Source organism: Triticum urartu, chromosome 2 (assembly GCF_003073215.2).
Source record: "Triticum urartu cultivar G1812 chromosome 2, Tu2.1, whole genome shotgun sequence".
NCBI lineage: Eukaryota > Viridiplantae > Streptophyta > Magnoliopsida > Poales > Poaceae > Triticum > Triticum urartu.
In genome coordinates, this window is record NC_053023.1 from 728,773,453 (window position 1) to 728,845,541 (window position 72,089).

The 72,089-nt window shown below is 46.4% G+C and overlaps 2 protein-coding genes and 2 long non-coding RNA genes across 4 annotated transcripts; 3 read left to right on the plus strand and 1 right to left on the minus strand.

Annotated features, from left to right (window-relative positions):
* Window positions 1–2,370: 2,370 nt before the first annotated feature.
* LOC125538287 lies at window positions 2,371–4,722 on the plus strand. Its single transcript, XM_048701554.1, has 7 exons — window positions 2,371–2,504; window positions 2,623–3,136; window positions 3,538–3,687; window positions 3,853–3,928; window positions 4,010–4,152; window positions 4,249–4,380; window positions 4,615–4,722. Exons 1-7 carry the CDS (start codon window positions 2,371–2,373, stop codon window positions 4,720–4,722), a joined length of 1,257 nt encoding a protein of 418 aa, XP_048557511.1.
* A 2,482-nt stretch (window positions 4,723–7,204) lies between these two features.
* Window positions 7,205–8,248, plus strand: LOC125534427. The gene is made up of 4 exons (XR_007294483.1): window positions 7,205–7,369; window positions 7,500–7,575; window positions 8,018–8,103; window positions 8,193–8,248. It is a non-coding gene; the product is annotated as an uncharacterized LOC125534427 (long non-coding RNA).
* Window positions 8,249–8,376: 128 nt separating this feature from the next.
* Window positions 8,377–8,911, plus strand: LOC125534428. Its single transcript, XR_007294484.1, has 3 exons — window positions 8,377–8,446; window positions 8,611–8,706; window positions 8,839–8,911. It is a non-coding gene; the product is annotated as an uncharacterized LOC125534428 (long non-coding RNA).
* An 8,473-nt stretch (window positions 8,912–17,384) lies between these two features.
* Window positions 17,385–19,869, minus strand: LOC125534429. Its single transcript, XM_048697661.1, has 2 exons — window positions 18,523–19,869; window positions 17,385–17,729 (listed from the first exon to the last, which is right to left on the minus strand). Exon 1 carries the CDS (start codon window positions 19,737–19,739, stop codon window positions 18,843–18,845), a length of 897 nt encoding a protein of 298 aa, XP_048553618.1. The 5' UTR covers window positions 19,740–19,869; the 3' UTR covers window positions 17,385–17,729; window positions 18,523–18,842.
* Window positions 19,870–72,089: the final 52,220 nt, after the last annotated feature.

Genomic DNA, 72,089 nt, shown 5'->3' on the forward strand with positions numbered 1-72,089 from the left:
CCCATGTTGCCTCTCTAGGTGACAAATCCTCCAACTGGATGTACCGCTACACACATGCAAGTTATTTCTAGGAACTTGCCTCACTTGTAAGACTGAAGCAGGACCTGTTTTGATAGTTCGATCAGAAGTGACCATGGGTAAATTTGGGCTAGGTATGGATTTGCTACCAATGTGCTTCTTTAGTTGACTCACATGAAAAACATGGTGGATTTTCACATGGTCACAAAATTGAAGTTTGTGAGCCATCTTGACAATCTTCTAGATGATCAAGAATGGTCCATAATATTTGTTTTGTAAATTTCAGAGCTCCTCTGAATCCGAAAGCTGCTAGCCTATATGGTTCCATTTTAAGATACACCATGCCTCCAACCTCAAACGCTCTTTCACTTCTCTTGAGATCTACATATCTTTTCATTCTGTTCTAGGCTTGTTGTAAGTTGTCTTTCAGTTGTTCCAACATGTGTTGTTTAACAGACAAGAAGGTGTGAGTTCATCCTCAAGTTCCGGAATAGCTAGCTCAGAGATCAAGGGTGGAGTAAAACCATAAATAGCTTGAAAGGGAGACATTTTCAGGGTAGTATGATATGTAGTATTATACCAAAACTCTACCAAAGAAAGCCAAGAACACCATTTCTTGGGTTCATTGGTTGTCATGCGCCTAAGATAAGTTTCCACACATTGGTTTACCCTCTCAGTTTGACCATCAGTTTGAGGATGGGAGGAATAATGTACCTCAGTTCACTTTTCAAACTAGCAAAAATATCCTTCCACAATTTACTAGTGAAAATTCCGTCTATGTCTGAAATAATGAGCTTAGGAGGGCCATGCAATCTGATAATGTTGTCCACAAAGGCTCGTGCTACACCAAGGACAGTGTATAGATGTGCTAGTGGTATAAAATGAGCATGCCTAGTAAATCTATGCACTACCACCAATATTACTTCATTGCCTTGGGATTGTGGAAGTCCCTCTATGAAAATTTATGTTGAACACCCTCTGTTATTTTCTGATCAGTAATGAATTTAAGAGACCGTTGATTTGTTTCGATGATGAGTTCATTTCCAATTAGATAGTCTCCGTCTTTTAAGTGCTTCTAGAATAGCCACGGTCTCTTTTCCATGAGTGGAAAGTGCAATATTTCTAGGGCACAAGGAAGAGTTGTAGTATGTTGGAGGTCTTCCATGCTGCTTCAACATTGCGCCAAATTCCTTTACCAGAAGCATCAGTCTCCAAGATAAAAGGCTGAGAGGTATTTGGTAGGACTAGAACTGGGGTTGTAATGAGAGCATTTTGGAGCTGAGCAAAAGCTTTGCCATGTTCACTCTTCCAGGAAAATTGTCCTTTCTTAATAGATCACATACCCTTTAATAAATTTTCTATAATAACCTACTAACCCAAGGAAGCATTTTAATTTTGTAACACTATCAGGTGTTGTCCAGTCTGCAACAGCTTTGAATTTTTGTGGATTAGTGGCTACTCATGCCACAAAGATCATATGACCCAGATATTCTACTTGTTCTAATGCAAAAACACACTTAGATAACTTTGCACATAACGGTTTTCCTTTAAAACTCTCAGGACAGTCTCTATGTGTGTCTATGTGATCTTTCAGAGTTGTACTGTAAATGAGTATATCATCAAAGAACACTAACACAAACTGTCTCAAATAAGGGCCAAAAAAGTTGTTCATCAATGCTTGGAAAGTGCCTGGTGCATTGGACTGCCCAAAGGGCATCACCAAAAAAGTCTTGACTCATAAAGGAAATGCCTCTGCCAAGGAATGATGGCTCATGATACCAATTTGTTAGGACCCGAACAATATTTAAGGAGATGAATTGTAAATCGACGAAGAATGTGGGAACTACCGACCGGGTCCGAACTATTTATTTCTATAGGGTGAAGAATGTAGGGTTCACGTGCTAGCCATGGTAGGCAGCAACCGGGGATTCAACAATGAACCTCTCCGGCCACATCCCGGCTGGTTATAGGCTGGAAAACAACAGCAAGCGTAAGACAGTGAACGGTAGAAATGCTGCTATCGCGACAACGGTAAAGCAAATCCTACGGTGGGGACTCGTCGTCCGAGCAAGGAGCCATCGTAGCCATCCGTTGTATTTGCCGGATCTGCTACACCCCTTCTCTGAATGAACAAGGGTGTTGACTGAAAGTGCCACAGGGTAAGATTGACACTCCGGCCCCACCCACGTCCCCAAACATGAAACCCAGCCAACGGAAGGAAACCCAAACACTCCGCGCCCCCAATCATTCACCCCCGCGCGGCCTCCTCGCCTTCCTGTCTCTCCCCTTCTCCCCTCCCTTTCCGCTGCAGCTGGGTAGGGTTTAGCGGTGGCTGAGGGAGGTCTCGGCGGCATGGCGCCGTCCAAGGGGGAGCGGCGGGGCGGCGACCCGGCCGAGGGGGAGGACGAGTATTCGGCCAGCGTCGGCCGCTGCGCCAGATCCGGCGGCATCTGCCCGACCCGGCGCCACGCGGACGACGAGGCCAGGTCAGCCGCTCGTACACCTGCGGTGAGGGCGCCGGGCGAGGGCGGGAGCCGGACGCTTGAGAGGCGCGTCGTGCCGGGGGAGATGCGCGGAAAGGGCGCGGCCGCCGATGTCATCCAGGAGGCGTTGCCGACGTGCGGGTGCCACATCGAGCGCTGCCGTCACCACGACGCGGTTCCCCGTCGACGCCCTGTACGGGTCGACGACGGCGAGGGCACGTCCGTGGCCGGCGCTGAGGAGGCCGTGCGGACGGTGCGGGAGCTACACCGACACCCCGCCCCGATGCCCTACACCGGTCAGCGCGTCGACGGCTCTCGGCATCAAGGGCGGCCGCGGAGGGCGGGGCCTGAAGAACAAGCGCGACGAGATGCCCGTGGAGGTGAGCCGCGACGGAGTGCACTCAGACGGCTTCGAAGAGTCGGTCGCGCGGTGCGGCTTCCGAAACCCGAGCCTGGTGCGGCGGTGTGCCACGCCGCCACGGAGGGACTCGACGCGGTGCGCGCAGATGGGGGCCTGCATTCCGGTGGCAGTTGGACGGGGTCGCGGCCACAAGGACACCCACGACGACTACTACGGCACCTCGAGGCCACGGGCTGCGGAGCTCCATGCCCCCACTGCAGATCTGCGCGCAGAGGTATGGCCTTCTCCCTTGTTCTTGTGTGCACGCGCGCGCTTCAAATTCTGCCGGAGTTACAATATGCACCTTCATCGCTGCTGGCTCATGTCATGTGTGTGCCCGCTGTAGCCCGTAGGTGTGGACGTGGTTGTTTGTTTATGTGAGCGCGCGGTATATATATGAGGGACGTGCATTCCCTTGTTCATATCTTGTTGCTGTAACCACACTGCCAGGATAGTGCATTCCCTTGTTCATGTTTGTTGCTGTAACAACACTTCTAGATCTTGTGTGTGGTTCCAGGTTGTATATATAAACTTTTCCTTGTTCTATTTCGAATGCATCTCTCTTCTGCATGTTTGAGATTTGCGCCATGCGTTGCATGAATTCTTTTGACATGCCATATGTTATTTCTGGATCAGATGTATGACACCGGGAGTATCGAGGGGCCACCTGGATCTTTCACTGTGAACAATGTCCAAGTGTTTGCTGGCTATGTCCTGCATACCGGTTCATTTCTGGAAGGGCCTGACTCCGAGACATTGTCTGTTGGCGATGAAGTGAAATACAAGGTAACATTCTTTACTTATTAATTCTTTATACTGAATCAGTAACCTATGAAATTTGCTAAATTACCCATATGCTGCACTTTGCTCTAAGGGTATGTTTTCAAGCCTCTCAGATTTTACAGGGAGTGCTTTTTTGTGCTCATGATGGTTTCGCTATTGCAAATGTAGGAAGTAATTGGTGACCGTATTGACCAGAAAGGTCACATTGCTCTTCCAGAGAAGCTGATATTTGATTTCTCCCATGGTATGTTGTGATTATTTTTATATTGCATTCACTTGTTGTTTTTTTCCTCAGCTTGTCTACTCAACTGTTAGTACATAACAGGGAAACCTGTCCAACCAGAAGATTTGCAAAAAATTGAGTCTATAGTGAAGCAGCGAATAGAGGCTGAGCTGGAGCTATCTGCACAAGAAATAAAATTAGCCAATCCGAAGAGCGTGAATGGTCTTCGAGCTGTGTTTGGTGAAGTGCGTTTTCTTACCCAGCTCGACATACCATGTTGTCATATCTCGTTTGCCTGCCCTGTTATTTTGTGTAATTCCTTTTACATATGGGCTTTGTAGATCTACCCTGATCCTGTAAGAGTTGTATCGATTGGTCGCAAACTGGAAGATGTGCTTGCCAACCCTGAAAGCAAAGAATGGTTATCTGATATCAATGAAGCAAGTAAACTAGACGGAGCAACATTGGAAAAGGTAAACTTTTCCCCCTCTGTGCTTGTGTCTCTTTTAGTGTGAGCTATATGGTTGTGGTGCTCTCTGCTCTGATAAATTGGATATTATTAAAACTTACTGTGAGTTTGTTTGTTTTCTTAGAAACATTATGTCCTTAACCTTTATATGAAAGATGATGCCAATTGTACTTTGTAGCCATTTCCTGTTGACCTGCTTTGTATTAGATTGTAACTAAGAATGTTGTTTCTTCATCAGAAAATTGGATGGCAGATGGCAGAGACGTCCCAGATGGCAGAGACAACTAAGGATGAGATGTCACTAACGACACATGCGGCAAAGAACAAGGCATTAGAGACAATGTAGGCCACCAATTTTCCGCACCGTGAGAGCAAGGACCAGGCCGACAACTACCTCGGTGAGAAGTGGAAGGAAGGCTAAAAAGAGTAATTGCACCTATGAAGCATGAACTTGCACGGTGGATACATAGGGGGTGTTTGATTCCAGGGACTTTTTTATGTAGGGACTAGAAAAAGTTCCTCTTAGAGATTTTTTTACCAAACGGGAGGGACTTTTTAGGGACTAAACTAGGCATTTGGGACTAAATGAAGAAGACTCTCAAGGAGAGTCTTTTTTGGGACTTTTCCAACAATGCCCCTCCATGCATTCAATGGCCCGCCACCCCATGGTGTTGTTTGATTGTTATTTTTCTATATACTAGAGGTAACATGGTCATTTAATAACCTCTAGGAAGGGACTAGAGACTTTTTAGTATCTGGAAACAAACATGGAGGGACTAGAGACTTTTTAGTTGGGACTAAAAAAAGTCCTAGGACTTATGAACCAAACAGGGGCATAGTCATGCATCGACTTGAAAAAAGTGTCGGGAACACTTGGGCTGATTTTCGTCACTCGCCGTCAAGTGGTTTGCTGACTCTGCCTACATGGCACGCCACCGTGGTAGCAAGTCCCACCTGTCCCAATGTTCCTCTGCCTCCTTTCGTGTCGTATGCGCCATGGGTCGGGTCGCACCTGTGTTGACTTATTGCTGATGGTGACCACCATCTTGGTTCACCAAAGTCGTAATGCGGTTTTTGCTTGATACACATGAGGGACTCAATGTAGCTATTCAAAAGTCTCCTTGAGCTCTCCATTAGCGGCACTGCCTTATGGTGGGTGACTTTCGTTCCTGCAATGCCACATGCGCAAAAAATTCATGAGGAAGATCAGATGCTTTGTCTCGATACATTTATAGAGTTCGAAAGAATGGCTAGAGAAGCAATAAAAATGCATGCACATTTGAAAAATATGTGCCGAGAAGTAGTAAGATCCAAAAGTATTTTTTAGTACCAAATAAATAAAAATACGCGTAAATTAAAGTTTTGGGGAAAAGATGCACGTACTCCATGATGAACCATTGTGCTTGGGCTGCTGCCTTGATTTGAATTTTGAAATGAACTCCTACCGAAGCAGCACATGCCCATGCACGGAACAAGAACGAGCAAAAAAAAAGGAAGGGTAGAATTTTGGGTTTGGAGCAGGTGGCTGAACAAGAAAGCCCTACATGTACGTGCCCGTCTACCCATGGTGTCTAGGCCTAGCCTGGCCCGCCCGAGGTGCCGGGCTCTGATTGGCGGGTCCGTTGGCCACATGTAGGCGTATGGCTCGATATGTGGCGTCAAGAGAGCAACTGGTGGGCTCCATGCTTCGCCCCGCGCGAGAAGACCCTAGGCCGCGTCCACGCGCCGGCGACGCAAAGAATCCTGCGCCTCCAATGCGATCGGACGGGCAGGAGCGCCCCCCGCGCCGCGCACCGGGTCCACGCAGCTGACCCGAGTGGCGTGTCCACGGCCCATCCGGAGTTATCGTACGCTGCCCTCCTCTACTGGGTCCATGCACCGCGCGCACCTAGCCTACCCCCCAGCCGCAGCACACCCAGCGCCGCGGCGCCACCCCACACCCCCAAACACGCAGAGCGAGGAGAGGAATGCGCAGCGACAGACGCGGCCTTCGTCGTCTCCATTTTTTCCGTCCCCTTCCTCTCCCCTAGGGTTTTAGCGGCCGACGACGAGGGTCGACCATGGCGCCGTCCGACGGACCCGGCGGCGACCCGGCGGCCTCCCGATCCGAGCATCGCGCGCCCCCAACCATGCGTGACAGGCCCGCCGCGGCGCCGACGGCGGGCGAGTGTGAGGCCGACGGCGTCGCGGAGGAGGAGGAGGAGGCCGCGGCGAGGCGCGGCTGCTACCTCAACCCCGCTCCCCACGGCAAGCAGGTCGTGGTGGAGGAGACGAGCGGCAAGGGCGCGCCCGCCGATGGCGTCCAGGACGTCGTCCAGAGGCTCGGGCTCTGCCGACGCCCTCTACAGTTCGGCGAGGGCACCTCCGCAGCCGGCGCCGAGGAGGCCGTGCGGACATGCTCGCAGATGGGTCCCGCGGCGTCCTGCGTCCCGGTGGCGAGTGGAGGGCGAGGAGGCGGAGGGGGTCGCGGCGACAGGAGCGTGTACACCTACGGCTGCACCTCAAGGCCGCAGGCTTCCAAGCTCGCGCCAACTAGCGATCTCGCGCCCAAGGTCTCTCTCTCATTCTTGTGCTGCGTACATTCTTGTGCTTTGCGGGTCGCCGTACAGTATTGCTCTGCTACAGCAAAAGCTAAATTACATCTGTATGCGCACTACATTTAATCAGGGTCAAGCCAGATCTGAGATAGAATGGATGGAAGAGAGCTATCTTGCTAAAATTGTTCATGGTGATTGTGCCAACGAGATTAAAGTTGATGAGGTATACATCTACTGTCCAAAGAACGTATAACCGTCTCCCTATTGTTTCATGTTGTAGTACTAGTGCTTGCATGTTTTGCTAACATTGTACTATTGCTTGTACTGCGTGGCCTATGCCATTAGGTAATTTGTTTGATTCTGGAAGAAGAAGGTGACATCGATAAGTTCCAAGGTTACAAACCGTCGGCTGCAGATGTATCAAAGGCTACGCGAGAACCTCCCAAGCCTAACAATGTAAGTGTTCCCTTTCCAGAAATTTCGCAGAGGATAACCATGGAAGTCTTTAGTTGAGCTAGTCTATCTAGATAGTTGTTGTAGGCAGTGCGCAGTCAATTAAGACACATGTCTGTGTTTTGTCAAACAGGAGGTCCAACTGTCAAGTGTAAAAGGCACCGGTCCTGACGGTGGTATTCTGAAGGCAGACATTGAAGATTACTTGGGTATGCTATTTTCTCTCTGATTGCATTCCCCAGATGGGTGAAAGCATTAATTATTATACAAACTGAACTCTCTTCCTAGCTAGATTTGGTTGTAAATCACTTCTGTTTGTTGTTAACTTGCTGTGTAGTCGTGTGTTCTTGATTGTTTATCCTAATCAGACCTCTATCCCGGTCTCATAAAAAATAACTCCATGCTTTTTTATGTACCATTCCTTATTGTTTCCTTTTCTTTTCATGTTAGTTCTCTACTTCAAAATGTGTGCGCGAATTCCGTAATAATCATTTTTACCGGCATTCTTGTGAGATCCAAGTAAAAGTTCTGCACTAAGCTTGAGCCTGCCTCTAAGCTCATTATGTCATGCATTTGGCTTATGCTTTCCTTATATCATGTGAATCAAATGGAACCTAGCCTGCATCTAATGACTATTTTTTCTTAACAAAGCTTCTGTAGCCAAGGGTGGCAAGAGCGAGTCTTTTGCAGCTTCAGGATTAGATTGCACTGATATTCCAAATGCGCAGATTAGAAAGGTATATGTTTCAACTGTGAAGATTGCTGATGGGGTTTTTTTTGGTTGATCCTATCTGCCTTGTAGTGGTTTAAGTCCTGTTCATTTCAGGTTACTGCAGACCGCCTCTTAGCCTCTAAACAAACCATCCCACATTACTACTTGACAGTTGACACACCCGTCGACAAACTTATCAAGTATGTTTCACGCCTGATGTTGCAAAGCATGCAATTGACCATTTAAGTACCGAGCTTTTGTATAAAGAAGAGTTCTTCTTTTTGTTGTGATACAGGTTGCGAGGGGAACTGAACCCACTGCCGGAAGCATCTGGTGGAAAGAAGATATCTAAAGACCTTGTTAGAAAGGTAATCACCGGTTCTTATATGTATATTGTTGTCTTTTAAGTCGCTCATGTGGAAGGTTTGCCAAAGAGAATAAAGTTGGCTGGGTATACATTTACTGCCGAAAGAATGTATAACCATCTACGTTTTGTGTCTTTCTCTTTTCTAACTCATTACTTGTGTTGCAGGATGCAGACAAGACAGGACTTGCTACAATCGGTGAGGAGGTGAAGCAGTTGGCTCAAAGAGCGAGGGATAACAGCTTAAAACCACAAGATTATGAGGTATGTGATGCGTAATACATTGATAAGTATGAAATCATGCTGATAAGATATTCTTGGCTTGCTCAAAGAGTGTTCCCTTTTTAGATGGAACAAACGCATTGTTTTTGCACTAATACTTTCTGTTCATTGCAGGCATTTAGTGATTTTCCAGATTTTGTCTGTAGTGATAGGGGAGGCTGCCCTGCGTCTAATAATGGAACATGGAATTACATCTCAAAGGTACTTTGACACACTAATTATCTGAGAGCTTGCATCAATGTACTGATTTTTTTTTTACATTTTGGATGATCATATATTGTAGATGAACTATTACTTGAGGGCTGCAGAATCAAGCAGCAGATCTTCTACTATGCTTTTACATTCTGGCTGATCATATTTTGTAAAATTGCTTGTAGATGAATTTTTATCTCCGGGCTGGTTCCATGAGGGATGATGTGATGCTTGTTTCTGACGGAGAGGAATCAAGTAATTATTCTCTTCGATTTGAAGAGTTAAAGGCAAGATTCTAAAATAGCGCTTTGCATTCAAGCTACAGCATAGCTTAGTTAGTCCTACTTTTGATTTTGCTTGGACCCATTTAGTCCTACTTCAAGATATAGTCTAGCTTGTCGCTAATTCTGATTTTCTTCGGACCCGTGTATATGTTACAATTTCCTGATCATTGCTGAAAGATAAAATTTTACAGGAACTTGCTGTTGCTATATGTTGGAAAATGCTGTGTTATTATCTGTCCATGTGTGGTAGACTAGTAGCACCTTTCAATTAATTTTCAATAAATATGTGATTATAAAGGTGATATTTCTAGAAACAATACCTTAAATGACATTGGGTGGGTTATGATTCTTCATACTTATTCAATTGTATGTTTGTCTGTTTATTTCAATGAGTTGTTACATGGTTTCATCAATTGCTTATGTTATGTTAGGGTTTTAAGAATTCCTCCAACAGCTCAAAGGGCCTAGGCCTAGTGCAGAAGATAGACAGCGACTATTATACTGAGGTAATTTTGCGTTGCAATGCTTCATGGTAGTATTTTGGATGTTGGATGTTGAATCGAATGTTTGTTGTAAATGTGGGCAGTGGGTTCACCTTGATCTGGAACAATGCGATCTTGTCACCAAACCGTCAGCTCTATATAGATTATCAGGGTCATATCCCTCCATTCTATGGTTGCCATTTGTGCATGCAACTACAATGGCTCCAAGGTTTTTACTAATTTGATTTGTTGAGAAGCATGCTACCTTTATGTCTCCAACAAGCATAACCGTTAAATCTAGTGAATTCTAGCTGTCTGAATTTGTTATGGGTATTGATGATTGTAGGTATCATCATATTGAAGAAAATAGCCATAGATTGTTTTTCGGTGGATATTACATTAGTTTTAAATGAATGTCAAATCTAGATTTAAACTGAACATAATTATGTTATCTGCTTATTATGCCTTATATTTGTATAACTTTCTCTCTGCCTTAATTGTAACTTCCAATTTATCTAACATTCTATCCAACAATTATTTGCAGGGAGTTTCTCAGGTGTTTCTACATCTCTGTGGCACAACCATTTCTCATCAGGAAAATCTGTACACTTCAAATGTGAAATTGTTAATGAAGGTGGCATGTGATAAAGTGGTTGTAAAATCCAAGGATTTTTACTCAATTTATTGTGGAAAAGTGTTGGATCCTGAGCAACTTCTATCCTATTATCAGATAAACAAGGATTCAAAAATCATAATTAATCCAAGACTCAGAGGTGGCTGGTATGTAATAAATTGCGCTAGACTAAATTTCAGAAATTATTTTTATTGGTAGAGGTTTATTACCAGCTTCTTGAACTTACTATTCCTCACAGCCGCTTTCCTCTTTAAAATGTTATTTTTTCTTGCAAGTGTGCATTCCATTCCATTGGTGGATAGGTTCCACATTGTTATTTTGTTCAATTCCTGGTATGATGGATACTAAAATTGAAGTTTCACAAATACTGTTGCTTAATTCTGAAACTTAGGCTTCATGAATAATTGAAGTGGGTGATGCAATATGTGCCGATCATATCTATTTTTCCCCTTTAATTCTAACAATTCAAGTTGATAGATTATGCCCAACCATTAATCTATGTATGGCTCATGTGGATTTTAACTTCAGCATGCTTTCGATTCTGCTGTGTCAGGCTGGACACTATCGTTTACTGTTCAGCTTATACAATGGTTACCAAGGAAAATGGCCCTTTTCTGTATAAATATTAGATGATATGGGGTTGTTCCCTGCAAATTCCTTCATGGCTTATGTTGAGTGCATACCTGTAGTCAATTGTACCATGTTTCTGCAGTTTTCTTGTCTGTGAGTTTATTTGTATCCATAGAACATTGGCATCACTAAATTGTTAAGTTTCTTATAGACGCACATGGAAATATCCACCAACCTTCCTGAAAGTTGAGCTTATCTTGACTTTTGAATCTGTGTAATCCAAGCTTCGTATTCTAGATGGTGATGTTAGAACATGCATTGACTAGACTTGCTGAGCTATATACTTTCCTCTATAGCTTTCATGGGTCAGCCTGTCAATTTGCTTGCGGAATATTCGACAACACTTCTCTGAGTTTCGTTTGTCAACTAGTCAATTTATTTGTTTGCTATCTATATCTAGTAAAACTGGCTGATTAGGTCTCTGTTTAACCTCAGTATGCTTTTACTTCATTTTTGTCAGGCCGACATGGACAATACTGTTTATTTTACGATAGGCATGTTCATTTGTACTGCATCCTTGTACTTGGCTTCTATCATGGCTTAACTAGTTCTATTTTTTTGCAATACTTTATAGTGCTGGGGAAAAAACATGGGATGACATTATCAGACTTCAGAAACATTACACGATGGTGTCATTGCCACCCAAAGACCTAGTTTGCTTGCGCCGGGACGGCTCGGCCCAGCAAGGTCCAATTCTGGTGAAGTACTTGGCAGCACCTATGCAATTTCGTTCCAGAAATGTGCTTATCCAACTGTGCCGCAAGCATTATAGTGGTACTTCCTATGGAGGCAAGATCACTTCCAAGAATATCTTATTTGACCGTTATGGGAATGTCCGTATTGATTCTGCCCCTGAAAGGTTTACTCAACATTCGGCTAATTTGGACTATGGAGCAATTGGTAAAATATTGGATGATTCGTTCCAAGACAAGGGATATCCAATGCATTTCTACCAACTGGTCGACTTCCTAAGATATGGTCCTGCTGTGGACTGTCAAAGTGAGGCCGTGATAGCATTTGTGACAAGCCATTTTTCATTGCTTTCTCATTACGCGAGGGTGTCAATCAGTGAAATTTTGGTACAGCTGGTTGAACGACTTCATCCAGATGTGATGGCTGTCTTACTAGATATATTTGATAAATTTGCTTGGGCGAATACTGTGAAGAATGTTGCAGCAATGAATTTTCCATACTTTTATCATTCGCGGAACAATCGAGATGGGACAGTTTCGGTTCCGTATGTGGACGATGGGGTCAGTTTTCTGAAGTTCTCAAATAACTTTTTCAAGCATAATAAGGTAAGATTCATGCTTAATCTCTTTCCTCTTTTTATGCATGCAGTTTCCCTTGTATATATTTTTATGACACCTGATCATGATACAAACTAGTTTTTGTTGATGCAGTGGACCTCTTTAGAGAAGCTTGATGCAGCTTTTTCGTTGATGGAGAAAAGGAACTTTATACCTCGATTCCTGTTAACCATTCTTGTGACTTTGAAAGACTCAGAGAATCAATGTCCTGCACTGATACAGTCTTTTATCGACCAAGTGGTTGGGATGTGAGTTACTATGAACTTGGTAGTTTATACTAATTTTATTTACGTAATATTAGGAGTTGGCTGATACAGTACCCATATCATTAATTATTTGCAGGCTGGGGAATAACGTAATTGACCTCGAGAGGGGTTGACCTGCGGGTGGCTGGGAACCCGACTGCTGTTACCTTGTAAGCCTGGTTGTGTTCTAACATGGCCATCTAACATGAAGTGAAGATGGCATGAAGTGTTGTTGCCATGTACTCCCTCCGTCCCATAATGTAAGACGTTTTTCGACACTACACTAGTGTCAAAAAACATCTTACATTACGGGACGGAGGGAGTAATTGATATATTAGGTGTTGGCTATTGAGAAGTGCTGTTACCTTGTAAGCCTGCTGTTGTGAAGTGCTATGAACAGTCTAACATGAAGTGAAGATGTAGGAATACTTTGTATTGGTCTTCTTGTGGCCAAAGAGTTATTACTAGCGCCGACTGAGTGACAATTTTGTCAGATTGATTGTAACTGTGGTTTTTGTTTCCTTTGCTATGCTTTGTATGAAAAGGAAGGATATTGTACGTGGCGCTGGAGTTCATTTGTTGGGGAGATCTACTTACAGTAGGTTTGTATGTCTGAAGGCTGCAATGTTTGTCCATTTTGATGTGGAATCATTGGGTACGTGTGTGTTTCTTTTTCTTTGCGTATGGAGATGGTCTCGTTGGCTTGTTCTGCGTGTGCATTGTTCTGTTCTGTGAAGGGTGAAAATAGCTCGCTCTATTCTTTTAGATGTGCGGTGTAGCATTTTCTCATATGGCTGGTCACCTATTCTTTTAGATGTGCAGTGTAGCATTTTCTCATATGGCTGGTCGGTGACGGGAATAATACTGGAGGTAGGTGTTGTAGTGCTACTTCTCCCTGGTTTCTATAGTGCCCCATTCGTGTTCTCAACCTGCAGATGCAGAATGATAAAGAAATGCAAGACTTGCCGCTCTCAGTGTAGATGGTAAAAGATTAAGTAGATTGTAAAATAATAAGTAGGCACGACACCTACTTGTTTGTTCACATATATAGTCACAAGGCGGACCACTGAATTTGATAAAAATTCGGTGCTAAAAAATCTTGCCATGCTATAAATTGTCCTTTTATCTGTTCAGTTCTACAAGGAATGATTTTAAGCCGTGGACCTCTATTTTCAACTCTGTTCATCAACTACTAAGCGGAGCGAAGGAGCAGTGAAAAAGCTAGATCATCACAAGTATTCATGAGCAGTGAAAAATCTTGCTTGTTTTTGAAGATCCATTTGGTTTCAATAACATTATGATTCTCCATTGGCCTTGGCACCAATGACCACACTTTGTTGTGCTCGAAGTTGTTGAGTTCATCATGCATGGCTTCAAGCCAATCCGAGTCCTCAAGCACTTCACGTACCTTTTGGGGTTCAACACAAGAAACAAACGCGTGATGCTCACAAAAGTTTGTTAATTGTCTAGTTACCCTTTTTCTTAAACTTCCACGCACATTCTCCAACACATGTTCTTGACGCTTGAGAGCGGAGGATATCTTGGCGGCTCGACGCTCCAAAAGTTCCTCCAAAGGCATATGATTTTCAACTTGAGGGTCATCATCTTGATCACTTTGAGCGTCGTCTTGAGCTTACTCTTGATCTTGAACTTGTTCTTGATCTTGAGGTTGCTCGGAGGAGTGAACTTGATCTTGGGCATCACTTGGTGAACCATCGTCACTAATAGGTTGATCTTGCTCTTGGTCTTGTTCATAGGGTTGAGGGCCTTCACTTTGTTCTTCGAAAGCGTGTGAGTCTAGTGTTGGTGATGGCTCGACTTGAGTGGAACCAGATCCAGAGACACTTGAATAGCAGGCAATTTTGTATTATAGGCATGCAAAGTTGTGCAAGACACACCACTCCATCAGAAAATGCACCATTAAGAATAGGGATGATTCAAATCTAACAAACGGATACTTTTTGTGGATTAATAAGAGAAACAACCAACATGTGCCTACTACAGGTGTCAGCCTGGCTATGCATGCATCCACAAAAAAAATATTTCAAAACAACTCACCGCTATCTTGACAACAATTTAGACTTGTATTACTACAAACACATCTAGTAAATATCTGACAATTTCTACTTCTATTACAACTCACACGAATATCACATAGAGTGAGATGCTATGGAAGTTGTACACAACAAACAAACATCACGCGGGGTGGATCGAACACAACTTGGTTTCAGAGATACAAACTGAATCACACATGATGGATCTCCCCCGTCTGTCAAACAGTCTCACTAAAAACACGCCTACTGAACTAAAAACGCCCACTGAACAAAAAACGACCCCCCCCCCCCCAACTGAATCTCTCTGTTCGATGGGGCAAACACTAGAACATGTATCAACTGCAGGCCTACCAGGCTACCACCCACTGAATTGAATCTCTTTTTTTAAAGGAGGATAACCCCCGGCCTCTGCATCAGGACTATGCATGCAATCATATATTATTAATAGAGCAAAATCCAACAGCCGAACACCATCATCCAAAAAAATGCGAAAAACAAACCCTGAGGCCATATACCTCGGGACAGTAACTACCCCAGATAACCACTAACCCTATGATACAAGACACAATATAAACGAAAAATACACAACTCCTAGGCTACACCTTCAAGAAGGAATCACCGCACGTGCGCCGATGATGGCGAGTTCACCACAAGGTTTAACTTCGGATTCTCATCCCCAAAGCAAAGCTTCAATCCACCACCTTCAGCAAGCATACGACCCAGGCGCACAATGACATAGCCTGATCAAAGATTTTGTGTTTCCATCGGAGTGCGTAAGTCTGAATTGAATCTCTAGACACAAAAATCTACCGTCCCATTGAATCCATACACAAGATTTGTCGATTGGGGGCAAACCCTAGATCGATGGATACACAAAAGAAGAACACAAAAAGGGAGGGGAAATTACTCACTTCACTGCGGGGGTCTCTCCTCCCTTCTCACTCTCGACAACGCCGTCGCCTGGAACCCCTTCGGAGAGGAAAGAGTGTGGATTGAGCAAAGGAATGGGAATCACCACCTCCCCTCACGATGGAAAAAAAACAAGGGAAAATGCGAGGCGACAGCAACAACCGAGACAAAACAAAATGGCCCACCAGCCCAAAAATCGCGAAAAGAAACACAAGCAACGGCCCGCCCCTACTCGCACGGCCGCGAACGCGGGCCGTTGCGCTTGACAACGTGACACAATTAAGTTGCATGAATATTATAGACAAAACAAGATGTCGTTCTAGACTTAGATGTGAGATAATATTTCACATCTACTCCCTCTCTTCCTAAATATAAGTCTTTCTAAAGATTACAACAAATGACTACATACGAAGCAAAATGAGTAAATCTACACTCAAAATATGTCTACATATATTCGTATGTTGTTGTCTATTTAAAATGTCTAAAAAAACTTATATTTAAGAACGGAAGGAGTAAATGTGAAATAGCAGTTCCGTATAGATATAGGCTGATGCAGGTGCTGTGCTTCTGCTGGACACGCGCGCGCAAGGCTTCGTTCCTCGGTTTCGTGATTGCACTAAGTATATACTTCCTCCATTTTAAAATAAATGACCAAACTTTATGCTAAAGTTAGCACAAAGTTGAGTCATCTATTTTGGAACGGAGGGAATATACAAGTACGACGCCTGCAAATTCATGAATAAGTGAAAGATGCTGGTTTTTCTCATGCGTAGTACTTTCAGCTGGCAATATTTTAAAAGGTCGTCAGTCCACTGTTTCCTTCCCTCGCTCAAGAAGGTCCTCTTACAAACCTAGTGGCTGCCGGTTCCCCCTCCTTTGACCGGGCTCACCAACATTGGGAGGGGTCTTCACCATTGATCGGCCTCCCTGCTTTGACCGACCACAACGGCATTGGGAGGGATGGAGATAGATCGGTTCCCCCTCCTTTGACCGACCTCACCGACATTGGAAGGGATGGAGATAGATCGGTTCCCCCTCCTTCGACCGGCCTCACTAGCATTTGAAGAGATGGAGATACATCGGTCCCCCCTCCTTCGACCGGCCTCACCGGCATTCGGAGAGATGGAGACAGATCGGTTCCCCCCTCCTTCGACCGGCCTCACTAGCATTCGAAGAGATGGAGATACATCGGTCCCCCCTCCTTTGACCTGCCTCACCCGCATTGGGAGGGATGGAGATAGATCGGTCCCCCCCTCCTTCGACCGGCCTCACCGGCATTCAGAGAGATGGAGACAGATCGGTTCCCCCTCCTTTAACCGGCCTCGCCAACATTGGGAGAGATGGAGATAGATCAGTCCCCACTCCTTTGACCGGCCTCACCGGCATTGGGTGGGATAGAGAACGCCATCTATGAGTGGAGTTCTTAATAATAGTAAGTATTTTATTAAATAGGTTTAGGGTTTTGATAGCCGTCTTCTTCATTGAAAGATTTATCTATTATTTTTACTTTTACGGCCGTCTTCAAAGAAATATTTTTAAGATTTGCTAGTTTCTTTTAGACTTTATTTTGTAATTGCTGTAGTTAGCTCATGTATCTCTGCCATGTACAAATCCCTACTATAAATATATCATGGTATTGATTGTCAAAAATATTTTGTTTCATCAAGACAGATTTTCCTTTTAGAGAAGGCACGCTCAACGACCAACAACAAATTACAACTATGCTGGTTCGTTTCTTCTTTCTTTGATTGCATGCTACAAGTCTGTCGAAGCTCGAAAATGAACAAGGGACACATGCACGGGGCGGCCTTACAACAGCTTACAAATTAAGTGCCTTTAAAATCCAGAATGTATATTCTTTTTCTGTCAAAATACCAGTCAAATTATGGGCAAGCAAACAACAGAGAAAGGAGGCACCAATTAGTTCCAAACATCTAAAATTGCTTTTAAATCAACCAGACTTATAGCAAACCAGCAGGATTCATGCAGGAAAATCACAATGATGCATGTAGCCAGAATCAGCAGTCACAAAAATAAACAAGCCATTACCAGTTACAAATCCAAAACAAGCCACTCAGTAGACATAAAGCCATGAGTGAAAACACATACTACCCACCATTCAGTTTATAACTACTAACATCAGATAATGATAACAGTAAATGTCTCCAGTGGACTTTAAGTACCAGTTCCACATGTTATGTTGCCAACATCTCAAATCTTCAACGTCTTTCCACTCGCACCGAACTCTCTTGCTTCTATCTCTCTCTGGCCAAAAAAAAACAGAGATGTCTGTCAAAAACAATACTTTTAACATGACCGTATGTCAGGTTACCTAAAAATAAGTTTAAAAAGGAACAAGTGCAAGGTTGAGTACATATGCAGTGATATTAATTAATTGGGCAAAACCAATAAAATGTCTAGGGTCAGTCCAGGATGCTGTGAATTAAAATTGTTGAAGCAGCTATATTTGTCAAAGGTGCATTTTGGTATTTTTGACATCTTCAATTCAGACACTTCGCAGTGTTCAGCTCTGGTTTGAAATTATGCTTCATCTGCTATGTTCATTTTTTAATGCACTTGACTCGTGCAATTCCAAGTTCAGAAACAAACTACAGGTACGCTGTTATATTCACCGAATGCCCAGGTCATCAAATCTTAAAGTGGAGAGGTGAAGCTAATGATAACACTATCTCTATCAAGTAAAAAAGGAAGAAGAAAAAACAGGATTGAAACATGCAAAGGAGTGTCATCATGATGTGCAAGTCCTAATATGACAAGGGGGCAGAGTAATTTTGTAGTAAAAAAGAATGATTTCAGAATCATGACTGCGGATGAGCATCAATATCAGGCATCTACTCTTAAACCTGGTGAGGTGGCCAAATATCCTTTTCAATTAGCAAGTATGAAGCAAAGTGGATGTGATAAACAAGCATTAGAATGTTAATCATTTTAAAACCTAGGCATAATTACAGGAATGAAAGCATGTTCAATGATGGCAAATATAAATAAAATGACAGTAGTATGCAAATGAAACTATGCTTAGTGGTGGTGGTAGTACCGGTCGATCCTGTAAATGCTGTCGGTACGCACTGAACTCGCTGGCAAAGAGTTGGTAACAAATACGCCTTGTAGGCTGTGGAGAGATCTGGACCTCGTTATTCTTCATGTCAACACGAAGCAAATACTGGCCTTTATGCTCTAGTCGACAGTCCACGATGCTTTCATCATTCACGACCAAGTAGACAAGCCCGTCTTGATGGATGCTCAGGACAGGAAGAGACGGAATAAGCTGTCTCAAAACAGTAGACTGATAGTTGACGTTTGCCCAGATTTTATCAACATTGTACTTGGAGGTTTTGATCCAGTCTGAGTGATCAGTCAACAGAGTCCAGACCGAGAGTTCCAATCCAGATTCATCCAAGGAGACAAGCTTGATGTGGTCACAAACACAGGCCATGGAACGAACTCCTCTGGGCGGGTGCAGAACTTGTTGATAAAGCTGTACGTGATAAAGTTGGACTCCTCTAAGTTCCAATCCAGGGCTGGACAGTCTCGTGGCAGCTTGATAAAGCTGAACTTGTTGTCGCAGTCTTGGTTGAGATCACAGAGGAACATGCCTTTGAGCAGATCCACCCAGCAAAGGGTAGAGCCCCGGTAAGAGAAGCACGAGTCAACGGTGAATCTGCCGGAAGGAAGGGGATGGCTCCCGGGTAACGAGACCCATTTGGGTTCTGGGGCGGACGACTTCCACAGCCAGACCCCAACCTGGGAGGATCCTTTCTTGATGAGCTCGGCAAGAAGGTAGCCCTCCCCCTCCCCATGGGGGTCGCACATGATGACGGCCGACTGGTGCCCCATGACTCCACGCAAGTCGTCCGAGGGAAGAGGGGGGATGACGGAGAGGGAGTCCTTGCTGGCGTCGTAGATGAGATAGCCTCCCAGCAAACCGGAGCCAGGGCGGTACCCTCCGGCATAAAGGGCGACCAGGTTCTTGTCCGTGCTGGAGATGCGGGCCGAGTCCAGGTCCATGCATGGCGGCGGGAGCGGTTGGGATTGCGGCGGCACCAGTATGTGGAGGAAGGAGAGCTCCGGCGGATTGTCGACGACTGCGCGGGCCTTGAAGGTCCGCAGGTACCTGATGACATCCTCCCTCATCGCTTTGCGGGTTGGCATCCTTCCTTCCCAGATCCCCCACCGGAACTGTCCGCCGGATAGCGCCTCGTCTTGGGGGGTGAAATCAATCTCGCGGTCGAGCAGAACCATGGAACGGGCCATGGCGGCTAGCTAGCTAGCTTTGGATTAGGGTTTGGTGGAGGGAGAAGGGATTTGGGGATCGAGGATGGCGGCGGCTCGAGCGGCTAGGGTTAGGGTTAGGGTTGGGTGGACGACAGCGATTTGATTTGGGGATCGAGCGAGGAAGGAGAAGCCAGATCTAAAATAGCAGGCGTGATCGCTGATCGGTCAGCGGACGGTGGATATGTTATCGCGGCAGACACAGGAGGAGGGCCTGCAGTTCGGCCCAAGTTTTAGCCTGTCATCATCATCATTTAGCAAAAAAGAGCGCAGCGTTGGGCGCCGGTCGGCAAAATAAAAATAAAAATAAAAATCACAGGAGGCAAATTCCACCACCAAAGTCAATGTAGAAAAATCTACTAAAAATAATCAATGTAGCAAAAAAAAATTAACTAGCAAGTTCCAGCATTTTTAACATAAGGCTGGTTCCAGCAAAACCACATCGGCGGTGGGAGGCGCATCCAGTTCGAGCAGAAATCACAGGAAGCAAATCTCCATCTCCATTTCCATCCATTCATCCATCCATCCACTACTATTAAACAAGCGAGTTGAGGCAGAAACATTAGATCTCAGCCACATATCCACCATTCATCAATGGACCAGATTGTCCCGATGTTGTATCACAACATTCACATATTTATTAATTAATTTTAGTCATCACCACAACACGTTTAACTATGAATCGCTGCGCCGTAGTTATACCTTCATTAGGAGACAAATCATCACACCATATATCATATCATTTTTAGAACACCTAATTTATGAATCATTGTACCTTAATTACACGTTCATTAGGAAATAAATCGTGACACCACATATCCGGTAATTGGAAAAAAAAATAGCCAAAAGATCAGAGCTAAAAACTATATACTATTTTTTATTGTCCAGCCAGCCTCGTTTTTTGATTTCCAGCCCAACCGCTGTTTGTTGTGTTTTTTGTATTGTCCAGCCCAGTTTTGGGTAAAAGACAGAAAAAATTGGCGCACCTGACGAGAATAGAACTCTCAACCATCTTGCACCTAAACGCATCCACTGGAGCTAATGAATGTTGGTGGCAAAAGATCAATGTGAATATTTAAGAACTCAATACTGCATGAAACCTTGTTTGAACAATTTATTGAGAAATTGTGAATAATTTTGAAAATGCCGTTTTTTTTAAACGGAAAGAATTTTTGGAAATCCAAGTTTTTTTTGAAAATTCTGAACAAAAATATAATTCCAAACACTTTTTGAAACACGAGAAGTTTTGGAAATGCGAACAATTTTTTATATCCTGAAAATACTTTTAAATGCGAACAATTTTGAAAATTCTGGACATTTTCTGAAAACACGGACAAATTTTGAAAATGGACACATTTCTTGAAATTCCCAAAAAAAATTCAAAAAATTAAATGTTTTTACAAAAACATGAACACCTTTTGAATTTGTGAATAATTTTTTAAAATGGGAGCATGTTTCAAACATTCAGAGCATTTCTTATAAACAAACTAAAGTTTTTTAGTGTAGGATGAACTTTTTATATATACGATAAACATTTTCTTTAACAAACTGAACATTTTTTAGTGTACAGTGAACCTTTTTAGTTTTCTAGTGTGTACTTGTATGCGCTGATTGTCGTGCAAGCCTTTTATGCCTTGCGTTGGATATGTGCATGTGCTAGTACGTACCTTATACGCACAAACATGCAAAGCTCATCGAAGGATCAGCTAATGCATGTACTGGTGTGATGACATGCTTCCTTCCCTATGTATCCTACCCATAACAAATAACTTCCACATTCAACAAATGAATTGTAGGGCTTAGTCACGTAAGAGGCAAAAAAAATCAGCCCCATTTACGAGTCGATAGTGGACTTGCAACCGAGGAAACAAATTTAGGCTCAATTGTGAGTTAAATAATGGAGTTGCAAACTAGGGAAAAAAGGTCAAAGAGCCCAGTTGCATGTTAATGGTGGACAACTCGGGCAAATAAAAGAGTCAGGCCAGTTGCAAGTCGATATTGGACTTGCAATTGGGTAAAAAACATTGGCCGAATTGCAAGTCAAGGGTGGATTTACAAATAGGGCAAAAAAGGGATGAAGGGCCCAGTTACGAGTCGATGTTGGACTTGCAATTGGGTAAAAAACGTCGGGCCGAATTGCAAGTCAAGGGTGGACTTACAACTAGCACTAGTAGAAAAAGGGTCAAACGTGAAGCACAATAGTGCCGGTTTGAATTTCAGCCGGCACTAATGTGTACAATAGCACCGGTTCATGGCGGCGATCAATAGCACCGGTTCGTGGCGAACCTTTAGTACCGGTTCATGCCACGAACCGGTACTAAAGAGGCTGTGTCAGCCTGCGGTCAGGCTATAGCCCCACCATCACCATTTAGTGCCAGTTCGTACCACGAACCGGTACTAATGAGGTTATGGCAAGCTGTTTTTAGTCCCACCTCGCCAAGAGAGAGGGGCTAGGAGCGGTTTATAAGCCCTGAGTGCAGAGACGATAAAGAAGAGGCTCAATGCTCACGTTGCTTAGCTTCAAGCCTTCAGTAATATGGTAGATTGCACGGAGCTACGCGCAGTGCAGTTTACACTATTCCGAAAGGCTTGAAGCAAATTAACGAGCATTGCACCTCTTTTTTATTTTTAATAACTTATTACAACTCCGGACTTCTTCTGTTATGGCAAAAACTAATTGCACGTCGGCATTTCTTTTTTTAAAACTTTGGTTATAACTCCAGACTTTGACCATCAAGTTTTGCAGAAAAAAAATAGCAGAAAAGAAAAAAAACTATAGCTAAAAAGAAAAAACTATATAAAAAAACTACTCAGAAATAAATAAAATAAAATAAATATAGCAGAAAAGAAAAAACTACTCAGAAATAAATAGAAGAAAAAATAAAGCAGAAAAGAAAAAAAATATTTGCTATTTTTCAATCATTCACAAAATGACCGTGAAATTGAAAATCACTACAAAATGAACTCTGAAAATGTTGAATTTTGGCAAACTAGATGAATAAAACTACTCACAAATAAATAGAAGAAAATAAATATAACAGAAAAGAAAAAACTATACAAAAAACTACGCAGAAATAAATAGAAGAAAATAAAGCAGAAAAAAAAACTAGAAAAAAAATTGGGGCACTGCCCTGTGGGCCTGCTAGGCCACAGTCGTGCAATTACAGGCCTTAAAGGCCCAGCAGACTCACAGGGCAGTGCGCAGAGTTTAGGCCCACAAGTCTGCTATATAGAGGAGTTCGAAGAGGTAGCCGCGGCTGGGTTTATAAACCAGTGCGGCTGCCCTTCGCCCGGCGAGGTGGGACTAAACTTTGGAGTGGCAGCGCGAGGCCTTTAGTACCGGTTGGTGGCTCCAACCGGTACTAAAGACTGCTCTTTCCGCCTCTTGGCCTGGCCAAAGTTGGCCTTTAGTATCGGTTGGTGGCTCCAACCGGTACTAAAGGCCTCTCCTATATATACAACACTTACGAAAATTCAGTTAGATCTCCCCACTTCTTTCGTCTCCAACCTCTTGCGCGCCGCTTGAACCCGTCCTCGCCGCCCGTCGCCCGTCGTCTGTCGTCGTCGCTGTCCCCGCCGCCGCCCATCGTCGTCGCCGTCTCGCGCCGCCGCCCCGAACGCCGCGCGCCGCCGTCCGTCGTCGTCCCGCCGCGGTCCCATACGTCTCTCGCTCTCGCGTATACCTGTCGCGCCGCCGTCCGTCGTCGTCGCACCCGGCCCGTACGGCGGCGCCCCCGTCCCGTACGCCGGCGCCCCCGCTCGTACGTACGGGGCAGCGGCGTACGGGGCCGCACACATACACACACATATATACGTACACACTACACACACATACACACACACATTTTTTTTACTTATTTTCTGTTTTTTAGAAAAGTTAATTAGATGATCGAATGTTTGATTAATGTCGAATGTTAGATGAATTAGCTAGATAGAAAATTGTCGAACTAGAGATTTGAACTAGTTGAATAATTAATATAACTAGTTTATTTTTAGTAAGAAAATTATCAAACTAGTTTATTTAGGTATATGAGATTTGAACTAGTTCAATAATTAATATAACTAGTTTATTTAGGTATATGAGATTTGAACTAGTTCAATAATTAATATAACTAGTTTATTTTTAGTAAGAAAATTTAGGTATCTGAGATTTGATGATCTAATTAAAATATTATTTGTTAATGAGTTTTTCTGTTTATTTAATTTTTTATATATTTTGAGTTTATATAAATGTTAGATTAATGTCGAATGTTAGATGAATTAGATAGAAAAGTTAAATATATAGTAATGTCAATTGTTAGAGATGAATATAGTTAGATATATTAATGTCAAATGTTAGATGAATATATATTTGGCTAGATATTAATTAATGTTAGATAGTAATAGGTGTTTAATGTTTCACCTATATGAACATAGGAAATGTCATCTGACGACGAAAAAGATTTCATTATGTGCGAACACTGTGAAGACCAGCGCGGCCTGTGCGACAGAAATTTCCTTGTTGATGGTAGGCGCTTCAGCATCAAGCTGGATGAGACATTCGAAGTTGATACAGTAAGTCACTTTGTCAATTATTATTTGAATGCAAAACTTATGCTTCATTTGCTTCAACTTATAATTTTAAATTTTCACTATTCTACTAGCGCATCCCCTGCCATGCAAGAATTTTTGTCTTGGATAAGATAGGTTTTAGTACTATAGATGATATGGAGGTAAAGAGAGTTTGCTTGAAGAACGGAGCATGGGTATACTTTCAACGTCAAATTATATAATGGAGACACATACACCCATTTTGAATGCAAAACTTGGCAAGCACTATGCAAGGCTTATGCATTTGAGCCTGGTATGGTTGTCACCTTTGATATTCGTCCGGAAGATGACATTGAAGGTAATATAGACATCTGGGTCAATGTGCAAACGCCTCCAGTTCTACCATTATGTGAGTTTTTCTCAACCATGCATGCATATGTTTATGTCTTTGATACAGTTTATTCAAAAATAGTTGATAACTAATTTGTATTGTCAGCTTATTTCGGTTCAAGCAAACATGTTCGGCGCTTGGTAGACAGGACCTACTACTGCCCCGGGGCTCAACTAAACTGCGAGGAGATAAGTCATTATGTTTCATGGCTTGAGGATCTTAATACTGTCAAGACAAAATTTTTTCCTGAACTTAGAAATGTTAGTACTCAAAACGTGCGACCAATGGTGATCGTATTGAACTACGGTCACATCTATAATCGAAAGATGGTAAGATTTTAACTATTTGTCCTTAATTAGTGCATCTTTTGCATACATTATTTTTGAAACTAAACTTTTATTGCTTAGTATATTAATTACTATACGATGTTCTTCAACAGGGACTTCCAATGACAGTTGTGCCTCAGTGAATCGAGACTAAAGGTGACATGTCAATGGTTAGCTTACGGCCAAGATATCCTACATTGCACATGAGTGCATTCAGGATTTCTGAAAGCGAAGAATGCTTAATAGTGAAAGATTGGAGCAAAATTGTTAACGATCACAGAGAAGTACTAGGGGGCAGCAAGGAGAAGCGCAACCCAAGATTAGGAGACAGATTCATCTGCATGCTCCAGTATGATGAATCAGGAGAGCTATACATGTTCTATGCTATTCTACCTGAGAGGGAGCAGCACTAGTTCATGCTCTTAATTAGTGTCTCATGTTCGTGTCCTGAACTTCGATGTTGGTGATGATTATGTTGAACTCGATGATATCTTTGCTTCTGTTACAAAGTGAATGTTTCCTCTTTAAGCTAGCCAGTGTTGGTGATGATTAGATAGCTAGCGGTAATGACTATGATGATTAAATAGTGGTAATTAGTCGACTACGATGATTTTTAGCTAGCTAGAGTTTATTTATTTATTAATATGCGATGATGATGATGATGATGACGACTACAACTCATTATAACGTAAAACAATCCTAAATTAAATTGATAACACAAATTTAATTGAAAAATATAAAATAAAACAAAAACCCACAAACATTTAGTACCGGTTGGTGTTACCAACCGGTACTAAAGGGCTCTCGGCCCCCGGAGCTGGCTCGTGCCACGTGGTTTCCCTTTAGCACCGGTTTGTGCTGAACCGGTACTAAAGGGGGGGGCTTTAGTGCCCACACTTTAGTGCCGGTTATGGAGCCGGCACTAAAGGGCCTTACGAACCGGTGCTATTGCCCGGTTCTACACTAGTGTAGGGTAAAAAAAGGATGAAGGGCCCAGTTATGAGTCGATGTTGGACTTGCAATTGAGTGGCCGAATTGGAAGTCAAGGGTGGACTTACAACTAGGGCCAAAAAAGGATGAAGAGCCCAGTTGCATGTTAACAGAGGACTTGCAACTAGGTTGAAAAAAGGCCCGGGCCTAGTTACAAGTTGTTGGTTGACTTGCAACTGCGGTAAAGAAAAGGATCAAGAGCCCAGTTTTGAGCCGATGGTTGTCTTGTAATTGGGATAAAAAAGGGGCAGACCTAGTTGCGAGTCGATGGTTCACTTGAGATTGGGACAAAAAAAGTCAACACTTAGTTGCGAGTCAAGAGTGGACTTGCAACTAGGGCAAAAAGGATCAAGGGTCTGGTTGCATGTCAATGGAGAACTTGCAAATGGGAGGAAAGAAGGCTCGAGCCTAGTTGCAAGTAGTTGGCTGAGTTGCAACCACGGAAAAGAAAAGGATCGAGAGCCCATCTTTGAGTGAATGGTTAAAGTACGAGCAGGCCCAGTTGCGAGTCAATGTTAACTTGCAAACTGGGACAAAAAAGTCAACACCTAGTTACGAGTCAATGGTGGACTTGTAACCGAGGAAAGAAAATCAGACCTAGTTGCACCTTAAGGTGGACTTGCAACTAATGCAAAAAAAAAGACTCGAACCTAATTATAAAATAAAAGAAACATCAAACCGGTTGCGAGTGAAGGGTGGACTTATAACTGGATGAAAGGATCGATATAGTTGACTAGAGGGAGGGGGTGAATAGGCAACTAACAATTTTTAGCTTTTCTTTACCAATTTAAACTTTGCATCAAAGTAGGTTGTCTAGATGTGCAACTAGGTGAGCAACCTATATGATGTAACAAAAACAAGTACACAAGAAAGCAAGAGATGCAACACAATATAAGCTTGCACAAGTAGAGGTACGAGATAACCAAGAGTGGAGCTGGTGAAGACAAGGATGTGTTACCGAAGTTCCTTCCTTTTAAGGGGAAGTACGTCTCCGTTGTAGCGGTGTGGAGGCACAATGCACCCCAAGAAGCTACTAGGGCCACCGTATTCTCCTCGCGCCCTCACACAATGCGAGATGCCGTGACTCCACTATTGGTGCCCTTGAAGGCGGCGACTGGACCTTTACAAACAAGGTTGGGGCAATCTCCACAACTTAATTGGAGGCTCCCAACAACACCATGAAGCTTCACCACAATGGAATATGGCTCCACAGTGGCCTCAACCGTCTAGGCTGCTCAAATACCCAAGAGTAATAAGATCCGCAAGGGATTAGTGGGAGAAATCAAATTTCTCTTGGTGGAAGTGCAGACCGGGGCCTCCTCAACCAATCCCTAGAAAATCAACAAGTTTGATTGGCTAGGGAGAGAGATCGGGCGAAAATGGAGCTTAGAGCAACAATGGAGCTTGGGAGTGGAAGATGTGGTCAACTCGGAGAACAAGACTCCCCTTTTATAGTGAAAGAAGAAATCCAACTGTTATCCACTAACTCAGCCCGCGACGAGCGGTACTACCACACGATACAAGCGGTACTACCGCAAGGGCCCGCGGTACTACTGCGAGGCACCGCGGTACTACCGCTGGCATGGCAGGGCCTAAGACTAGTCCTGATGCGATAAGGCATAGAGCGGTAGAATCGCTGGCGCGGTACTACCGCAAGGCAGGAATAGTCTAGGCTGGGAAGGTACGGACATATAAAAATACATCTGTGGCTACTTCCGCTGAGTTTAGATCTGTGCAAAAATCCGACACGGTACTACTACAAGCCAGGAGCGGTACTACCGCGTAGGGCGCGGATGTAAAAAATTACATCCGCCCCTACTTCCGCTCGAGCTGCTATGCTGGCCTGAGGCCACGGTACTAGCGGGTCCAAGAAGCAGTACTACCGCGAGAACCTGCGGTACTAGCTACCGCGCCCATGGCCGGTACTACCGCAGGGGCCTGCGGTACTACCGCTCTGTGCAACAGTACTACCACATGCCCCAGTTCAGCAACACTAGGAGTCCTTCATTTTGCAGAGATACGGAGAAACGGAGGATGCTCCAAAGAGCCAAAGGAAAGGTGGTGCAGAAAGGAACAAACGTGTACGTGATGATTCCACCCAAACCTTTCCAACGCGGACCCCTCTTAATAGTACGACTTTCCTATGACTCAAATCCACCGAAAAGAAACATAGAGAAACGCCGTCTTCAATGAGCTTCGAGGGGCACCAAATCGTCTTATGCTTAGGCATGATATATCTGAAATGCTCAATGCACACGATTAGTCCGCAAAAGCATTGTCATCAATCACCAAAACTACTAAGGGGTAAATATGCCCTTACAATCTCCCCCTTTTTGGTGGATTGATGACAATATGGGATTTGCACATAGAGATATAAAATGAAGCATAGGTGAACACGACATCTATAAATATAGACGAGCCCCCCCTAGACGTGTGCACTCTCGAGAAATGCTTTGGACTGCACGACACACATACTAGGATCAACACTCCCCCTATATTTTATAGATGAGGCATATCTTGCAATAAAACAACTAATACTAAGCATGGAGACAAGATAATAGACATGAGCATAGAGTAACTGGCACAAGATAGCATAAGCTCACGGGCTACTAAGCATGAAAGACAATAAGATACGCTAGAGTGCATATGTCTTACACCATATGATAAGGAAATAAGACTCACGAGGACAAGCCAAACCAAAGGAAACGAGGTCCAACAAAACGAAAACAAAGCGACAAAGTGAGACACACGACTCACAAATCCTACACCCTCTCCCCCTTTGGCATCGAGACACCAAAAAGGCAGAGAGGACACCTACGACACAGGTGGTAGCCCAAGCTGAAGCGATCCCTCGTCACGCTCCTCGTCGAACTCGGCAGCGGGGATGGGCTCCTCCTCAGATTCAGTCCACTAATAGCCCTGCTTCGCCATCCATTCTGCCTCTGGGGTGATGTGCTTCTCGGACCCGCTGGATATCTCCTCGCCAAACGTCCTCAAGATCCTCTTGTCGCGGCGGCGACTCTCCTTGGAAGCAACATGGGTCCTGTACTGCCCCTTGGCTTGCATGCAGAACAAGGCCTTCATCTTGGCCTTTAGCTTGTTAGCCCATGAGGGCTCAGTAGAGGGATGAGCATACCCAACAGAGGTGTCCTCATCCTCAATATCATCCCCATCCACGTCCATCTGAGTGGCCTCTGCCTCATCACAGGTAGTGGTGTTAGCCCACTGAGGCTTGATGGGCTCGTGACGAATCCAGCCGAGGGTAGCAAACTCATCTTGGGGATAGAGCTTCTCCCAAGCCCTCGAGATCAAGTGAAATAGGTAAGGTCCATAGATTGGTACCTTATGGTTGAACACCGCAAACTGTAGCTCACACCACATGATATGTGAGACATCAAGTGGTTGCGTCTGAGCACGACACGCCTCCTCACAGATGAGCATCATATCCACAAGATAGGCATGCACCTTGTCCTTGTCACCAATACGTGGAAAGAGGGAGTTGCAGAAGATCCGATGCATGATGTCAAGGAATGAGTTCAGCACCCATGCCTTCTTGCCACTGGGAAGCTTCTTCTCAACATAGTAGGGCTGAAGCTTGTTCTTGCTGGCTGACTCGGGGTTGGCATGAGGGCGAACACCAACGGGCTTGTTGAGCCCCTCATCACGAACCTGTAGCAAATCCATGAACTCCTTCCACTTAGCAGTCATCTGTTGTCCATTGGTCATCTATGTCATGGTCCATTCCTCATTGGTATGGAAGTTGACCGAAGCAAAGAATTGAGCCACAATCTCAGGGTCAAAGTCCAGGTGGAAAGTGATCAAGTCCTCAATGCCAAACTCCTCCATGCTACCTCTTGAGCATGCGTTGGTTTTCCCTTGAAGAGGAAAGGGTGATGCAGCAAAGTAGCGTAAGTATTTCCCTCAGTTTTTGAGAACCAATGTATCAATCCTGTAGGAGACTACACGCAAATCCCTCGTACCTGCACAAACAATCAAGAACCTTGCAACCAACGCGATAAAGGGGTTGTCAATCCCTTCATGGCCACTTGCAAAAGTGAGATCTGATAAAGATAATAAGATAAATATTTTTGGTATTTTTGTTGTATAGATTGGAAAGTAAAGATTGCAAAATAAACGATGATAAAAATAGCTAATTGATAGGAAATTAATATGATAGAAAATAGACCCGGGGGCCATAGGTTTCACTAGTGGCTTCTCTCAAGATAGCATGCATTACAGTGGGCGAACAAATTACTGCCGAGCAATTGATAGAAAAACAAATAGTTATGAGAATACCTAGGCATGATCATGTATATAGGCATCACATCCATGACAAGTAGACCGAAATGATTCTGCATCTACTACTATTAATCCACACATCGATCGCTATCCAGCATGCATCTAGAGTATTAAGTTCATAAGAACAGACTAATGCATTAGGCAAGATGACATGATGTAGAGGGATAAACTCAAGCAATATGATATAAACCCCATCTTTTTATCCTCGATGGCAACAATACAATACCTGCCTTGCTGCCCCTGCTGTCACTGGGAAAGGACACCGCAAGATTGAACCCAAAGCCAAGCACTTCTCCCATTGCAAGAAAGGTCAATCTAGTAGGCCAAACCAAATTGATAATTCGAAGAGACTTGGAAAGATATCAAATCATGCATATAAGAATTCAGAGAAGAATCAAATATTTTTCATAGATAATCTTGATCATAAACCCACAATTCATCGGATCTTGACAAACACACCGCAAAAAGAGTTTGATCGAATAGATCTCCAAGAGAATCGAGGAGAACTTTGTATTGAGATCCAAAGAGAGAGAAGAAGCCATCTAGCTAATAACTATGGACCCGAAGGTCTATGGTAAACTACTCACACATCATCGGAGAGGCTATGGTGTTGATGTAGAAGCCCTCCATGATTGATTCCCCCTCCGGCAGAGCGTCGGAAAAGGCCCCAAGATGGGATCTCACGGGTACAGAAGGTTGCGGCGGTGGAAATAGGGTTTCGTGGTGCTCTTGGATGTTTTCAGGGTATATGAGTATATATAGGCGAAAGAAGTAGGTCGGTGGAGCCACGAGGGGCCCATGAGGGTGGGGGCACGCCTACCCCCTGGGCGCGCCCTCCTACCTCATGGCCGCCTCGTTGCTTCCTTGATGTCCACTCCAAGTCTCCTGGATTGCGTTTGTTCCAAAAACGATCCTCGCGAAGGTTTCATTCCGTTTGATATTCCTTTTCTGCGAAACACTAACATAGGCAAAAGAACAGCAATTTGCACTGGGCTTCCGGTTAATAGGTTAGTCCCAAAAATAATATAAAAAGGTATATTAAAGCCCATTAAACATCCAAAATAGATAATATAATAGCATGGAACAATAAAAAATTATAGATACGTTGGAGATGTATCAAGCATCCCCGAGCTTAATTCCTGCTCGTCCTCAAGTAGGTAAGTGATATAAACAGAATTTTTGATGTGGAATGCTACCTAACATAATTTTCAATGTAATCTCTTTATTGTGGCATGAATGTTCAGATCCAAAAGTTTCAAGATAAAAGTTTAATATTGACATAAAAATAGTAATACTTCAAGCATGCTAACCAAGTAATTATATCTTATCAAAATAACATAGCCAAAGAAAGCTTATCCCTACAAAATCATATAGTTTGGCCATGCTTCATTTTCGTCACACAAAATGCTCCCATCATGCATAACCCCGATGACAAGCCGAGCAATTGGTTCATACTTTTTAACGCGCTTCAGCCTTTTTAACCCTTACACAATACATGAGCGCAAGCCATGGATATAGCACTATAGGTGGAATAGCATATGATGATGGGGGTTATGTGAGAAGACAAAAAAAGGAGAAAGTCTCACATTGATGCGGCTAATCGACGGGCTATGGAGATGCCCATCAATTGATGTTAATGCAAGGAGTATGGATTGCCATACAATGGATGCACTAGAGCTATAAGTGTATGAAAGCTCATCAATGGAAACTAAGTGGGTGTGCATCTAACTTGCTTGCTCACGAAGACCTCAGGCATTTTGAGGAAGCCCATCATTGGAATATACAAGCCAAGTTCTATAATGAAAAATTCCCACTAGTATATGAAAGTGACAAAATAAGAAACTTTCTATCATGAAGATCATGGTGCTATTTTGAAGCACAAGTGTGGAAAAAGGATAGTAACATTGTCCCTTCTCTCTTTTTCTCTCATTTTTTTATTTGGGCTTCTTTGGCCTTTTTTTATTTTGGCTTCTTTGGCCTCTTTATTTTATTTTATTTGGGCTTCTTTGGCCTCTTTTATTTATTTCCTCACATGGGACAATGCTCTAATAATGATAATCATCACACTTTTATTTACTCATAACTCAATATTACAACTCGATACTAGAACAAAAATATGACTCTATGTGAATGCCTCCGGCGGTGTAACGGGATATGCGATGAATCAAGAGCGAGATGTATGAAAGAATTATGAAAGGGGCTTTGCCACAAATACAATGTCAACTACATGATCATGCAAAGCAATATGACAATGATGGAGCGTGTCAAAATAAACAGAACGGTGGAAAGTTGCATGGCAATATATCTCGGAATGGCTATGGAAATGCCATAATAGGTAGGTATGGTGGCTGTTTTGAGGAAGATATAAGGAGGCTTATGTGTGATAGAGCGTATCGTATCATAGGGTTTGGATGCACCGGCGAAGTTTGCACCAACTCTCGAGGTAAGAAAGGGCAGGGGCGGAATTGGGCCTGGGGCAACTGGGGCTATAGCCCCAGGCTTGGCCCATCTAGTAGGCATACATTTATTACTTTCTTTTTTATATTTATATACATACAAGGCCCAGCCCCAGGCGTGCAAGCACAACCCCATGTTCACCCCATGTAAGTTCCCACTTCCCAGCCCAATGGAGATGTCCTATGCCACGACCCGAGACCACCGCAGTTGGTTTGGTTAGTAGCGATTTCTAAGGAATCAATCGTCCAGTGTTTCGCTTGATCTTTCGCCCAACTGATCAAAAAATGTCTCCCGTTCACAGCTGCGCCGCCTCAGCCGCCCGCCGTTTCCCATGGGACAGATCGGCGTCCCGCGTTTGTACTTGCGCCCAGACGGCTGGCGCTTGCCGCTCAGAGCACGGATCATCGCCTCGTCAACTCCGAGCAGTTCCTTCCGGGCTCCAGCCCTTCTTCCTTGTCATCTTCAGAATCGGCTAGACAGTAGGACACGACAAGTAATCTTCAGTTTACTATATCTGTCATCTAATTTTCCCTAATTTTCTTTCTATTTGCCGAAGTCAGTGAGTTTGTGACATTTAATTGTATTACTTTAATCACTTCTATTTCATTGTTATTGTTCACATGAAATATTGTTCAGAATCCAAGATGAAGAGGATTCGAACAATTGAAGAGGAAATATTGTTCAAAATCCTTGATTCTACTTGTCACTACAACAACCGTAGAAAGAGCTTTCTCAGCTATGAGCATTGTCAAAACTGAGTTGCGGAATAAGATGAATGATGAATGGATGAATCATCGTTTGGTGTGCTGTATTGAGCGTGATGTATTTGCAAGCATTGATGATATTAAGTTTATACAATGCTATCAAAAAATGAGGAAACAAAAGGGGCTACTACCTCGTGCTCTTCGCGACAATGGTATTTTTCTTTTGCAAAATAGCATACGAACAATTGATTTTAGTATGTGTCAATTTTAAATACTCGATTTTATGTTTGCAGCTCCAGGTCCTTCTACTATTGCTGGTGAAGAAACAATTGCCTAGAATTAAGCAGGTCTTCATTCATTTGGTACCAAACAATGTTTGCAAAAATGCACTTTGTTAAATTATTTGTTTTATCGAATTTTCTCTCGTGGTAATAATGAATTTATATTTCTCTTTAATGTGAATTTGTGGCATACTTCTAGCACACGTTGGTGTGCATGCTATTTGACGTTATTTTTAGTCAGTTAGTTTTAGCCCTAGGCTTTGTGAAATCCTGGCTCCACCTCTGAGAAAGGGCAATGCACGGTACCGTAGAGGCTAGCAAATTGCGGAAAGGTAAGAGTGCATATGATCCATGGACTCACATTAGTCATAAAGAACTCATATACTTATTGCAAAAGTTTATTAGCCCTCGAAGCAAAGTACTACTACGCATGCCCCTAGAGGGATAGATTGGTAGGAAAAGACCATCGCTCGTCCCTGACCGCCACTCATAAGGAAAGCACTCAAAATAACACCCCATGCTTCAAATTTTTCACACAATGTTTACCATACGTGCATGCTACATGACTTGCCAACTTTAACACAAGTATTTCTCAATTTCACAATTACCCAACTAGCATGACTCTAACATTACCACCTTTATAACAAAACATCTATCAAGTATTATAGTATTCAATGCACTCTATATGAAAGTTTTTATCATACCCATCTTGAATGCCTATCATACTAGGACTAATTTTATAGACAAAGCAAATTACCATGCTGTTATAAAAGACTCTCAAAATAATATAAGTGACGCATGAGAGATCAATAATTTCTATAAAATAAAACCACCACTGTTGGGGATATAACTATTAGTGTAACCCGCCCAGGAGGGGCCGGGTTACGCTATACCGGTTCATCATGTGAAGCCTAATAATCATGCTTGAAGATGGCGGTTCAGTTAAGGGCCCCAAGCCCAAAGGTGACTCAAGGCCCGTAGTGATAAACCACCATCATAAGGCATGACTTGCATTGTAAGGCAAGATTAACTAGTCACCGAGCCGGACACTGTTCATGAGCCAGCCGGGACTCTGTAGGCCATAGGGCGTCAACCCGTGTATATAAGGGGATGACCCGCCGACGGCTTAGGACGGGTAAGAGAAAATCGAGAGCCAGGCATAGCGGATTCGCTCCCTGGTCATCGAAACCCTGACAATTCAACCTCAACTGGATTAGGCTTTTACCTTGACCGCAAGGGGGCGAACCAGTATAAACCCTCGTGTCCTTTCACTACAGGAATCAGCTACTTTGCCGTCTGCCACGGCGGACGGCAAAGGCATGAATGGCAGACGGCAAAGGCCTTTGCCGTCAGCCGCGGACGGCAAAAGGCTCCGGCAAAGTAGGCTTCGGTAAACAGTACTTTGCCGTCTGCTACTGATGGCAAAGTCTTTGCCGTCTGCGGCGGACGGCAAAGAGAGCGCGACAGACGGCAAAGAGAGCGGACGGTAATAATTGCGCTGTCAGTCCGTTAAGTGGCTAACGGCAGGCCTTTGCCGTCCGCCGCTGACGGCAAAATTTCTAGTGTCTTTGCCGTCCGCCGTATGATGTCATCTACACGTCACTACTAGGCAGGTTCTTTGCCGTCTGCCACTGATGGCAAAGTCTTTGCCGTCTGCCACTGTAGGCAAACTGACCAAATGGGTCAGCTCCTAGGAAGCACAGCTGGATGCCACGTGTCTTCTTTGCCGTCCGCGGCAGACGGCAAAGAGCCTGTTGCCGTCGGTGGTAGACGGCAAAGAGCCTGCATATTGGCTCTTTTATCTGTTTTTTATTAAATCCAACAATTTTCATCACAAATATATATGACATATATAGATATATTTCAAAAGGCCATTACAGAGCAAACATATAAGATATCCAACACATAACTTCATCATCCAACCATATATATTACATGCATAGTTCCATCATACATAACAAGTTCAACATAGAGGCATCCAACCATATATATTACAATAGTTTCATCCAACGATACATGCATAGTTCAACAATACAAAAGAAACAGAGAAAGGGATAAGGAGCACTCCATCTATGCAAGCTTTCGTCAAGTGAATGAAATCTGCAAAATGAAAAATAAGAAAGTTAGAACAAGAAGAGTAGAACAAGAAGAAGAGTAGAACAAGAAGAAGACTAGAACAAGAAGAGTAGAACAAGAAGAAGACTAGAACAAGAAGAGTATGTCATTTATGAGCTAACTTACGTGAAATGGATCATATATGAGCTAACTAAGTTGAAATGGGTCGTTTATGAGCTAGCTAAGGTGAAATGGATCATTTATGAGCTAACTTAGTTGAAATGGGTCATTTATGAGCTAACTAAGGTCAAATGGATTGTTTTTGAGGTAACTAAGGTGAAATGGATCGTTTTTAGCTAACTTAGGTGAAATGGATCATTTATGAGCTAACTTAGTTGAAATGGATCGTTTTTGAGCTAACTTAGGTGAAATGGATCATTTATGAGCTAATTTAGTTGAAATGGATCTTTTTGAGCTAACTTAGGTGAAATGGATCGTTTAAGAGCTAATTTAGGTGAAATGGATCGTTTTTTAGCTAACCTAGGTGAAATGGATCGTTTATGAGCTAAATTAGTTGAAATGGATAGTTTATGAGATAACCTAGGTAAGATTGGTCATTTTGGAGTTAACCTAGGTGAAATGGGTCATTTTAAAGCTAACATAGGTAAAATGGATCATTTAGGAGCTAATCTAGGTAAAATGGGTCATTTTTGAGCTAACTTGGATGAACTGGATCATTTATAAGCTAACCTAGGTAAAATGGGTCATTTTAGAGCTAACTTAGGTAAAATGGATCGTCTATGAGCTAACTAAGCTAATTATGCAATTTTTGACATAAGTAAGCTAAGTACAGATCGTTTTAGAGATAACTTAGGTAAAATGGATGGTTTTGGAGGTCAGTAAGCTTATTAAGTCATTTTGGAGGTGAAGAAGCTAAGTCTAGGTCATTATGGTAAGCATTGGAGGAAATAAAGCTAAGTCTAGGTCTTTATGCATGTGTTAAGCAAAACACTAGATAAACTTACCAAGATCCAGGAGGTGTAGGAGCGGGGTGGCTCGTGCCGGTAGCTGGAGAAGGATCGTGCGATGCTTGTCTGGAGTTACGCTGCACCAAAGATCATTTCCAATGTCTTGTTAGCATGATGACACTCAAATTTTAAGACTATCAAGTAATGTCCATTCAAATAAAACTCACCGTGGTCCCAGGAGCAATCACTGGCATCGGCGGAGCAGTCTGACCTGTCTTCTCACACACAGACTGCGCATTTGGTTTTGACGACTCAGTCATACTAGTTAGTAATGAGACAAACACTACATGAATGTTTTGGCTAATCTGCAGAAGAAACTTACCACAAGGAGCTCGTACATGGCCCTTGCCTGCATGTCATTCCGTGCCCTCTCCTCCTCCATCATCTTTGTCGTCCTCTCCTCCAACTCCCGGTGCCTCTCCGCCGCCTCCGCCAGAAGTTTCTCCGTTCTATCTCTCTCACTCTGTATAGCAGCCTGCAACACCACTCACATGACCATTTGTAATCATTGATGGAAGCGCACACAATGTAATGGAGAAAGATAACTGAGTACGTATCACTAACCTTGATGGCGAGTTGCACTGGCCGTTCACGAGGCCTTATCTCAGGAGCGGAGCTCGACTGGCGCGCCTTGATCTCCGGGAGAGTGCTAGGACAACGGATAAGTCCATCTCCAATGGCTATGGAGCCATGGGACCTCCCGCCACCAGATATCATCAACAGTTCTGGATCAATGGGACCCTGGCTCGGGTTAAAGTCCTCCCCTTTCCTCGCCTTCCCCTCATCTCTATATCTCACGAGCTTGTTGTGGGAGGAGATGTTGGTGAAGTTGTTTGCATCATCGAGGTCAGACTAAGAGAAAGCCTTGACTTTCTTGAAAGAGGCAGTGTGGGCCATGGCATACAGGTCGTACACCTCTGGCACCTTATCCGCCTTATTGTAGCGTGCCTGAAAGAGAGAAACAATGAAAATTAGTAATTAAAGGGCTCAAGCTAGCATGATGAATGAATTGCATGAATCATGAAGCAAACCACATACCCAGTTGCGCCCGAACTGATATAAGTTGGAGCTGCCTTGATGGTGTGGCACACCTTCCATTTGGGCACGTTTGTCCTTGGCCTCGTTGTGGAGGGCTAGCCATCGTTGTGAGCACCACTCATCGACCAACACCTCCCAACAATCCATCCGATCCGCACACCATCTCGGAGGCGCCTAAGTTAGCAAATAGAAACTTGAGCGCTACGGCTAAGAATTACTAAATGAAGGAACTTAAGTAGATAAGGCCTTAAGAATTACCTTCATGTACTGCTCCTTACTCAGGAACTTATCGCGGCACGCCGGCCTGGTCTTCTTGATACCACGCAAGGCGTAGTAGTCTCGAACAGCCTGCACCCGAGCCTCGTGCCGTAAGTTCTGGAGTAGGCGCTTGCAGACATTCTCGATAACATGTGCCGCGTCCTCCTCGTATCCCTCCTCACACCTGTAGAATGTCTGCAATCAAATGAGACAATATTGATTAGTACAATTAATAACTAGCTAGTTGAAGATTTTTAAATGTGTAAAGGAGAAATTACCCAGAACTTTCTGATCACCATGTCTGCCCTTGTGTCGCACACGACACCGTCGATAATCTCATCCGGCGGGGCCGGGGCAGCCACGTAGTGCTCCCAGCTCAATCAAGCTCTGGAAGCCGACCCTCACCAGGCAACGTGACAAACCCCGGGAAGTTTTGCCGGCAAAGAACTCCAAGGACGGAGTTGGCCGGCGGACACTATGATGGTGGTCCCAACCCCTGCAGCATGACAAGGCCAACGCATTAGTTATTTGAAAAAACGTGAATGCACAAGGTACAAAAATATTAAATGCACTTACGTACCTCTCCCCATCAGGGAAAATCAACCACCTCTGCTCGCGGGTCACCGGCACGGACGGGAACCGTGTAGCACCACGCTGGTAGACGGTGCCCCCCTCCTCCTCAAGATCAGTCGGCTCCCCGCCATCATCAGCATGGCCACTCGGCTCCTCGGGCTGATCCGGCCAGGTACCCCATCCGGACGTGTGCTCCTCCGGGGTCACGTGGGCCGAACTCTCGTGGGCCGAAGGCCAGTCGACCCGAGGCTCGTGGGCCCAAGACCCGTGGACCGGAGGCTCGTGGACCGGAGTCCGTGTAGCCTCCTCCTCGGACGAGTCCACCCTAGCAGTCACGTGCTCGGGTGAAACGGCTGGGGGTGGCGACGAGGAAGGCGCCGTAGCAGTCACCCTACCTGCTCTCCCACGACCACGTGCCCCACCTCCTCTCTTCCTACCTCGTCCCCTACTGGGCACCGCGGTCGACGAAGAAGGGCCCAGCGGTGTGGCCATACTGTCCAGCAACGCTCGGCGGAGAGGTGCGTCTGGAATGGAAGACCTCAGACCACGCTCCCGACCAGCGCCCACCATCTTTCAACACCTGCCATGACAAACAGTAAACGAAATTAGTACAACATAAAAAAAGACTGACATGAATAATAATATGTGTATCACTTAATTGTATCATCATCAAGTACAACATAAAAAAATGTAATACCTGACACTACTAATAATCTCGATCAGTATCATCAATAAATGCATAATCATCATCATCACTATAATCAATGACGGGCTCATAGGGTTCATTGGCATCAACATGTGCAAGGCCACCTTGACGTAATCGGTCAAGCATTGACAGGTCATCCGCAGCAGTAACCTCTTCTTGTTCCGGCTCTTCTTGTTCCTCCTCTGGGGTGATGTCGGATTCATTGTCGCTGTCTACTTCAATGTTTTGGGGTGAAGTATAGCGGTTCTTGAAACGCTTTTTGGAAAGACGTGTCTCTTGGAAGAATTCTCCTTCATATGTGTCTGGGTTAATGTGAGGTTCATAATCCTCTTCCTTTGGGGGAGAAAGTCTAGCACGTGGCGGCACTTCATAAACGACATCCCAACCTTTCAGATTTGGATTAGTTTGGCAGGCCCACGGTAGATAGAATACTTGGGTCGCCTGTTGAGCCATAATATAGACATCAGGAACATCTAAATGAGTGCTTTGGTTGATTTCAACTAGCCCTACATGTTCATGAGTCCTTCTAGTCTCCTTCAGCTGAAACCAATAACATTTGAAGACTACGACATTCGGTGGGTTTTCACCATAGAACAGAAGTTCATAAATTGCTTCAACTCTCCCATAATACTCGGTACCTCCTTCGCCGATAGCAGATACACAACAATTTGTTGACTTTCGGTCGGCCATAGATAGCTCTTTGCCATAGGTACGAAAGCGATACCCGTTGATGTCGTACTTGTCAAATGAACGGACCTTATAGTCAAAACCATTAGCGACTTGTCTCAATTCGGCGTCCATAGACTCTGAATTAGCCTACAAGTTTAATATGAAAGGATTGTTGCATTATGCACAAATTAGCGAATGAAATGAAATTGTCTAATAGAAATTACCGTTTGTTTGAACCAAGAGATGAAACCGGGATAGCCACCTCCTTGCTTTGCGAGAAGCTCATACTCTTCGACGGAATCCTTTTGGATCTCCGCTCCATACGAGAATATGGTGACGTATCGACTGTATGACATATCCAGGAATAAGAGTAGTTCAAAGGAAATAGAAGTTGCGAAACAATGTACCGAGAACTTACTCGATGTACGGCCGCACTTCTATCAGGTTGTTGAAGATATACAACGAAATGGTCCGCCATTCTTCGTTATCCAAAGATACTGGATGTGAAACACTAGCTGGTGCGAGATTCCCTTTGAATAGGCTGAGGTTGGATCCACCCTTTTTAGGCTCGTCAGCATTGTACCGAGGCTTCGGATTATGCAAATGACGATTTTTGGCTTCGTAGTGCGCTGTTACGAAGTTTGCCGCCTCCTCTGTGATGAATGCCTCAGCCATCGATGCTTCAATTCTACGTTTATTTTTACATTTTTCTCGAAGCGTCTTCTGCATCCTCTCAGTTGGGTAGCACCAACGATTTTGCACGGGCCCCCCCAATCTTGCCTCGGTCGGGAGATGCAAAATCAAATGCTGCATTGGATTAAAGAAGCCCGGTGGAAAGATCTTCTCTAACTTGCAGATCAACTCCGGCGCCAACTCTTCCATTTCTTCTAGCACGCCAGGCGATAGTTCTTTCGCACAAAGAACACGGAAGAAATAGCTGAGTTCTGCCAGTACTAGCCATTCATCCTCAGGGATGAAGCCACGCAACATCACCGGCATTACCCGCTCAATCCATATGTGCCAATCATGACTCTTGAGACCAAATATCTTCAGTTTATCAAGATTCGCTCCCCTCTTTAGATTCGCTGCATACCCATCGGGGAACATCAACTGCTGTTGCACCCACAAGAGAATTTCCCTCATAGCTGGCCTTCCAAGATTGAACCATGCCTTTGGCTTCGTCCAGTTCTGCTTTCCTTTCGGTTCTTTCATGTTTTGTAACGGCCTATCACATAGCGCCTCCAGATCGACTCTAGCCTTAGTATTATCCTTTGACTTCCCATCTATGCCGAACAATGTACCAAAAAGTGCCTCGGCGATATTCTTCTCAGTGTGCATCACGTCGATGTTGTGTGGGCAAAGGAGGTCTTTGAAGTAAGGCAGATCCCATAAGCATGTTTTGTGAGTCCACGCGTGCTTAGTATTATACCCCTTGAAGTACCCTGGACGTTGTGGATCTGGCTCGAGAGCGTTTAACTGATCCAGGGTCTGTTGGCCTGTCAATGCAGGTGGTGCAGAGTTTTTGACAACTCTACCCCTGATGAAGTTCTTCTTGTCTTTCCTGAACTTATGGCGAGGATCCAGGAACTGTCTATGCATGTCGAAGCAAGAAAACTTGCGACCGGCCTGAAGCCAACGAAACTCAAGAGCTCCCTTGCATGTGGGGCACGGGAACCTTCCATGCACACACCAGCCAACGAATAGCGCATACGCCGGCAAGTCATGCGTCGAGTACATGTACCAGACACGCATTATGAAGTTCCGTTTGCTAAAGGCGTCGTATGTCTTGAACCCATTATCCCAGGCTTCTTGCAATTCGTCCTTAAGCGGCTGCATGTACACATTCATATTTTTGCCCGGATAGTTGGGTCCTGGAATTATCAACGTCAGGAAAATGTTCTTTCTTTGCATAATCTGTCCGGGGGGGAGATTGAGTGGAAAGACAAATACGGGCCAACAACTGTATTGGGCTGCCGTCATACCAAACACACTGAACCCATCCGTGCTGATGCCGACTCGAGGATGCCTCGGATCTGCCGCTTTGTCAGCATGTAATTCATCAAACTTTTTCCACGCAACACCATCCGATGTGTGTACCATCATCAGATTCCCATCTGCATCTAGTTCGGTTCTTTTGCCTGTTTTGTGCCATGTCATCTGTCTGGCCGTCTCTTCGACCATGAAAAGACGTTGAAGTCTTGGTACGATTGGCATATACCGAAGAACACTAACGGGGATTTTGGTCTGTGTCTTCTCACCCATACCGTTGTCTACCACAATATACCTGGAAGACTTGCAAATGGGACAATAGTTCAAGTCCGCATAGTCAAGCCTAAATAAGGCACATCCTTTCTCACAGGCATGTATCTTCTCATAGGGCATCTTCAGTGCACGGAGGATTTTGTCCGACTGGTACAGGTTTGCAGGCATTACATGGCCTTTGGGTAGAAAGCGTCCAAATACTGTCATAATTGCGTCATAGCATTCTCTGCCCAAGTTGAACTGAGCCTTCAGAGCCATTACTTGTGAGATGGCATCCAACTGACAAAGCTCAGTGTGCTCGTGGAGCGGACGTTTCGAAGACTCCAACATTTCATTGAAGGCCTTTGCAGATTCCTCCATCTCCTCGTCCGAATCCCGAGCATCATCATAGCCTTGCACCATGTTTTCCATCCCGGTACCATGCTCGTCGGTGCGACGACGATCCACCTCAGCTCGGTCACGTTGGGCAGACTCACCATGAAATGTCCACACCGTATAATCGGGCGTAAAACCACTCTTCTGCAGGTGTTTGCCCATTTCAGCCTCTGTCTTCTTTTCCCAATTGCCGCACCGGAAACAGGGGCACCAGGTTTTCTTTTGGCCATTTGCAAATGCGGCTTGCACAAACCCCTTAGTTTTTGTGAACCATTCAGCGCTCCATTTGTTCTGACCAGTGTGACCGGTATACATCCAAGCACGGTCACTCATCTTGACTTTCAGAGCTACTGGACACACAACAATTATATATGTAATTCACCATGTATATATTCATCAGTTGATCTACTTTGTCAATTTTATTACGTCCATGCAACCTACACTCTAATAGGTAATGATAGGTCCTAATCCCACCCGTGTATGTGTAGATTGGGTTTATTTTCCCATGCTATGCTCCGGATCCGACGCAAAATTTCGGCAGCACCTCCCCGCTGTTCTCCTGATACACGTCTCTGCAATAAACAGAGAGGATGTGTACCCGGAGAACAACAGGGGAGGCACTGACGAAATATATGCGTCGGATCCGGAGCAAAGCATATGGGAAAACGAACCCAATCTACACATACTCGGGCTGTCCATGGATAGCGTTGGACAATTCGAAAGAATCAAGGTTATAAATATGCAAATGCATGCATATTTATAACTATGACGCTTTCGAACGGGAGACACATATTGGTTACGCATACTGATGATTCAAGACACATATATAGCTAGCTATCAAGTTTCATCGGAATAGATCAAATAATTAATGGGGGAGGAGGACTTGTCATTTGTGCTCACCCACGAACGAAGGGGCAGAGCTCGTCAAACGCACGGCGAGGTCGTCGAACACCAAACCTCGCAGCGATGAAACAACTGCACATTTAAAACTACACGATCAACACAATTATATATGATGTTTTTCATAACAAAATCGAAAAATATATGACCTAACTAATAATTCACAAATATATGACCCCGTCGGCCTCTGGAAGGCCAAAGAACACCTTTTCGGGAGGTGTCGGTGGTCGGGGTGTCCTGTCGGTGTCGGGGTGCCGTGTCGGGGTCGGGGTGCTGTTTCGGGGTCGGGGGGTCGGGGTGTCGTGTCGATGTCGGGGTAGTGCCGTGTCGGTGTCGGGGTGTTGTTTCGGGGTCGGGGTGTGGTGTCGGGGTCAGGGTCGGGTCAGGCTCGGGGTCGGGGTGTCGGGTCAGGCTCGGGGGGTCGGGGTGTCGGGGTCGGGGTCGGGGTGTGGGGTCAGGCTTGGGGGTTCGGGGGTCGGGGTCGGGGTCGGGGTGTCGGGGTCGGGGTCTCGGGGTCGGGGTCTCGGGGTCGGGGTGTCGTGTCGGGGTGCCGGGTCGGGGTCTGGGTACCGTGTCGGGTCGGGGTCGGGGTGTCGGGGTCGGGGTCGGGGTGTCGGGTCAGGCTTGGGGGTTCGGGGTGTCGGGGTCGGGGTCGGGGTGTCGGGGTCAGGGTGTCGGGGTCGGGGTCGGAGTCGGGGTGTCGGGGTCGGGGTCTCGGGGTCGGGGTCGGGGTCTCGGGGTCGGGGTGTCGTGTCGGGGTGCGGGTCGGGGTCTGGGTACCGTGTCGGGTCGGTTTTTTTTCCTTTTCTTCTTCTTCCTCTTTTTCCTTTTCTTCCTTTTTTTCCTTCTTCTTCTTCTTCTTCTTCTTCTTCCTCCTCCTCCTCCTCCTCTTCTTCTTCCTCTTCTTCTTCTTCTTCTTCTTCTTTTTTCGACTAAACGTAAACCTAAAACTAAACTAAACCTAAAACTAAAAGTAATCTGAACTAAACTAAATATAAAACTAAACTAAATCTAAAACAAAACTAAAAGTAATCTAAACTAAAAAAATAGAAAAAACAAAAAGGAGAAGAGGGGCTCTCACCTTCGGGACAGGGAGGTGCGGCGAGGTGCGGTGGCAGGGTGGGGCGGCGGGGCGGTGCTCGACGGCGGCGAGGCTCGGCGGCGGCGGTGCGGGCGGTGGGCGGAGGGGGAGCAGGGTGGCGGGCGAGGGGGCGGGCGGGGGGGGTGGGGCGGGGCGGGTGGGGGGGGGGGGGGGGGGGGGGGGCGGGGGGGGGTGGCGGCGGGGGCGGGGCGGCGCCGGGCGGCGGGGGCGGCGGTGGGGATCTGGTGGGCGTCGGGGAGGGAAGAGGGAGAGTAGAGAGAGTAACGGTGGGGGGCGGGGGGCCGTTAGTTACGCTGCCCTTTGCCGTCCGCCGCTCTTTGCCGTCCGCCTTTATCCCTCTTTGCCGTCTGCTAGCAGACGGCAAAAGAGGTGGGGCGTTAAGTTTTTTCTAAACGGGCTGGCGGTGGGGGCCACCTCCCTCTTTGCCGTCCGCTAGCCGACGGCAAAGAATCTTTGCCGTCTGCTTTTTGGAAGCTGATAGCAAAGAGCTTCTTTGCCGTCCGCTAGCGGACGGCAAAGAACTGGCAGATGGCAAAGTAGCTGATTCCAGTAGTGTTTGACCCGCTTTAACCCCTTTAAGCTTCCTAGTTGCGATGGCTCCACGACTAAGTCCTTTCAAGAGGACATCTGCCGTGACAATTCCACGACAGTTGGCGCCCACCGTAGGGCCAGCGCACGGTGGATTTGAGTTCTTGAAGGGCAGCTTCGAAGGGCTCAAGGGATACGCTGTGGGCCGGATGACCAAGAGTCTTTGCGGCAAGCTTTACATCGAGATGCCGACTGGGGCCCCGGCGCCGGCTCAATTGAGCACGGGTACCGGGTCCCCTTCGGCGGAATCCACGTCTTCATCGGCCGGATTGGCGATCCGGGCCCTGAGCCGGACATCTGCACCGACACCATCGAGACGGCTCAGCGTGCGAGACCCGCCCGGGCGCAGCCCGCCATGAAGCGTGCCTTCGTGGGTTGCATCCATGGAGGAGAACTTTCTAAAGGATCCGTGGACGGTGGTGAGACGACCATTTATTCTGACGGTGAGTCGTCCACAGGTGAGACGGACTCATTGTATCAACTAAAAGACGATGGGCTTGGGGGCTGTCTGATGGCAGCAGTATTCCGGACCCCTTTGAGCCGCTGAGCAGGGAAGGGATCTTCATGGCAGGTACTCAACCCGGTCAAAACTCTACAGCTACGGCAGCAATAACCTCCGGGTCAGGAGCAGCCGGGGCAGGAGGCCCTGTGCGCCCGCCAGCTCAGATATTGATAGATCTCATGGACAGGTTAACAACCCTGTTAACCACCACAGTTATTTTGGCGGATCAGGCTGAGCATGATGCAGAGGTGGCACGGGTACGTGAGGAGGTAGCCCAAGCCAAAGAAGCCCTAGCGGCTAAAGACACCAGATTGGCCGCAGAGCGGGCGGCTTTGGATGCTCGAGCTCAGCAGATTCAGCCAGAGGCTTTTCAACTTACGATGGATCTGAATGCGTCTAATGAGATCATGAAGAGGAGACACCAGAAGGCCCAATCGCGTCTGCCTCCGGTTTATGATCCTCGCAATCTTTTCAACACACCTGGGGCTGGCCTAGTAACCCGCTGGAGGTGAACCGGATTCTGACACCCGGAGCTGGAGCGCCAATTCAACCCTGAGTAATGGAACCACCTCACATGCACACAGTTGCGCCTCGTTACATACCGACACCACCGGGTCATTTTTCTAACCCGTTGGAGAACCTGATTGCCGCGTCAGCACGCCTAGCGGCTCTCCCAACGGATGGCGACTCTCTGACAGCAGTCGAGACACGAAGGGTCAGGGAACTTCTTCAGACGGCCTTGGCTCAGCAGGAGGCTTATTCTTATAGTCGGGACAGGATCCATTCGACTCCGCCCGTGCCGGAGCCCGAGTTACAACAGACATATGGATTCGGCGGCCGTGTCAAACAACGCTCAGCGCCGTAACCAGCCAGGTGGGCATAACCCGGTGCAGGACAGGATGCGTCAAGAGGCTGAGCGGGCGGCTCAGCAAGCAGCTCTGCAGGCGGCTGAGAAGGCGGCTCATCAAACCTTCCCGGATTATCCGACGACTTCTATTGAGGCAGGCGTGGCCACAAGAACCAATGGTGTTCCTTGTTTGTTGCCGGCTCTGCGTAATGGGCGGTTGCCCAAGGATTTCAAGGGACCCCGAAAGGTGCTGAATTACACAGCCGATTTACAGCCCGGAGCATGGATTGAAAGCTATGAGATGGACATGGAGCTGTTGGAAGTCAGTGATGCGGCGATGGCCAAGTACTTCACCATGATGTTGGACAGAACGACCCGCACTTGGCTGAAAGGGCTGCTGCCTAATTCCATTGGTTCATGGACAGAGCTAAAAGCCCGGTTTATCCAGAACTTCAAAGACACATGCAAGCAACCCATATCAATTGTGGACTTGACTAATTGCAAGCAAGAGGAAGGTGAGTCCACCACTCATTGGGTGCGTCGGGTCAAGGAGATAATACATTCATCTGATAAGATGGATGTCGGCTCTGCGGTCTTAATGTTGGAGAAAAATCACCGATTTGAACCTCTGAAACAGAAGCTGGGGCGGTTCAAGCGTGATTGTAACGACATGGGCCAGCTGATGGCGGCTCTAGCTAATACACCGATTCTGATAGTACCAAGGATCCCGCGTCTGATGAAGAGAAGACAGGGAAGGGAAAGAAGAACGACAATGGAAAGGGTAATCAGCATAACCCGGCGAGTCAGGGAGGCAATAAATGTAAGACCGACGGTAACCCGAAGTTTGTGGCTAACACCAATTCGCAGGGCAACAACGGCGCAAGGGGAGGCCGCCCCCTCGGTCTGGCGGGTCAGGTCCTAGTCTTGAGCAATTGCTAAATGAGCCCTGTCCAAAACACGGCACCCGGGAAAGGCCAGCCACCCACCCATGGAAAGATTGCACGATCATGAAGGCTTTCAAAAATTATAACATGTTCGACGGCAACCATGGGCCAGGTGGCGGCTCAGGTGGAGGCAGTTTTCATGGTCTGGGCGGCGACTTAAGTTCCGGCTTTCAAGGAAGTCAAGGTGGTTATAGTCAACAGTCTGATCAGGGAGGTCAGCAGCAGCAGCAGTCGGGTTATCAAAGCAATCCAAAGCAGCTGAATAGTGGACAATATCATGTGTTCACTACTAGTTTGTGCAAATGAGACCAGAAGCTTCATAAAAGGGCTATGAATGCTGTTGAGCCGGCGGTCCCCCGTTATCTAAGGTGGACAGAGCAACCTATTGTGTGGAGCAGGTGTCGGTGTCAAAACCGGCGGATCTCGGGTAGGGGGTCCCGAACTGTGCGTCTAAGGCGGATGGTAACAGGAGGCGGGGGACACGATGTTTACCCAGGTTCGGGCCCTCTCGATGGAGGTAATACCCTACTTCCTGCTTGATTGATCTTGATGATATGAGCATTACAAGAGTTGATCTACCACGAGATCGTAGAGGCTAAACCCTAGAAGCTAGCCTATGGTATGATTGTTCTTGTCCTACGAACTAAACCCTCCGGTTTATATAGACGCCGGAGGGGGCTAGGGTTACACAGAGTCGGTTACAAGGAAGGAGATCTACATATCTGCATTGCCAAGCTTGCCTTCCACGCCAAGAAGAGTCCCATCCGGACACGGGACGAAGTCTTCAATCTTGTATCTTCACAGTCCAACAGTCCGGCCAAAGGATATAGTCCGGCTGTATGGATACCCCCTAATCTAGGACTCCCTCAGTAGCCCCTGAACCAGGCTTCAATGACGATGAGTCCGGCGCGCAGATTTGTCTTCGACATTGCAAGGCGGGTTCTTCCCCCGAATACTCCATAGAAGATTTTGAACACAAGGATAGTGTCCGGCTCTGCAAAACAAATTCCACATACCGCCGTAGAGAGATTAATATTTTCACAAATCTAATCTGCTGACACGTTTGGTAGCATGACATCATCCCCCGGCCCAGTCATTTATTCGAACCGTTTTCCCAACCAGCACTGCACATATCGCGAGGCGGTTTTCGTGGCACATCTTGTCGAAGCAGAGATCGTGTCCCCTTATCATGGGATTCTCATCAATACGGGTGTGGGTAACCCAACCGCGCCATCGATTACGGCGCTTGGGGAATAAGCGATTTTACTAGGTAAGTGGGGAGGCGTATCGCCTCTTCCGTCCTTATAAAGGAACAAGGATTCCCCCCCTTTTACCCATGCCTTCTTCCCCCTTGCTTATCCATTCTCGCGCACTCGAGCTCAGCGCCCAAGTTCGCGTCTTTCTCCTCAAACCACTCCAAGCATATGTACGGAGCGGGAGGCAAGTGGATGGTTTCCTCCGTTACGGAGGAGAACATCACCAAGCTACGGGAAGCCGGATATCTGGCCGCGGACATCGCACACCGGCTGCCGGATGCGGGTCAGATCATTCCTACGCCCGAACCCCATGAGAGGGTAGTCTTCCTTACCCACTTTGTCCGCGGACTAGGGTTTCCCCTCCACCCGTTTGTCCGCGGGCTCATGTTCTACTATGGGCTGGATTTTCATGATCTGGCCCCCAATTTCATCCTCAACATCTCGGCGTTTATCGTCGTGTGCGAGGCATTCCTCCACATCAGGCCCCATTTCGGCCTGTGGCTGAAGACCTTCAATGTCAAACCGAAGGTGGTGGTCAGCCAGCAAGCGGAGTGCGGCGGGGCCATGGTGGGCAAAATGCCTAATGTCACCTGGCTCGAAGGCTCCTATGTGGAGACCATAAAGGGGTGGCTATCAGGGTGGTTCTACATCACCGAGCCGCGCGACACCAACTGGGTGGCGGCCCTCGAATTCCGATCCGGAATCCCCACGCGGCTCACCTCCTGGAAAGAGAAGGGTCTGTCCTGGGGCTCACTGGTGGAGCTGACCGGACTCTAGAAATGCATCCGGAACATGATGAGCAAGAAAATCAAGCTCGTCAATGTAGTCCAGGTCATGCTCTTCCGCCGGATCCTCCCGTGTCAACGATGGACATTCAATTTGTGGGAGTTTGACCCGGCCGAGCACCAGACGCTGCGCGAGCTCTATGACACGACGCACAAGGACGTCTGGAAGGTGCTGTTCAAGGGCACCGAGGTACCTCCTCCCCTTACCGAGGACCGCGGGCTCTGCGCAAAGCGCCACGCCAATCCGGTAAGTGTCCTATTTCTCATAGGGTGTCTATTCCCCCCACTTTAATCATGTGCGGGATCTAAGCCTTTATGCCACATAACAGGACTGGGTAGAGACAACGGAGCTGGTCGATTGCCCAGCCCCCCTGTCCGAGGATCCAGCAGATGCTCTCCTGACGGCGATGCTGGTTCCGACACCTTACAAGGTGCCGGCGAAGAAGGCCAAGAAGAAGGCCACGGGACCCGACAGGGTCTCCGGCGCAAGGTTGTGTCGGACTCATCATTCGAACACTCCGAGGCGCACTCCTCCCACGAAGACGAGGAGGAGGAAGAGGAAAGTTCTCCCCCCAGCTGTGACACCCAAAAATTTGGCCCTGTTTTAATGAATTAAATAAATTTTTTTTGCCAGGAATTAAAACTTTGAATTTCTGAGCTCCATTTTGATTTTTTAAATCATTTCCTTCCCTGTTATGATGAGTTTTTCCCAAAGAGAAAACCTTTCAAATATATTATTGGACTTGTTTAACCTCTCAAGAAAAACTTTTCTTTTATCAGTATAACTAATTACCTAATTCAATTGCTTGATCTTTATTTTCCTGAAAAATGATTTTTCAAGGTTATATGGCCATATTTGAACTACAACTATTTGATAAATTCACCTAAAATTCCCACAAAAATTTGGAGATGTCATGTGATGTTTTTAAATCACTTTTATACAAAAATATCTTTTATTCATGAAATATTTTGAGCTCTACAACCAATTTTTCTTCTCTGGTCCAGAGTGCAATTTGCACTACAACCCTTTTAAATAATTCTTTCTAACCTCCACCAAAATTATGGGATATTGGTAGTAGCATATGATTCAACTTTATGCAAAAACCCAGTGGTGTTATTTGCAAATATTGAGTGAATCAACCTCATTTTCATTCTGGTCCAGCCTTGTGATTTCTACTGCAACCCTGTTTAATTTTGCTCCAATGATCTTGTGCTTTCTCCCACTTGTAGATAGCCCTACCAAACCCCTAAGTCCAGGAGCATGCACCCATTGGCATATTTTTGGTTCATGAAATAATGTCATTTATTTCCTGTCCAGAATTGAAATTCTGCTAAACTTGCACTAACAAGTTTCTGCATTTGGCAAACCAACCTTACCACCCTCTTGTACATCTAAAGAGACCCCAATCTGGAAGTTTTGGCCACTCCAAGAAGAGCCTAGGTGCCTGTGGCATTTTGTCAAACACCTGGAGAGCATGACCAGTTTTGACATGATTTTTGGCATTGCACTGTGAACTTGCACCTCTGATCAAACAAGCATGTCCACTAGACTCCCCGTTACACCTAACCTGGGTCTGTTAATTGCCAGCCTCGACCTCGACCTCTAGCACGCTCTGGCATTACGTCGAGCACCTCCCGTGCACGCCCGGAGCGCGAGCAGAGCGCGCGTATTGCACGACCCACGCCCGAGCCGACACGCTGGCCCCACGGTTTTGGCTCGCTCTGCAGCACCTCGCCACGCGCTACCCCTCTCACCGCAACGCGCCAAGCAGCCCCCGCCACGCCCGACAGGCCAAGAGCTAGCTGCCGCCGCCGCCCGACAGCTCCTGCGCTGGTCGGCGCCGCTGAACCTTCCCCCGCTCGCCACCTGGCCCCTGGAGCAGTGCCCGCTCGTCCGTTGGTTCCTGCCGTCATCCCCAGCCACACCACGTTGCCCTGCAAGCTACAGAGAGGCGGTTCGCCGGCATCCTCATCCGCCGCCGCGGAACCGACCCCGACGAGCTATAAAGGGAGGCCCCCGAGCTTCCCCGAGCACGCAGGCAACCTCAGGCCACCCCATTGGCGCTCCCCTAGCTCGCATTCGACCCGGGGAGGTCTCCTTCCTCGTCTCCGGCAACTGCTGCCGCCGCCACCGCCCCGGTCAATTCGGCACCACCAGGGCCTCCCACTCTCCGTTCTCTTCGCCAGGAACCTCCACATCCTCCCGCGAACACATTCCCCTACTCGATTTTTATCGGAATCCACCGTTGCCCCAAAACCACTCCGCTCCCGAAGCTCTCCGTCCGCCGCGAAGCTCGCCGCCGGCAGCTCCCTCCGTCCCCATCGGCCTGGCAACCACCGGGAGGACCACACTGGAGTGGCGGATCCATCCCCGCCCTCGGGGTCCCGCGAAGAGCTGCCAGTCGCCGGCGACGATCGCCTGAGCTCCGCCTCCGCTCGGGACAGGGGAAGGAGGGGGAGAAAGACTAGTCAAACCTGACTAGTGGGCCCCTTGGACCCACTGTCAGTGACCCCGTGCCTGTCCACGTGGGATTAAGTGAAGGCGTATTTTCCCCAGTACGTTTTCCCCGCTCCGAAAGCGTATTCCCCTCCGAAACGTTTTCTTTTATCTGATTTGATTAAAAACAGATTTTGACCACAACTTTGACTGGCTATAACTTTTTAAATATAACTCCAAATGAATTGATTCTTTTTCCTACATCTATTAAATATTGTCTAGTTTATTTTAAGATTTATTTGAAAAGTTTCCAAACAACTTTTTTGTACTGTTTTTGAAATGTGTATTAATTCAAATATATTTTAAAATAGGATTTTGGAGAGAGAGAAGAAACTTTCAAAAGTTTTGGAGAGCACCTCACCCCTCCACAACTTAAAGGCAAGCATTCTGAATCCTGGCATAATATTTTTGGTGTGCTAATTGACACGTTTATAACGCCACCTTGCTTCGAAGAACTCGTTATTTCATGTGATATGATTAGTTGCATGAAAGCATATCAGTGATTTCTTTGCTGTTGGAAATAAATATTATTGTGATGGTAATCATCCTCATGTGCATGCATGCCGGAAAGGAATCCGGGAAAGCCTCGGCCTTGGGTAGGCGTGAGCTTGTCGCCGGTCCCCGTCGGGACGGTTATGTCCGGTATGGCATGGTAATGTATATTGAGTGGTGGTTTTGTTGATTGAAATATATTTGTTTACATGTCATGCAGGGAACTTATAAACCTCCTGAGTCGACCGTAGACCGAGTCTTGTTTCCAGTAACCCCCATACTTGCTATGTACTACCACTTGTCCCTGCCGCAGGTAGGGTATGGTTCAGTAAGTCGTCAACCCCTTCCAAGCACACACCGTACAGAGAGGCCATGGTGGAAGATATCGGTTGTAGCCGGTAGGCATGCCACCTGGTCCGGGGGCATGGGTGTTTCCGGTTGGGACCGAGAGAGGAGGCCACCCCTTAGAGCACGCGATATAAATTTGATTCGATGCTACGCAAGGTTGTAGCCTCCCCACTTAGAGTTTTGCTTAACATGTGTCGTGGGTGATTCCCGACACCGGTGAGTTAAGCTGGTGTGTGCAAGTTAGGCGTGTTTTCAACTAAAAGACCGTAAACGGAATTAGTCCCGATGGACTAAAGGAAATCCGTTACTCATGGGTAAAGAGTACACCCTCTGCAGAGATTAAAACCTATTCGAATAGCCGTGTCCGTGGTTAAGGATTACAGTCTGGGATGGGTCAAGTGTTGGTCTTAGTGTCGGTCTTCGGAGGAGAAATTGTTAAACCAGAACTTGGACCGTGACTTGTGACTCGTGAAGATTATGATTATTATCTTGTAATGGACTAACCCGTTGCATTAATTATATTATTGAGTATCCCTGGGACGGTTCTACCTCCTGGATATTCATTGTGATTATTTATCTTTTAAAGCCCTTTATGTGGTGTCGCTCAGACGCCCGACTGTGGCATTTCTTTTGAAGCCCTTTATGTGGTGTCGCTCAGACGCCCGACTGTGGCATTTCTTTTAAAGCCCTTTATGTGGTGTCGCTGAGACGCCCGACTGTGGCATTTCTTTTAAAGCCCTTTATGTGGTGTCGCTCAGACGCCCGACTGTGGCATTTCTTTTAAAGCCCTTTATGTGGTGTCGCTCAGACGCCCGACTGTGGCATTTTTATTCCCACTCTATTACCGCTTATTCACGTTGCATGATAATAACCTGCTTGCATGCATAAAAGATATTTTATTTATGACTGACGATGTGTTCATAATTTTTTTTTTCGCGCATGATTATCAATTATATTATACCTGTGTTCTTAATGTTTGCGAGTACATTCAAAGTACTCACTGGCTTGTCCCTGGCTATCGTCTTGGCCAGATTTCTGCATGGAGAGGAGCATTGCGGTGACAGCCCCGGAAACTAAGCAACGGTGATAGCAGCCTCGCGAAGATAGGAGTTAACCTGGTCAGCTGTTCCTGTGGGAAATGGAGTCCCATAGACACTGATGTCTCACAAACCGCTTCCGCCATCAACCACTAGAAAACCATTTGATGTACTCATGGGCCACAATGGTCTTGTACTACACATTTTACTCTTGCTTGGAAATTCTGTAACAAGTTGCTGCCTCATCAGCTAACAGTAATCCTGGGGCTGGTGAGCACAACGGCCATTTTCTGGAAATTTATGTCCGGAAAACCCGGTCGTGACACCAGCCGGGGGAGACAAGAAAAGGAAGGCCGCCCCAACCGGGGAGGCCGAAGGGTCCAAGAAGGGAAGGACCCTCCTTACGGACTGCTCCATGAACGCCGCCTATAGCGACGACGAGTGGTTGCCTAGGGAAAAGCCCCTGGCGAAGTCGTAAGTATCCGGATACCATAGTAATTCATAGTATGCTTAAATTGCACCGCTTCTTCTTACGCCGAATATGCTTATGCAGTCCGTCCCGAGCCCGTATCGACGTATCTTCGTCGGACGGTTCTTTGGACTCGTCGGATATGAACAGTGATTCACTCCTGACCGCCACCACCCCTTGCCCTACGGACAACACCGAGGTGTTGTCTTAGAAGGCACCAAGCCGAGGGGAGGTAGTCCTGGGGGCGCCTCGAGGCGACCTTCCGGACCCTGGGCGTAAAGGGAGAAAGACTCCCATGGGCTCCAATTTCGGCCCTCGGCCGAACACTGCGTCGGAACCTCCAGTGGTTCCGGACTGCGGCAGGCGACCCCCCGTTAAGAGGGGCAAGCCACCCGTGCCGGTGACCTCTGTCCATCCATAGGTACCAGACAACTTGCTGGAAGCACTTCGTGGCGCTTCCATCGACAAAGAGCACCGCACTATCATGAGTGCGGTGATCGAGAAGGTTCAGTGCGCCAAGAGCGGACTAACTGAAGCTTGTGCTAGCCTCCTAACAGGCTGTGAGGTGAGTTGAAAATATAGGAAAATATTACCGCATAGACAGTAGCCCCTGATGCTCTGTTTGGCGTTTACGAAGAAAGGCCGAATAGAGGATCAAATCATGACTCAGGACATTAACCAGAATATGTCTATGTGCATACGTAGGCATTGCTGCTGACCGCCGCCGCACGTACTGCGGAGGTCGCTGCACTGAAGCAGGACCATTAGCAGTCCAAGGAAGAGCTCGGCCTTGCCAAGAGGTAGGTCGAGGAGAGCAAAGGTAAGCAATACCTTGTCCATATATATTAAAAAGAAAGTTGGTTGTAGAATAATAGGATCATCATGAATTTGCCAGGGGCCACGACCGAAGTGGCGACCCTCAAGGAGGCGCTATCTGAGGCCGAAAACAAAGCGGCCAAGGAGCGCACTGAGCGAGAAAAGGAAGATGCCCGGGTAGGCGAGGTGCAGCAAGAACTCAAGGCTCTTGCCAAAAAGCATGAGTCCTTGGATCTTAACTCTAAGACGCGAGAGTCCGAGCTTGCGAAGGCACTCGGAAGCGCACAGAACGCCAGGGCTGAAGCCCATAAGGCCCTCCAGGAGATTGATGTAGTGAAGAAGATAGCAGCGGGTAAGGCATTCATTATGCAAAGCAAGCATGTGAGGGAAACTTTCCTTTTACTTACCCGAATTCGGAGCTCTCCAGGAGCGCTCACAGATCTTCCCCGTAGTGTGCTAGATGCCGCGGAGTTTTACCGAGCTAAGGAAAGGAGCTCGACGGAGAAGTTGTTCTGGTCTCAATATACTGGGACCAAACACCCGATGCCCTTGAGCGACCAACTGAAGCAACTGGTCGAGCTTCACAAGGCCGCCGAACAGGCCATGAAGGGTCTCATAGTCCGGCTGTGGCCTAGTGAGCCCCTGCCAAACAGCTACTTCAGCCTGGTGAGGCGGCTTGTGGATGCCTGCCCACGACTTGAAGTCATAAAGCGGTCCATCTGCATCGAGGGTGCGCGCAGGGCTTTTGCCTGGGCGAAGGTACACTGGGCGAAGCTGGACGCCATGAAGCTGGTGAAGGAGGGGCTGCCGGAGGGCAAGGAGCATCGCCGCCCCGAAATGTATTATGACAGTGTCCTGAAGGGTTCCCGCCTTGTGGCGGAGGAGTGTGCTAGAGATGTAATTTTTGAATGAACATGCTCATGTGATCCTGTAATGCGAAACAAGTTCATTTGTGCTATGTAATGCTTTTTGGAATTTAAAATATTACCTTCTGTGCGGCCATTTATAAAATCTAAGAGTTGGCCATTCGTCGGCTTCTGCCCCCATGTAACTAGTACTGGGGTGTTCGGGATAAACTTGAGCACTCTTTACCCCAATTTTGGGTCCTTCGAGGGAGGTGTTCAGCACAACGAACCAGGCAATCGGACTATAAGGCTTTATCACTCTCACTTAGCCATAGAAGTCTACAATTTTAAATTTTGGCGAAGCCCCTAGTATTCGGAAGGCCGAATTTGGGGCGCTATATACGCCTAAGTTGGGCAAGGCCGACTCCTCGCCCGAAGCGGAAAAAGTCTTTAAGGACTTGAGACCTCTCGAACAGCGACCAACTCTCGCCTTATCACGAGAGTCACTTTTCGGCTTTCTCTACTGAGGTGCTCGTCCGGAAGAACCGGGACACAATCGCAGTAGTTCTCCCAGCGCTACCTTAGCCGATATAGCGGAACATAAGGTACCAAAATATGGGAGCCGGGCAAACCCAACTATTGACCCAAGACATGATTCAGAGTAATGCATATAATGCTATAAGTTCGGGGTGTCGCACTGTCGAAAGTGTTCGGACTTCTCACGCCGTATTCTGGGGCATACAAAAAAGCCCCTGGCGTACTGACCGTACCAGAATGTACGGGTGCAAGTTGTCGTAAATGGACATATAATAGAAAAGGATGGAAAATGCAATAATACACTAATGCTATGCTTTGTTATTGAGATGATACGTCGGAGCGTACTGATACAAGTAGTGCAATAAGCAGAAAAAAGGACTATTTGACATGTCCTATCCAAGGGCAAGCTGCGTATGGGTGTAAAAAATAATTGGTGTGTCGATTGTTAGTAGAGACCACCTGGGGGTTCCCTTGTACGTCTTAGCTTCTTGCCTTCTTGGTTGTTCCTTCCCGTAATGTGTCCGGCTATTATACTGCCGGAAAGGGCTTCCAGAGAGTAAGGTCCTGAAAGATAAGAAGTGATAAAGGTATGTAGCCCCTAGGGCGGCTAAGCCGTATTGTGGGACGTGCCCTGACTGTGCCTCCGCCTATGTCCATGGTATTTTTAGTGCGTAATTATGTACGCATGACACAGATTTCGTTGCTTGACTGGGACCAGGACGGGGTCCGAATTGCTAGGCGAGCTCTGAACGTGCCAGACGATCCTGTTGCAGGTTAGTCTAGACTCGCTTGACAGTGTCCGGGGGCTGTATCGCCGAATTGGCGGTTTGCCTTAAGAGGCTGCTTTGTGCTTCTGCTGCGAGGGCCGCAGTATGCTCCTCCGTGCGGAGCGAGCGTTCTGTGTTTCCATTGACTGTGATGACCCCCCCTAGGTCCTGGTATTTTGAGCTTGAGATATGCGTAATGCGGTACCGCATTGAATTTTGCAAATGCAGTTCACCCGAGCAGTGCGTGATAGCCACTGCGAAATGGGATGATATCAAAGAGTAACTCCTCGCTTCGGAAGTTGTCCGGAGATCCGAAGACCACTTCCCGCGTGATTGAGCCCGTGCAATGGGCCTCTACACCTGGAATGACACCCTTGAAGGTGATTTTGGTGGGTTTGATCCTCGAGGGATCTATATCCATTTTGCGCACTGTATCCTGATAGAGCAGGTTCAGGCTGCTGCCGCCGTCCATAAGGACTCGGGTGAGGTGAAATCCGTCGATGATGCGGTCTAGGACCAATGCGGCGGATCCGCCGTGACGGATACTGGTGGGGTGGTCCCTGCGATCAAAGGTGATCGGGCAATAGGACCATGGGTTAAACTTTGGGGCGACGGGCTCCATCGCATAGACGTCCCTTAGTGCACGCTTCCGTTCCCTCTTGGGAATGTGGGTTGCGTATATCATGTTCATCGTCTTAACTTGCGGGGGGAACCTCTTCTGTCCTTCAATGTTCGGCGGCCTGTGCTCCTCATCGTCATCGCTATGCAGCCCCTTGTCCTTGTTTTCGGCATTTAACTTGCCGGCCTTCTTGAACACCCAACATTCTCTGTTGGTGTGATTGGCTAGCTTATCGGGGGTGCCGTGGATTTGACACGAGCGATCGAGTATGCAGTCCAAACTGGACGGGTCCGGAGTGCTTTTTTTGAATGGCTTTTTCCGCTGACCGGATCTAGAGCCTCTGAATCCGGCATTGACTGCCGTATCTTTGGCGTTATCGCCGTTGTTGCAGCGCTTGTGTCTGTTACGACGTGGTCTGCCATTGGCATCTTTAGTATCTGAAGTGCCCGGATTCCGTGATGTGTTGTTGTTGTGAGCAAGCCAGCTGTCTTCGCCCGCACAAAAGCGGGTCATGAGTGTCGTGAGGGCTGCCATCGACTTCGGAATTTCCTGGCCGAGGTGCCGGGCGAGCCACTCGTCGCGGATGTTATGCTTGAATGCCGCTAAGGCCTCTGCGTTCGGACAGTTGACTATTTGGTTTTTCTTATTTAGGAACCGTGTCCAGAATTGCCTGGCTGATTCCCCTGGCTGTTGAGTTATATGGCTCAAGTCATCAGCATCCGGCGGTCGCACATAAGTGCCTTGGAAGTTGTCGAGGAATGCATCTTCCAAATCCTCCCAACTACGAACGGAGTCTGCTAGCAAGCTATTCAGCCAGTGCCGAGCTGGTCCTTTGAGTTTTAGTGGGAGGTACTTGATGGCATGTAGATCATCACCGCGAGCCATGTGGATGTAGAGGAGGAAATCCCCAATCCATACCGCGGGATCTGTTGTACCATCGTATGATTCGATGTTTACGGGTTAAAACCCCTCTAGGAATTCGTGATCCATCACTTCATCAGTGAAGCATAGGGGGTGTGCGGCGCCTCTGTGCCGGGCTATATCGCGACGTAGTTCGCATGAGTCTTGTCTGTTATATTCGGCCCGGCCGGATTTACTTTTAGTGTATCCGGTGTGACGATCATCGTTGCGCATTGGTGCGCACCCCCGTGACCCGTATATCGATCTTGCATGTTTTGCCCTGCTTTCCAATACGTCTCGCAGGTCGCACGTGTTGCCCCGGGTCTTGGTATTTTTTTGAGTGGCGGCGGGGTGCAGGCTGAACTTCAGGCTAAAACGCCTCTTTGTCTCGGCCACGAGGTGGCCGGTCCGCTGCATCATACGCCGGTGATGTAGGTTTCAATGCTTCCTCCTCGAGTCGGGGTAGCATCCTGCGTTTTGGGTAATTCTTGGAGGGGCGTTCGAGTTCGTATTCCTCGGCTGCCAGGACTTCTGCCCATCTGTCTGCTAGCAAATCTTGATCAGCTCGAAGCTGTTGTTGCTTTTTCTTCAGGCTATTTGCTGTGGCAATAAGCCGGTGCTTGAAGCGCTCCTTCTCGATGGGATCCTTAGGTACGATAAATTCTTCGTCGTCGAGGCTCACCTCGTCTTCGGAGAGACGCATTTAATTGTCATCCTCTGTTTCTCCCTCTGCTGCCTGTTCTGGAGGGCTAGCTTGTTCACCCTCCCGATCTAAATCATGCTGGAGGGGATTGTTGTCTTCGGCACTATCCGGAGTGTTATTGTCTCTGGTGCTGGTATCACTGCTTTTGCTATGTCGGGACTTAGAGCGGCGCCGCTGACATCGCTGCTTGGGCTGCTTCTTGGGGGAGTCGTCTTCCGCCGTCTTGTCGCCATTGCCTTCTTTGGCTGTATCCACCATGTATATATCATATGATGAGGTGGCGGTCCAGTGCCCTGTGGGCAGTGGTTCCTGTTCGTCTCCTGCATCGTCGTCCATACCGTCGGTGTCTTCGGAGTCGAAGTCGAGCATGTCGGTTAAGTCGTCGACAATGGCTACTAAGTGGGTGGTGGGTGTGGAGTGAATTTCTTCATTGTCCGCATCCCATTCTAGCCGGACATAGTTTGGCCAAGGTTCTCCTGACAAGGAGAGAGACTTTAATGAATTTAGCATGTCGCCAAAAGGCGAGTGCTGAAAGATATCCGCGGAGGTAAACTCCATGATCGGTGCCCAATCGGATTCGATAGGCGCGGACGCAGGCGGCCCGGAGTCCGTGGCCGGAGATGAATCCCGTGATTCGGCAGCACGACTCTCGTAAGGGGTGAAGTCAGTATCCGGCTCGATCGCCACTAAAAGTGTGGCCTCCATGGCGGGTCTACCCCCTCGTCCTCGGATGGCGTGATTTGCTCCGGATTAAGGGCCGGAGCGGTTGCAGGTGTGATCTCCCGAACACTGTCCGACGGCAGAGCTAAACCATGCTCGTCGTGATTGTGCGGCGCACCTGACATGGGCTCGAATCCGTCGAAGATCAAGTCGCCGCAATGTCGACGGTGTAGTTCAAGTTTCCAAACCTAACCTGATGGCCAGGGCCATAGCTCTTGATCTTCTCCAGATGGCCAAGCGAGTTGGCCCGCAGTGCGAAGCCGCCGAATACGAAGATTTGTCCGGGGAGGAAAACCTTGCCCTAGACCGCATCGTTATAGATGATTGAAGGGGCCATCAAGCCTTACGGTGATGGCATAGTGGAACTCTCAATGAAAGAACCAATGTCGGTGTCAAAACCGGCGGATCTCGGGTAGGGGGTCCCAAACTGTGCGTCTAAGGCGGATGGTAACATGAGGCGGAGGACACGATGTTTACCCAGGTTCGGGCCCTCTCGATGGAGGTAATACCCTACTTCCTGCTTGATTGATCTTGATGATATGAGTATTACAAGAGTTGATCTACCACGAGATCGTAGAGGCTAAACCCTAGAAGCTAGCCTATGGTATGATTGTTGTTGTCTTACGGACTAAACCCTCTGGTTTATATTGACACCGGAGGGGGCTAGGGTTACACAGAGTCGGTTACAAGGAAGGAGATCTACATATCCGTATTGCCAAGCTTGCCTTCCACGCCAAGGAGAGTCCCATCCGGACACGGGACGAAGTCTTCAATCTTGTATCTTCACAGTCCAACAGTCCGACCAAAGGATATAGTCCGGCTGTCTGGATACCCCCTAATCCAGGACTCCCCCAGCAGGGAAGATCACCCTCCCCGGGTTAACAATCCGGGTCAGTTAGCCTTGGTGGTGGCACCTCAAGTTGGTGGATATAAATTCACTAAAGTACCCATGGATGGAGGCAGCAACATCAACATCCTCTATTATGAGACCTTTCGTCGTATGGGGTTGACTGAAAAAAATCTTAAGACATCCAACACTGTTTTCCATGGAGTGGTGCCTGGTAAGTCGGCATACCCAGTTGGTAAGATTGAGCTGGAGGTAGCCTTTGGAGATGAGCATGATTCTAGGGCTGAGAGATTAACCTTTGAAGTGGTCAAGATCAAGAGCCCATATCACGCTCTGTTTGGACGGCCGGCTTATGCCAAGTTCATGGCACGGCCGTGTTATGTTTACCTACAGCTTAAGATGCCGGGTCACAAGGGCACTATCACGGTACGTGGGAGTCGGAAGATAGCCCTAGAATGTGAGGAAGGTGATGCCGCTTATGCCAAATCTGTTTGTGCAGCAGAAGAGTTGAAATTTTATAAGGACAACGTTGACCCGGCGGACATGACGTCTCTGAAGAAACCAACCACAGAGCATGACCCGGTGATGAAATTTAAGTCAGCTAATGACACCAAGCTTGTTGACTTTGTTCCGGGCAACTCATCTAAGCAATTCAGTATCAGTGCCAATCTGGATCCTAAATAGGAAAGCGCGCTCATCGAGTTCATCCGTGAGAACCGGGACATCTTTGCATGGAAACCTTCTGACATGCCGGGTGTACCGAGAGAACTCGTTGAGCACACTCTTAATATTGATCCAAAGTTTAAGCCGGTCAGGCAGTTCCTTCGATGGTTTAACAAGGAGATACGTAAAGCTATCAATGAGGAGGTGGCCCGGCTCTTGGCGGTCGGGTTTATTGTTGAAGTTTTTCACCCGGAGTAGTTGGCTAACCCGGTGCTAGTACTTAAAAAGAACGGCACCTGGCGGATGTGTGTGGATTATACGGACTTAAATAAGGCTTGTCCGGCTGATCCTTTTGCTCTTCCCCGTATTGATCAAATTACTGATGCTACGGCAGGTTGCGAGCATTTGAGCTTCTTGGATGCTTACTCTGGTTATCATCAGATCAAAATGGCAGTTAAGGACCAGGAGAAGATGGCCTTCATCACTCCGTTTGGGGCCTTCTGTTATGTATCTATGCCATTTGGGCTCAAGAGTGCCCAGGCGAGTTATCAACGATGTGTGCAGAACTGTCTCCACGATCAGATTGGGCACAATGTTCATGCTTATGTGGATGATATTGTGGTGAAATCTAGAGAGAAGGAGACCTTGATAGATGATCTGAAGGAGACCTTTGATAATCTCCAGGTCTACAAAATGATGCTTAACCTGGCCAAATGTGTGTTTGGTGTGCGAGCAGGTAAGCTTTTGGGTTATGTGGTTTCTAACAGAGGCATTGAGGCTAACCCGGAGAAGATCAAGGCAATCACCTCTTTGGCTAAGCCGGCATGCGTCAATGATGTTCAGCGACTGGCGGGTCATATTGCTGCTTTAAGCCGGTTAGGGGAGAAGGCCATACCGATGTATCAAATGATGAAAAAGACAGACAACTTTGTCTGGAGTGATGCTGCTAATGCTGCCTTCAAAGATTTGAAGAGACAGTTATCTGAGCCGCCGGTTCTTGCTGCTCCCATTGATAAGGAACCCTTATTGCTGTATGTGGCTGCTAACTCATGTGCTGTCAGTGTGGCAATTGTGGTGGAGCTCAAGGAGGCCGGCAAGGAACATCCGGTTCAACGACCAGTTTACTACATCAGTGAGGTGCTTATTGAGTCTAAGCAAAGATATCCACATTGGCAGAAGCTTGTTTATGGGGTGTTCATGGCAAGCAGGAAGCTTAAGCAGTATTTTCGGGGTCACCCCATCACTATGTGTAGGATCGAAAGTATGTCTAGAGGGGGGGGGGTGATTAGACTACTTGACCAAATAAAAACTTAGCCTTTTCCCAATTTTAGTTCTTGACAGATTTTAGCTATCTTAGGACAAGTCAAGCAATCATCACACAATTCAAGCAAGCATGCAAGAGTATATTGGCAGCGAAAAGTAAAGCATGCAACTTGCAAGAATGTAAAGGGAAGGGTTTGGAGGATTCAAACGCAATTGGAGACACATATGTTTTCCCGTGGTTCGGATAGGTGGTGCTATCCTACATCCACGTTGATGGAGACTTCAACCCACGAAGGGTAACGGTTGCACGAGTCCACGGAGGGCTCCACCCACGAAGGGTCCACGAAGAAGCAACCTTGTCTATCCCACCATGGCCATCGCCCACGAAGGACTTGCCTCACTAGCGGTAGATCTTCACGAAGTAGGCGATCTCCTTGCCCTTACAAACTCCTTGGTTCAACTCCACAATCTTGTCGGAGGCTCCCAAGTGACACCTAGCCAATCTAGGAGACACCACTCTCCAAGAAGTAACAAATGGTGTGTTGATGATGAACTCCTTGCTCTTGTGCTTCAAATGATAGTCTCCCCAACACTCAACTCTCTCTCATAGGATTTGGATCTGGTGGAAAGAAGATTTGAGTGGAAAGCAACTTGGGGAAGGCTAGAGATCAAGATTCATATGGTAGGAATGGAATATCTTGGTCTCAACACATGAGTAGGTGGTTCTCTCTCAGAACATATGGATTGGAATGATGTATGTGTTCTGATGGCTCTCTCCACGAATGAAAGGAGGTGGAGGGGTATTTATAGCCTCCACACAAAATCCAACCGTTACACACAATTTACCAATCTCGGTGGGACCGAATCAGAAAAACTCGGTCTGACCGAAATAGTAAACCTAGTGACCGTTAGGAATTTCGGTGGGACTGACATGCAACTCTGTGGGACCGATTCAGTTAGGGTTTTGGCATAACGTAATCTCGGTGAGACCGATTGCACAAACTCGGTGAGACCGAGTTTGGCAATTAGCTAACCAGAGAGTTGGTCAGGTAAACTCGGTGGGACCGACTCGCTCTTTCGGTGAGACCGAAAAGTTACAAGAAGGAAACAGAGAGTTTACATTGCATTCTCGGTGGGACCGATTCACTCTTTCGGTGAGACTGAAAAGTTACGAAAGGGAAACAGAGAGTTTGCAACCCCATCTCGGTGAGACCGAGAACCTTATCGGTAGGACCGAATTTCTAGGGTTTGGCAGTGGCAAATGACAAGTAGAATTCGGTGGCGCCGGATTGGAAGAATCGGTAAGACCGAGTTTGGCTTAGGGTTTAGGTCATTTGTGGATATGGGAAAGTAGCTGAGGATTTTGGAGCATATCATTAAGCACATTAAGCAAGAGGCTCATTAAGCAACACCTCATCCCTCCTTGATAGTATTGGCTTTTCCTAAAGACTCAATGTGATCTCGGATCACTAAAATATAAAATGAAGAGTCTTGAACTTGTGGGCTTGAGCCAATTCTTTGTCCTTAGCATTTTGAGGGTTCCACTTTCACATCCATGCCATGCCAATCATTGAGCTTTCCTGAAATGATCATCTTGAAATATCATTAGCTCAATGAGCTATATGTTGTTATAAATTACCAAAACCACCTAGGGATAGTTGCACTTTCAATCTCCCCCTTTTTGGTAATTGATGACAACATATAGATCAAAGCTTCGACAGAATATAATAATCATGAAATACATCGTCGCTTTGAGAAGTATGGGACAAGTAAGAGCTCCCCCTAAATTTGTGCATATTTAAAATTTGCTTTGGACTGAAAATGCACAAGGAGTTAGAATCAGGGGTTACTCTTCCATGTCACATACATCTTGGCGGAGCGCTCAAAAATGATAAGATTTAAATACATGCACTCATCACCAAGAATAGTGAATGATCACAAACAATAGATAGAATGATAATATTTAAGCAAGCATTAAGCAAACATTAAGTGTAGCTTATGATCAAACACTTGATCATCGATGTCTCACAGGCATAAGGACGTATTATCTCGCACACAAGCAAACAAAGTTCGAAAAACCACCAAATAAAAACAAGAGAGAATAAAAGCAACACACTCTCTCGAAGCCTATGATCTATACATTTTCTCCCCCTTTGGCAACAAGTTACCAAAAAGTTCCTAGAAAATGCATAGTGCTAATTCGACGCTCAGGCTTGATCTTCAGGTGGTGGTGGAGTCCGGAGCACGCCAAGGACGAAGCCTTCAGTAGATGTGGTAGGAGTTGAGGCTGAAGTGGACGCTGGAGCTGGTGGAACTGAGGCTATAGCTGGTGCAGATGTTGTAGCTCTAGTGTCAGCAGCTGGCAGTGCAGACGACCTCGGACCTCGTGGCACCCTGGCAAAAGCATGAGTTGTGGTTCTGCCTCTCCTTTCGTTCATGTTGTCCTGGAGCTGCTCCACGGCAGTCTGTATCTCAGTCACCTTGATGTCCAAGTCATAGAACCGCTGTTCCATGATCCTCTCTAGGCTCGCCTGGTTCTGAGTCAGGGTGGCTATACTCTGCTCAATCCGCAGGGTGGACGCTATCAGGTAACCAAGCTGCTCTTGTTTGGTCTTCAAGAAGTAATCGGATGCTTCCGCTTGAGTAGGCATCCTGGCAGCTTTCTCCTTCCTTGCCTTCTCCTTCTTAGCTTGTGCTTGAACAGATGAGGGCTCATTCTCAGTCATAACCACTTGGTTATCCTCAAAATCTGGATGGATGGGTAGGTGTTCCTTATCCAATAGATACACGCCCGTGCCCATCTTGGAGTTGATGAGCTCCTGAATCTGTGGGGCATACCCACAACTCCTCTTATGGTCTGCAGCTGTCCTCTTAATGGTTTCCACAATGAGACTCATGACCTTGAATTTCTGAGGCACGTCAAAGACATGAAGCAAGTTGATCGCATGACCTCGGATCATCTTGTGATCTCCAGATTTGGGCAGAAGGGTGTGCCTAAGGATCCAGTTGATCGTAGGCAATCCTGAGAGCAGATAGTGCACTGAGCCAAACTTGAACGTGTAAAGTACTTCATTCGGGATCTCCTTGTACATGTTGGACATGGAGTTGTGATCCATCTTTTTCTTGGCATAAATGTCCAAGTCATCATCCTGCTCCTCTGGGGCATTGATCAACTTCGCCCATTCCTCAACAGTAGATTGGTACCTTGTACCTTCAGACATCCAAGTGATCCTTCCATCCGGATAAAAGTGTGCTGTGGAGTAGAATTGCATGATCAGCTCCTCATTCCACTTTGTGAGCTTTTGCCCAACAAAGTCTGCAACTCCACACGCACTGAAGCTGTCAAATACTCCGGGGTAGTGCTCTTCATGCTCCTTCATGTAGGTCCAGTCGACCCATCTCATGTCACAAACGGTTGGCTTCTTGTCAAGCAAAACAGTCTCATAGAAATCTTGCTGCTCCTTGGTATGAAACCTGTAATCCACGGCAGTCCTTCTCCTAGAAGCATACGGATCTGCCTCTCTCCACTTCTTTAGCCCTGAGTCTCTCCTGAGCTTCATGTCCTCAGCCACCGAATGAGCATCGTTGTGGTCTGGGATCTTGGGCTTGAGCTTTCTAAGGATACTCTCTTCTTCTTCTTCAGCAGCTTCAGGCACTGGGGCCTTGTTCTTTTCTGCAGCTGGGATGCTTCGTGTGTTTCTCTTTGGTGCACTCTTAGGCTTGGATGCAGCTGTTCCTGACCTTATAGCATCTCCCATGAGTTTGGCTGCCTTGGGTGCTGGTGCAGCAACCTCTTCTTCTTCCTCCTCATCTACCATGATGGAGGCCTTGCCAAGGACTCTGGCTACAGTCTTCTTCACCCTCTCTTTCCTCTTCTTGCCTTGGCCACCAGCTTCCTCTTCAGATTCTAGGGTAAGCTTCATGGTTTCTTCAGTTGCAGCCTTCCTAGGTTTGGAAGTGGGAACTCTTGCCTTAGACATGGGCTGCCTGCCTGCTGGCCTTTTGATTTTCAGCCCTGGCTTTGTGCCTTGAGCTGGCTCAGCTCTCTTTGATGTGGCCTCTTCCTCTGCCACATAGTCCTCATCTTCAGAATCTGAGGTTCTCTTCTTCCTTTGACGTGTGGCAGCCTTAGGCAGATTGCTGGGTGTACTCCTGCTGCCATCATCAGAAGAGCTTGAGGGGCTAGTGCCCTCACTCATCACAACTTGCTGCTCAGACAAATTTTGGCTATCACTTTGATTAGACATGTTGCAAACTGACTGCTGACCCTGTGAACAGATTATGGATGAGATAGAGTGGATAAGCATCACAAAAAGCAGAGATCTTTGAAAAAGAATAATTCAAAAACTTAGTTTTAGTTTCCCACAGAAAGCATCTCGGATCTACCGATTTTCAAAATCGGTGACACCGAAGCAGTTTTGGCACCATAACTAGTGAACTCGGTCAGACCGAGTCACAGTTCGGTGGCACCGAGACTGCTAGGGTTTCACAGAATTCCAAAAATCGGTCGCACCGATAAGTTATTCTCGGTCAGACCGAGTTTCACTTGTGCAATGGCAAAAGCCAGATCGGTGGGACCGAGTTTTTCAACTCGGTGGGTCCGAGATGGTTTCGGTGGAAACCTAACCCTAAAATTTTCAAATTAAACCTAATCTACGAGTTCATTGACTGGATAGGAGTGTTTCAATCGTGGCAAGAATCATGATGATCACAATGTGCTAAGAATCGGAGTGGAGAATAGCACAAAGATCGAGTCCATACCCTAGTTTGGCGGAGACTCGCTACGGCGGCAACGGCGGGGCAGAATTCCGTTGACGGCGGTGGAGACCAGCGACTTGAGGCTGCTGGCGGCGAGAAGACGATCCGGAGACCCTGGAGGCAGAGCAGGCTATCGCGCGGGCGAAGAGGTTTCGGAGAAATTTCCAAAATTTTGCCCGTCACTATATATAGCCCGACCCTGTCGGTGTGACCGAGTGGAACAACTCGGTGGCACCGAGATGCAAAACTGTGTGCAGTTATTGCAACTCGGTGTGACCGAAAAGTTCAAATCGGTTGCACCGAGATCGAAAACCTAGATCAACTTAATGAACTCAGTAGGACCGAAAGTATGGTATCGGTCAGACCAAGATTCATAAAGAGGTTTTGGAAGTTAAGTCTATGACGAATCGGGGACTCTGAGCGCTCCTCACACAGAGTGGTTCGAATTTGACTTGATCAAATTTTGTGATGCAACATGAATAGAGTTTGAGACGAGAAGAGCATAGATAGCTAGAGGAGGTTCTTAGGCATTCTTGTCCATCCACTTGTCAAAAGAAGATAAAGCCAATCAATCAAAACAACAAGTGGATGTCCTCGAATGAGTAAAATATGCAACCAACATGCTCACACAGTAAGACAGCGAATGAAATATGTGGCAAAGCATGCACAACCAATTCTAGCATCTATCAAGCAATTTGCGATGACTAGGTCATCTATATATGAGTATACTGACTTAGGAGTCAAGTGAGAACACTTGATCGTAGGTCATACTCATCGTTTAAGCTCAAGTGGGGTTACCACTTTTACATAAAGCATTGTTTTATTCACATCTTTAGAGTTGCTTTAGCTCAAGTCTTAGAGTAAAGCTCCCCCTAGATGTGATACCCCCCCTAAGAGGGATGAACTAACCTTGGGTTTTGTCGATGATGACTTCATGTAGATGTTGAAGATGTGGATGCTCAATGTTGATGTAGATCACTTTTAGCTATCCATTTGAGTGAATTGCACTTTCAATACCTACATGGGTTAGTCCCACAAGGAACAAACAAGGATATCCATGGACATAGAGTGATGCACACACAAGATGATGTCCATGAAAACTTTAGGTTACCTTGTCCCTTGTCTTACCAACAAGAGGGTTTGTGACTCCTTGAACTAGTGCAAGATGTGGAAGTTGATTGCACTTGTTCTTGCCAAAATGATAAGAGTGAAGTATGTTGGCGGAGTCACCCTCAAGAACTCTTTAGTTCTTGTTCTTTTGGATCCACACCATCTTGATGGGAATCCTTGGAGTTGTAGTCGTACTTGATGTAGTGGAACTTTAGGTAGTCTTGGGAATCCACTTGACTAAGGTCTTAGGAGCTTCTTCAAATGCATCAATCTCCTCTTGAAGCTTGTCCTTGCCTTTTTGCTTGTAGTCTTGTGGTGGAAGATCATCTTGAGCTTGTGTCCCCTTGAAAGAAGTATCATACTTCTCTTGTTGAGGGACAAACTTTGTCTTGGGGTATTGATCTTCTTCCCACTCAACTCCATTGGCATTGAACTTTCGTTCAAAGCCAACACCTTGATTCTTCCGGTGCATTCCTTGCTTGCGTACAATTTCCTCGAATTGCTTACTTCCGGCAAGGCTCTTGTAAACACCTTTCTCTATAATTCCCTTCAATAAGCTATTTTCTTGCTCAAGTGTAACTTGGCTAAGAGAATCATTAGTGGAATCAAGAGAACTACTAGAAGCAACAATATTGGATTTAGCATGGTCATTGTTACTACTAGAGGAAGAATCTTTCTTATTCTTGTTACTAGTCTTGACTTGAGGCATGTAAGTGGATAAAAGTAAACGCTTGGCAATGTGAGAAGAACTTTTCTTGCGGAGATCATCATTGATTGCTTTTAAGAACTCATGCTCTCGCTCAAGGTTGAGCTTTTCAAAGCGTAATTTCTCATGAGCTCTTAAAAGTTCTCGATGATCTTCGAAGATAGTTTCATGAGCTAACTTAAGAGTGTTTAGTTCTTTAGTTAGAGCCTCAATCTTCTCCTTATCATTGTCATTCGTTTTAGCATGATTAATTGATGTTTCACCATAATATTCATCACTAGAGTTGTCAACAAGCAAATCATCATCACCTAACAAGTCATCTTCATCACTATTAAAGTCAACATACTCGGGGTGTGTTACCTTAGGACCTTTGGTCATGAAGCATCTTCCAATTCCTTCATTTGGTGAGTCAAATATGTCGTAGGAGTTGGTTGACACAAGTGCTAGACCGGCAACACCTTCATCTTGAGTATCTTCGGAGTCGGAGTGATAACTTCTCTCGGAGTGGCTGTCGGAGTTGGAGCCGGATACCCATTCACCAACATGAGCTTGATGTCTTCGCTTTGTGTAGCTCCTTGATGATTTTTCCTTCCTTTCCGAATCCTTGCTTCTCCGTGAGTATCTTCGTTCATAACGATCATCTCTACTCCTTCTCTCTCTTGGTGGTGATTCTTTGCTTCTTCTTTTTGGAGAATCTTCTCTTCTTTTGTAAGGAGCTGTACACTCATTGGAATAGTGTCCGGGTCTTCCATAATTGTAGCAGTTTTGCTCTCGACTAGAAGATCTTTTGTCATTGTAGGACCTTGACTTGAAGCTTCTATTTTTGCTTCTACTCTTGTAGAACTTGTTGAAGTTCTTCACCATTAAGCTCAATTCTTCATTGAAGTTTTGTTTCTCACTTGATGATGTGGGGACTTCACATGAGGCTTTGTAGGCACCACTTGATTTGTTGTGAAGTTCCTCCTTATCCTTGAGTGACATCTCATGAGCAACAATCCTTCCAATCACTTCCGTTGGCTTGAGATCTTTATAATTGGGCATCATTTGGATCAATGTGCACACGGTATCATATTTTCCGTCCAAGGCTCTTAGGATCTTCTTGATGATGAATCTATCGGTCATTTCTTCACTTCCTAAGCCGGCAATCTCATTTGTGATGAGAGCAAGCCTAGAGTACATTTCAGCGACACCTTCACCATCCTTCATCTTGAACTTGTCAAGTTGACTTTGGAGCACATCCAACTTGGATTCCTTGACGGAGTCGGTACCTTCGTGCATATCAATCAAGGTATCCCAAATTTCCTTTGCATTCTCAAGGCGGCTGATTTTGTTGAATTCTTCGGGGCACAATCCGTTGAAGAGAATATCACAAGCTTGAGCATTGTATTGCAACATCTTCAACTCATCCGCGGTAGCTTCACGGTTTGGTTCTCTCCCATCAAAGAACTCCCCTTGCAAACCAACACAAACAATAGCCCATACGGCTGGGTTATGTCCAAGAATATGCATTTTCATTTTATGCTTCCAACTAGCAAAATTAGTACCATCAAAGTAAGGACCTCTACGATGATAATTTCCCTCGCTAGACGCCATACTCTCCTAGGTTGTGAAACCAAGGCTATGATCACCAAAAGCTATGGAGATCAAGGCAAATGGAGACCAAAGCTCTGATACCACTTGTAGGATCGAAAGTATGTCTAGAGGGGGGGTGATTAGACTACTTGACCAAATAAAAACTTAGCCTTTTCCCAATTTTAGTTCTTGGCAGATTTTAGCTATCTTAGGACAAGTCAAGCAATCATCACACAATTCAAGCAAGCATGCAAGAGTATATTGGCAGCGGAAAGTAAAGCATGCAACTTGCAAGAATGTAAAGGGAAGGGTTTGGAGGATTCAAACGCAATTGGAGACACGGATGTTTTCCCGTGGTTCGGATAGGTGGTGCTATCCTACATCCACGTTGATGGAGACTTCAACCCACGAAGGGTAACGGTTGTGCGAGTCCACGAAGGGCTCCACCCACGAAGGGTCCACGAAGAAGCAACCTTGTCTATCCCACCATGGCCATCGCCCATGAAGGACTTGCCTCACTAGCGGTAGATCTTCACGAAGTAGGCGATCTCCTTGCCCTTACAAACTCCTTGGTTCAACTCCACAATCTTGTCGGAGGCTCCCAAGTGACACCTAGCCAATCTAGGAGACACCACTCTCCAAGAAGTAACAAATGATGTGTTGATGATGAACTCCTTGATCTTATGCTTCAAATGATAGTCTCCCCAACACCCAACTCTCTCTCATAGGATTTGGATCTGGTGGAAAGAAGATTTGAGTGGAAAGCAACTTGGGGAAGGCTAGAGATCAAGATTCAT

Coding starts and splice junctions, on each gene's coding strand:
- LOC125538287 (XM_048701554.1), top strand. CDS start 2,371: ATGGCGCCGTCCAAGGGGGAGCGGCGGGGCGGCGACCCGGCCGAGGGG. Junction 3,137..3,537: donor CTGCAGATCTGCGCGCAGAG/GTATGGCCTTCT, acceptor TTTCTGGATCAG/ATGTATGACACCGGGAGTAT. Junction 4,381..4,614: donor ACGGAGCAACATTGGAAAAG/GTAAACTTTTCC, acceptor TTTCTTCATCAG/AAAATTGGATGGCAGATGGC.
- LOC125534429 (XM_048697661.1), bottom strand. CDS start 19,739: ATGGCCCGTTCCATGGTTCTGCTCGACCGCGAGATTGATTTCACCCCC.